Source organism: Procambarus clarkii, chromosome 24 (genome assembly GCF_040958095.1).
Source record: "Procambarus clarkii isolate CNS0578487 chromosome 24, FALCON_Pclarkii_2.0, whole genome shotgun sequence".
Lineage (NCBI taxonomy): Eukaryota > Metazoa > Arthropoda > Malacostraca > Decapoda > Cambaridae > Procambarus > Procambarus clarkii.
In genome coordinates, this window is record NC_091173.1 from 6331327 (window position 1) to 6402813 (window position 71487).

The 71487-nt window shown below is 50.3% G+C and overlaps 1 protein-coding gene across 1 annotated transcript; it reads left to right on the top strand.

The window, feature by feature from the left end:
• The first annotated feature begins 23636 nt into the window (after positions 1-23636).
• LOC138368226 (trichohyalin-like) lies at positions 23637-32090 on the top strand. The gene is made up of 4 exons (XM_069330761.1): positions 23637-23741; positions 24015-27613; positions 27695-28736; positions 31839-32090. Exons 1-4 carry the CDS (start codon positions 23637-23639, stop codon positions 32088-32090), a joined length of 4998 nt encoding a protein of 1665 aa, XP_069186862.1.
• The last annotated feature ends 39397 nt before the right edge of the window (positions 32091-71487 follow it).

The following is a 71487-nucleotide window of genomic DNA, read 5'->3' on the forward strand; positions in this document are numbered from 1 at the left end:
CGCCCGAGTATTGGCACCTGAGTATTGGCGCCTGAGTATTGGCACCTGAGTATTGGCACCTGAGTATTGGCACCTGAGTATTGACACCCGAGTATTGGCACCTGAGTTTTGGCGCCTGAGTATTGGCGTCTGAGTATTGACGCCTGAGTATTGGCGCCAGAGTATTGGCGTCTGAGTATTGACGCCTGAGTATTGGCGCCTGAGTATTGGCACCTGAGTATTAGCGTCTGGTTATTGGTGCCTGAGTATTGGCGCCTGAGTATTGGCGCCCGAGTATTGGCGCCTGAGTATTGGCGCCTGAGTATTGGTGCCTGCGTATTGGCGCCTGAGTATTGGCGCCTGAGTATTGGCGCCTGAGTATTGGCACCTGAGTATTGGCACCTGAGTATTGGCACCTGAGTATTGACACCCGAGTATTGGCACCTGAGTTTTGGCGCCTGAGTATTGGCGTCTGAGTATTGACGCCTGAGTATTGGCGCCAGAGTATTGGCGTCTGAGTATTGACGCCTGAGTATTGGCGCCTGAGTATTGGCACCTGAGTATTAGCGTCTGGTTATTGGTGCCTGAGTATTGGCGCCTGAGTATTGGCGCCCGAGTATTGGCGCCTGAGTATTGGCGCCTGAGTATTGGTGCCTGCGTATTGGCGCCTGAGTATTGGCGCCTGAGTATTGGCGCCCGAGTACTGGCGCCTGAGTATTGGCGCCTGGGTATTGGCGCCTGAGTACTGGCGCCTGAGTATTGGCGCCTGAGTATTGGCGCCTGAGTATTGGCGCCTGAGTATTGGCGTCTGAGTATTGGCACCTGAGTATTGGCACCTGAGCATTGGTGCCTGAGTATTGGCGCCTGAGTATTGGCGCCTGAGTATTGGCGTCTGAGTTTTGGCGCCTGAGTATTGGCGCCTGAGTATTGGTATCTGAGTATTGGCGTCTGAGTATTGGTGCCTGCGTATTGGCGCCTGAGTATTGGCGTCTGAGTATTGGCACCTGAGTATTGGCGCCTAAGTATTGGCGCCTGAGTATTGGCGTCTGAGTATTGGCGCCTGAGTATTTTCGCCTGAGTATTGGCGCCTGAGTATTGGTGTCTGAGTATTGGCGCCTGAGTATTGGCGCCTGAGTATTGGCGCCTGAGTATTGGCGCCCGAGTATTGGCGCCCGAGTATTGGTTCCCGAGTATTGGCACCTGAGTATTGGCGCCTGAGTATTGGCGTCTGAGTATTGGTGCCTGCGTATTGGCGCCTGAGTATTGGCACCTGAGTATTGGCGCCTGAGTATTGGCGCCTGAGTATTGGCACCTGAGTATTGGCGCCTGAGTATTGGCACCTGAGTATTGGCGCCTGAGTATTGGCGCCTGAGTATTGGAGTCTGAGTATTGGTGCCTGAGTATTGGTGCCTGAGTATTGGCGCCTGAGTATTGGCGCCTGAGTATTGGCGTCTGAGTATTGGCGCCTGAGTATTGGCGTCTGAGTATTGGTGTCTGAGTATTGGCGCCTGAGTATTGGCGCCCGAGTATTGGCGCCTGAGTATTGGCGCCTAAGTATGGGCGCCCGAGTATTGGCCCCCCGAGTATTGGCGCCCGAGTATTGGCACTTGAGTATTGGCGCCTGAGTATTGGCACCTGAGCATTGGCGCCTGAGTATTGGCGCCTGAGTATTGGCACCTGAGTATTGGCGTCCGAGTATTGGTGCCTGTGTATTGGCGTCTGAGTATTGGCATCGGAGTATTGGCGCCTGCGTATTGGCACCTGAGTATTGGTGCCTGAGTATTGGCGCCTGAGTATTGGCGCCTGCGTATTGGCGCCTTAGTATTGGCGCGTGAGTATTGGCGCCCGAGTATTGGCGCCTAAGTATTGGCGTCTAAGTATTGGCGCCCGAGTATTGGCGCCTGAGTATTGGCGTCTGAGTATTGGTGCCTGAGTATTGGCGCCTGAGTATTGGCGTCTGAGTATTGGCCCCCGAGTATTGGCGCCTGAGTATTGGTGCCTGAGTATTGGCGCATGAGCATTGGTGCCTGAGTATTGGCGCCCGAGTATTGGCGCCCGAGTAGTGGCGCCCGAGTATTGGCACTTGAGTATTGGCGCCTGAGTATTGGCGCCTGAGTATTGGCGTCTGAGTATTGACGCCTGAGTATTGGCGCCCGAGTATTGGCGCCCGAGTATTGGCACCTGAGTATTGGCGCCTGGGTATTGGCACCTGAGTATTGGCACCTGAGTATTGGCACCTGAGTATTGACGCCCGAGTATTGGCACCTGAGTTTTGGCGCCTGAGTATTGGCGTCTGAGTATTGACGCCTGAGTATTGGCGCCCGAGTATTGGCACCTAAGTATTGGCGCCTGAGTATTGGCGTCTGAGTATTGACGCCTGAGTAATGGCGCCTGAGTATTGGCACCTGAGTATTAGCGTCTGAGTATTGGTGCCTGAGTATTGGCGCCTGAGTATTGGCGCCCGAGTATTGGCGCCTGAGTATTGGCGCCTGAGTATTGGTGCCTGCGTATTGGCGCCTGAGTATTGGCGCCTGAGTATTGGCTTCTGAGTATTGGCGCCTGAGTATTGGCGCCTGAGTATTGGCGCCTGAGTACTGGCGCCTGAGTATTGGCGCCTGAGTATTGGCGCCCGAGTATTGGCGCTCGAGTATTGGCGCGCGAGTACTGGCGCCTGAGTATTGGCGCCTGGGTATTGGCGCCTGAGTACTGGCGCCTGAGTATTGGCGCCTGAGTATTGGCGCCTGAGTATTGGCGCCTGAGTATTGGCGTCTGAGTATTGGCACCTGAGTATTGGCGCCTGAGTATTGGCGCCTGAGTATTGGCGTCTGAGTATTGGTGCCTGAGTATTGGCGCCTGAGTACTGGCCCCTGAGTATTGGCGCCTGAGTATAGGCGCCCGAGTATTGGTGCCTGAGTATTGGCGTCTGAGTATTGGCGCCTGAGTATTGGTGCCTGCGTATTGGCGCCCGAGTATTGGCGCCTGAGTATTGGCGCCTAAGTACTGGTGCCTGAGTATTGGCGCCTGAGTATTGGCGCCTGAGTATTGGCGTCTGAGTATTGGTGCCTGCGTATTGGCGCCTGAGTATTGGCGTCTTAGTGTTGGTGCCTGAGTATTGGTGCCTGTGTATTGGCGCCTGAGTATTGGCGCCTGAGTATTGACGTCAGAGTATTGGCGCCTGAGTATTGGCGCCTGAGTATTGGCGCCTGAGTATTGGCGCCCGAGTATTGGCGCCCGAGTATTGTCGCCCGAGAATTGGCGCCCGAGTATTGGCGGTGCAGTATTGGCACCTGAGTATTGGCGCCTGATTATTGGCACCTGAGTAATGGCGCCTGAGTATTGGCGCCTGAGTATTGGCACCTGAGTATTGGCGCCCGAGTATTGGTGCCTGAGTATTGGCGCCTGAGTATTGGCGCCTGCGTATTGGCGCCTTAGTATTGGCGTGTCAGTATTGGCGCCCGAGTATTGGCGCCTGAGTATTGGCACCTGAGTATTGGCGCCCGAGTATTGGTGCCTGAGTATTGGCGCCTGAGTATTGGCGCCTGCGTATTGACGCCTTAGTATTGGCGCGTGAGTATTGGCGCGTGAGTATTGGCGCCCGAGTATTGGCGCCTGAGTATTGGCGCCTGAGTATTGGCGTCTGAGTATTGGCGCCCGAGTATTGGCGCCTGAGTTGGTGCCTGAGTATTGACGCCTGAGTATTGGCGCCTGAGTATTGGTGCCTGAGTATTGGCTCCTGAGAATTGGCGTCTGAGTATTGGCGCCCGAGTATTGGCGCCTGAGTATTGGTGCCTGAGTATTGGCGCCTGAGCATTGGTGCCTGAGTATTGGCGCCCGAGTATTGGCGCCCGAGTATTGGCGCCCGAGTATTGGCACCTGAGTATTGGCGCCTGAGTATTGGCGCCTGAGTATTGGCGTCTGAGTATTGACGCCTGAGTATTGGCGCCCGAGTATTGGCGCCCGAGTATTGGCACCTGAGTATTGGCGCCTGTGTATTGGCACCTGAGTATTGGCACCTGAGTATTGACGCCCGAGTATTGGCACCTGAGTATTGGCGCCTGAGTATTGGCGTCTGAGTATTGACGCCTGAGTACTGGTGCCTGAGTATTGGCACCTGAGTATTAGCACCCGAGTATTGGCACCTGAGTATTGGCGCCTGAGTATTGGCGTCTGAGTATTGACGCCTGAGTATTGGCGCCTGAGTATTGGAACCTGAGTATTGGCGTCTGAGTATTGGTGCCTTAGTATTGGCGCCTGAGTATTGGCGCCCGAGTATTGGCGCCTGAGTATTGGCGCCTGATTATTGGTGCCTGCGTATTGGTGCCTGAGTATTGGCGCCTGAGTATTGGCGCCTGAGTATTGGCGCCTGAGTTCTGGCGCCCGAGTATTGGCGCCTGAGTATTGGCGCCTGAGTATTGGCGCCTGAGTATTGGCGTCTGAGTATTGGCACCTGAGTATTGGCGCCTGAGTATTGGCGTCTGAGTATTGGTGCCTGAGTATTGGCGCCTGAGTACTGGCGCCTGAGTACTGGCGCCTGAGTATTAGCACCCGAGTATTGGCGCCTGAGTATTGACGTCTGAGTATTGGCGCCTGAGTATTGGTGCCTGCGTATTGGCGCCCCGTATTGGCGCCTGAGTATTGGCGCCTGAGTACTGGTGCCTGAGTATTGGCGCCTGAGTATTGGCGCCTGAGTATTGGCGCCCGAGTATTGGCGCCTGATTATTGGCGTCTGAGTATTGGTGCCTGAGTATTGGCGCCTGAGTACTGGCGCCTGAGTATTGGCGCCAAAGTATTGGCGCCCGAGTATTGGCGCCTGAGTATTGGCGTCTGAGTATTGGCGCCTGAGTATTGGTGCCTGCGTATTGGCGCCCGAGTATTGGCGCCTGAGTATTGGCGCCTGAGTACTGGTGCCTGAGTATTGGCGCCTGAGTATTGGCGCCTGAGTATTGGCGTCTGAGTATTGGTGCCTGCGTATTGGCGCCTGAGTATTGGCGTCTTAGTATTGGTGCCTGAGTATTGGTGCCTGAGTATTGGCGCCTGAGTATTGGCGCCTGAGTACTGGCGCCTGAGTATTGGCGCCTGAGTATTGGCGCCAGAGTATTAGCGCCTGAGTATTGGCGCCCGAGTATTGGCGCCCGAGTATTGGCGCCCGAGAATTGGCACCTGAGTATTGGCGCCTGAGCATTGGCGCCTGAGTATTGGCACCTGAGTATTGGCGCCCGAGTATTGGTGCCTGAGTATTGGCGTCTGAGTATTGCATCTGAGTATTGGCGCCTGCGTATTGGCACCTGAGTATTGGTGCCTGAGTATTGGCGCCTGAGTATTGGCGCCAGCGTATTGGCGCCTTAGTATTGGCGCCTGAGTATTGGCGCCCGAGTATTCGCGCCTGAGTATTGGCGCCTGAGTATTGGCCCCAGAGTATTGGTGCCTGAGTATTGGCGCCTGAGTATTGGCGTCTAAGTATTGGCGCCCGAGTATTGGCACTTGAGTATTGGCGCCCGAGTATTGGCGCCCGAGTATTGTCACCTGAGTATTGGCGCCCGAGTATTGGCACCTGAGTATTGGTGCCTGAGTATTGGCGCCTGAGTACTGGCGCCTGAGTATTGGCGCCTGAGTATTGGCGTCTGAGTATTGGCGCCTGAGTATTGGCGCCTGAGTACTGGCGCCTGAGTATTGGCGCCTGAGTATTGGCGCCTGAGTATTGGCGTCTGAGTACTGGCGCCTGAGTATTGGCGTCTGAGTATTGGCGCCTTAGTATTGGCGCCCGAGTATTGGCGCCCGAGTATTGGCGCCCGAGTATTAGCGCCTGAGTATTGGTGCCTGAGTATTGGCGCCTGAGTATTGGCGTCTGAGTATTAACGCCTGAGTATTGGCGCCTGAGTATTGGTGCCTGAGTATTGACGCCTGAGTTTTGGCGCCTGAGTATTGGCGCCTGAGTATTGGCGCCTGAGTATTGGTGCCTGAGTATTGGCGCCTGAGTATTGGCGCCTGAGTATTGACGCCTGAGTTTTGGCGCCTGAGTATTGGCGCCTGAGTATTGGCGCCTGATTATTGACGCCTGAGTTTTGGCGCCTGAGTATTGACGCCTGAGTATTGGCGCCTGAGTATTGACGCCTGAGTATTGGCGCCTGAGTATTGGCGCCTGAGTATTGTCGCCTGAGTATTGGCGCCTGAGTATTGGTTCCTGAGTATTGACGCCTGAGTATTGGCGCCTGAGTATTGACGAATGAGTATTGGCGCCTGAGTATTGGCGGCTGAGTATTGGCGCCTGAGTATTGGCGCCTGAGTATTGACGCCTGAGTATTGGCGCCTGAGTATTGACGCCTGAGTATTGGCGCCTGAGTATTGGCGCCTGAGTATTGGCGCCTGAGTATTGGTGCCTGAGTATTGGCGCCTGAGTATTGACGCCTGAGTATTGGCGCCTGAGTATTGGCGCCTGAGTATTGGCGCCTGAGTATTGGCGCCTGAGTATTGACGCCTGAGTATTGGCGCCTGAGTATTGACGCCTGAGTATTGGCGCCTGAGTATTGGCGCCTGAGTATTTGCGCCTGAGTATTGGCGCCTGAGTATTGACGCCTGAGTTTTGGCGCCTGAGTATTGACGCCTGAGTTTTGGCGCCTGAGTATTGGCGCCTGAGTATTGGCGCCTGAGTATTGACGCCTGAGTTTTGGCGCCTGAGTATTGGCGCCTGAGTATTGGCGCCTGAGTATTGGCGCCTGAGTATTGGCGCCTGAGTATTGGCGCCTGAGTATTGGTGCCTGAGTATTGGCGCCTGAGTATTGGCGCCTGAGTATTGACGCCTGAGTTTTGGCGCCTGAGTATTGGCGCCTGAGTATTGGCGGCTGAGTATTGGCGCCTGAGTATTGGCGCCTGAGTATTGGCGCCTGAGTATTGGCGTCTGAGTATTGGCGCCTGAGTATTGGCGCCTGAGTATTGGCGCCTGAGTATTGGTGCCTGAGTATTGGCGCCTGAGTATTGGCGCCTGAGTATTGGCGCCTGAGTATTGGTGCCTGAGTATTGGCGCCTGAGTATTGACGCCTGAGTATTGGCGCCTGAGTATTGGCGCCTGAGTATTGGCGCCTGAGTATTGGCGCCTGAGTATTGACGCCTGAGTATTGGCGCCTGAGTATTGACGCCTGAGTATTGGCGCCTGAGTATTGGCGCCTGAGTATTTGCGACTGAGTATTGGCGCCTGAGTATTGACGCCTGAGTTTTGGCGCCTGAGTATTGACGCCTGAGTTTTGGCGCCTGAGTATTGGCGCCTGAGTATTGGCGCCTGAGTATTGACGCCTGAGTTTTGGCGCCTGAGTATTGGCGCCTGAGTATTGGCGCCTGAGTATTGGCGCCTGAGTATTGGCGCCTGAGTATTGGCGCCTGAGTATTGGTGCCTGAGTATTGGCGCCTGAGTATTGGCGCCTGAGTATTGACGCCTGAGTTTTGACGCCTGAGTATTGGCGCCTGAGTATTGGCGGCTGAGTATTGGCGCCTGAGTATTGGCGCCTGAGTATTGGCGCCTGAGTATTGGCGTCTGAGTATTGGCGCCTGAGTATTGGCGCCTGAGTATTGGCGCCTGAGTATTGGTGCCTGAGTATTGGCGCCTGAGTATTGGCGCCTGAGTATTGGCGCCTGAGTATTTGCGCCTGAGTATTGGCGCCTGAGTATTGACGCCTGAGTTTTGGCGCCTGAGTATTGACGCCTGAGTTTTGGCGCCTGAGTATTGGCGCCTGAGTATTGGCGCCTGAGTATTGACGCCTGAGTTTTGGCGCCTGAGTATTGGCGCCTGAGTATTGGCGCCTGAGTATTGGCGCCTGAGTATTGGTGCCTGAGTATTGGCGCCTGAGTATTGGCGCCTGAGTATTGGCGCCTGAGTTTGGCGCCTGAGTATTGGCGCCTGAGTATTGGCGTCTGAGTATTGGCGCCTGAGTATTGGCGCCTGAGTATTGGCGCCTGAGTATTGGTGCCTGAGTATTGGCGCCTGAGTATTGGCGCCTGAGTATTGGCGCCTGAGTATTGGCGCCTGAGTATTGGTGCCTGAGTATTGGCGCCTGAGTATTGGCGCCTGAGTATTGGCGCCTGAGTATTGGCGCCTGAGTATTGGCGCCTGAGTATTGGCGCCTGAGTATTGGCGCCTGAGTATTGGCGCCTGAGTATTGGCGCCTGAGTATTGGCGCCTGAGTATTGGCGCCTAAGTATTGGCGCCTGAGTATTGGCGCCTGAGTATTGGCGCCTGAGTATTGGCGCCTGAGTATTGGCGCCTGAGTATTGGCGCCTGAGTATTGGCGCCTGAGTATTGGCGCCTGAGTATTGGCGCCTGAGTATTGGCGCCTGAGTATTGGCGCCTGAGTATTGGCGCCTGAGTATTGGCGCCTGAGTATTGGCGCCTGAGTATTGGCGCCTGAGTATTGGCGCCTGAGTATTGGCGCCTGAGTATTGGCGCCTGAGTATTGGCGCCTGAGTATTGGCGCCTGAGTATTGGCGCCTGAGTATTGGCGCCTGAGTATTGGCGCCTGAGTATTGGCGCCTGAGTATTGGCGCCTGAGTATTGGCGCCTGAGTATTGGCGCCTGAGTATTGGCGCCTGAGTATTGGCGCCTGAGTATTGGCGCCTGAGTATTGGCGCCTGAGTATTGGCGCCTGAGTATTGGCGCCTGAGTATGGGCGCCTGAGTATTTTCTTGTCAACCGTACTGTTTATTTTTCTGTTTGTGTCGTGTTGTCGTTTAGCTTTTATTGTAATATTTCTTTGTCATAACTGTTTATTGTATTGTTTATGTTTATTGTGTGTGGTTAACTGTGTTTATGTAATGTGTGGCTTACAGGTGTGTGTTTGTTTACACGGGTGTGTCAGCTGTGTGTTTGTTTACACGGGTGTGTCAGCTGTGTGTTTGTTTACACGGGTGTGTCAGGTGTGTGTTTGTTTACATGGGTGTGTCAGCTGTGTGTTTGTTTACACGGGTGTGTCAGGTGTGTGTTTGTTTACACGGGTGTGTCAGCTGTGTGTTTGTTTACACGGGTGTGTCAGCTGTGTGTTTGTTTACACGGGTGTGTCAGGTGTGTGTTTGTTTACATGGGTGTGTCAGCTGTGTGTTTGTTTACACGGGTGTGTCAGGTGTGTTTTTGTTTACACGGGTGTGTCAGCTGTGTGTTTGTTTACACGGGTGTGTCAGGTGTGTTTTTGTTTACACGGGTGTGTCAGGTGTGCTCAGCGTTTACACGGGTGTGTCAGGTGTGCTCAGTGTTTACACGGGTGTGTCAGGTGTGCTCAGCGTTTACACGGGTGTGTCAGGTGTGCTCAGTGTTTACACGGGTGTGTCAGGTGTGCTCAGCGTTTACACGGGTGTGTCAGGTGTGCTCAGTGTTTACACGGGTGTGTCAGGTGTGCTCATTGTTTACACGGGTGTGTCAGGTGTGCTCAGTGTTTACACGGGTGTGTCAGGTGTGCTCAGTGTTTACACGGGTGTGTCAGCTGTGCTCAGTGTTTACACGGGTGTGTCAGGTGTGCTCAGTGTTTACACGGGTGTGTCAGGTGTGCTCAGTGTTTACACGGGTGTGTCAGGTGTTCTCAGTGTTTACACGGGTGTGTCAGGTGTGCTCAGTGTTTACACGGGTGTGTCAGGTGTTCTCAGTGTTTACACGGGTGTGTCAGGTATGCTCAGTGTTCACACGGGTGTGTCAGCTGTGCTCAGTGTTTACACGGGTGTGTCAGGTGTGCTCAGTGTTTACACGGGTGTGTCAGGTGTGCTCAGTGTTTACACGGGTGTGTACTCACCTAGTTGTACTCACCTAGTTGTGTCTGCAGGATCGAGCATTGACTCTTGGATCCCGCCTTTCGAGCATCGGTTGTTTACAGCAATGACTCCTGTCCTATTTCCCTATCATACCTGGTTTTAAAATTATGAATAGTATTTGCTTCCACAACCTGTTCCTGAAGTGCATTCCATTTCCCCACTACTCTCACGCTAAAAGAAAACTTCCTAACATCTCTGTGACTCATCTGAGTTTCAAGCTTCCACCCATGTCCTCTCGTTCTGTTACTATTCCGTGTGAACATTTCGTCTATGTCCACTCTGTCAATTCCTCTGAGTATCTTATACGTTCCTATCATGTCCCCCCTCTCCCTTCTTCTTTCTAGTGTCGTAAGGCACAATTCCCTCAGGCGCTCTTCATACCCCATCCCTCGTAGCTCTGGGACGAGTCTCGTTGCAAACCTCTGAACCTTTTCCAATTTCATTATATGCTTCTTCAGATGGGGACTCCATGATGAGGCGGCATACTCTAAGACTGGCCTTACGTAGGCAGTGTAAAGCGCCCTAAATGCCTCCTTACTTAGGTTTCTGAATGATGTTCTAACTTTTGCCAGTGTAGAGTACGCTGCTGTCGTTATCCTATTAATATGTGCCTCAGGAGATAGATTAGGTGTTACGTCCACCCCCAGGTCTCTTTCACGCGTCGTTACAGGTAGGCTGTTCCCCCTTCATTGTGTACTGTCCCTTTGGTCTCCTATCTCCTAGTCCCATTTCCATAACTTTACATTTGCTCGTGTTGAATTCTAGTAGCCATTTCTCTGACCATCTCTGCAATCTGTTCAGGTCCTCTTGGAGGATCCTGCAATCCTCATCTGTCACAACTCTTCTCATCAACTTTGCATCATCCGCAAACATCGACATGTAGGACTCTACGCCTGTAAACATGTCGTTAACATATACAAGAAATAGAATTGGTCCCAGCACCGATCCTTGTGGTACTCCACTTGTTACTGTTCGCCAGTCCGACTTCTCGCCCCTTACCGTAACTCTTTGGCTCCTTCCTGTTAGGTAGTTCCTTATCCATTCTAGGACCTTTCCCCCCACCCCCGCCTGCCTCTCGAGCTTGAACAGCAGTCTCATGTGCGGTACTGTATCAAAGGCTTTTTGGCAGTCCAGAAATATGCAGTCTGCCCAACCATCTCTGTCCTGTCTTATCCTCGTTATTTTATCATAGAATTCCAGAAGGTTTGTTAGGCACGATTTCCCTGTCCAGAACCCATGTTGATGTTTGTTCACAAACCTAATGTTCTCCAGGTGTGCAACCAGTCGCAGCCTAATTATTCTTTCCAGTATTTTACAGGGGATGCTTGTCAGTGATACAGGTCTGTAGTTAAGTGCCTCCTCCCTATCTCCTTTCTTGAAGATCGGCACGACATTTGCCTTCTTCCAGCAACTGGGCAATTCTCCTGACATAAGTGACTCATTAAAGATCATTGCCAGAGGCACGCTGAGGGCCTGTGCTGCTTCTTTTAGTATCCACGGTGATACTTTGTCTGGTCCAACTGCTTTAGTTGCATCTAGAGTTGTCAACTGTTTCATTACCTCCTCTGCTGTCACCTCTATATCTGATAGTCTTTCATCTAGGGTAACCCCTTCCAACAATGGGAGCTGCTCAGGCTCGGTAGTGAACACTCCATGGAAACTGGCATTCAGTGCCTCGCAGATTTCCTTGTCACTTTCAGTATATGCCCCCTCTGTCTTCCTTAGTCTTGTCACTTGGTCGTTCACCGACATTTTTCTTCTTATATGACTGTGTAGTAACTTGGGTTGTTTTTTCGCTTTGATTGCAATATCGTTCTCATAGTCCCTTTCCGATGTTCGTCTTATGTTAATGTAATCGTTCCTAGCTCTGTTGTATCTGCTTCTGTTGTCCTCTGTTCTTTGTCTTCTGTACTTCCTCCACTCCCGTCTGCTGGCCATTTTTGCTTCCTGACACTGTCTATTAAACCATGGGTTATTATATTCCTTCTTATTTTTTCCCTTTACCGTTGGTATAAATCTCTCTTCGGCCTCCTGGCATTTCTGTATGACTAGGTCCATCATATCTTGGACTGTTTTTCCTCTAATTTCTTCCTCCCACTGCACTTCACCCAGATAGTCCCTTATCCTCATATAGTCCCCTTTCCTGTAGTCAGCTCTCCTTTCCCAGATCTCTTGTCCCATGGTCATAAGTTTGAATTCCATCATGTAGTCAAAGACTAGGACACAATGGTCACTGGCCCCTAGAGGTATTTCATGCTCTAAATTCTCGATATCTTCTACGTTCTGGGTGAAAATCAGGTCTAATAGGCTCGGTGCATCTCCTCCTCTTTCCCTTGTGTCTTCCTTCACATGTTGTGTCAGGAAATTCCTGTCTATAACATCTACTAATTTTGCTCCCCACGTTTCGTCCCCTCCATGGGGATTCCTTGATTCCCAATTTATCTCTCCATGATTTAGGTCCCCCATGATCAGGTGTGCTCAGTGTTTACACGGGTGTGTCAGCTGTGCTCAGTGTTTACACGGGTGTGTCAGGTGTGCTCAGTGTTTACACGGGTGTGTCAGGTGTGCTCAGTGTTTACACGGGTGTGTCAGGTGTGCTCAGTGTTTACACGGGTGTGTCAGGTGTGCTCAGTGTTTACACGGGTGTGTCAGGTGTGCTCAGTGTTCACACGGGTGTGTCAGGTGTGCTCAGTGTTTACACGGGTGTGTCAGGTGTGCTCAGTGTTTACACGGGTGTGTCAGCTGTGCTCAGTGTTTACACGGGTGTGTCAGGTGTGCTCAGTGTTTACACGGGTGTGTCAGGTGTGCTCAGTGTTTACACGGGTGTGTCAGCTGTGCTCAGTGTTTACACGGGTGTGTCAGGTGTGCTCAGTGTTTACACGGGTGTGTCAAATGTGCTCAGTGTTTACACGGGTGTGTCAGGTGTGCTCAGTGTTTACACGGGTGTGTCAGGTGTGCTCAGTGTTTACACGGGTGTGTCAGGTGTGCTCAGTGTTTACACGGGTGTGTCAACTGTGCTCAGTGTTTACATGGGTGTGTCAGGTGTGCTCAGTGTTCACACGGGTGTGTCAGGTGTGCTCAGTGTTTACACGGGTGTGTCAGGTGTGCTCAGTGTTTACACGGGTGTGTCAGCTGTGCTCAGTGTTTACACGGGTGTGTCAGGTGTGCTCAGTGTTTACACGGGTGTGTCAGGTGTGCTCAGTGTTTACACGGGTGTGTCAGGTGTGCTCAGTGTTTACACGGGTGTGTCAACTGTGCTCAGTGTTTACACGGGTGTGTCAGGTGTGCTCAGTGTTCACACGGGTGTGTCAGGTGTGCTCAGTGTTCACACGGGTGTGTCAGGTGTGCTCAGTGTTTACACGGGTGTGTCAACTGTGCTCAGTGTTTACACGGGTGTGTCAGGTGTGCTCAGTGTTCACACGGGTGTGTCAGGTGTGCTCAGTGTTCACACGGGTGTGTCAGGTGTGCTCAGTGTTTACACGGGTGTGTCAACTGTGCTCAGTGTTCACACGGGTGTGTCAGGTGTGCTCAGTGTTCACACGGGTGTGTCAGGTGTGCTCAGTGTTCTGCACGTGTATTGTCTTTGTGTCCTGGTGTTGTGTTTAGTTTTGTTCACTATCAAAGTTTTATCCATTATCAAAGACGAAATGTTAATGAGGAGGTCAAGGTTAGGGAGGGGGGGGGTAGGGGGAAGGGGTGAGAGGGGGGGTAGGGGGAGGGGTGAGAGGAGGGTGAGGGGGGGGGAAGGAGTGAGAGGGGGTCCTAGAAGTCTCATGATGCCCCTCCCCTCTGTAATACCCCTCTTCTCTTCCAGGATTGTTAAGCTAATTGCTAATATTTGGAAAAAATAAATGTGTCTGCTTCTCTCTCTCTTCCTTTCCCTTTCTCCTCTCCTATTTCTCCCTTTCCCCTATCTCTCCTCTGTAGCTCTCTCTTCTCTCTGTTTCCCCCATCCCCTCTCGCCATATGTGTTAATGATTGCCTAGTCTTGCTGGCGATCAGAACACGACCCGCCCACTAAATAGAACACCGGAGATAGAAGTGTGTTCCAAATAGAACACACCGCCCCTCCACACTGTAAAGTTTCCTCTCTACCTAACCAAAATGTTCCACTCCTGCTGTGTTACCCACGCCGTCAGTAAAAAACTTGCTACATGATTGTCGAATATATGTAGGTGTTCAGGAAAGCGCTCCAATATTATCATTCTTGGCTCTCCTGAGTCTTGCGTATGACGACTGACCAATGTCCTGAACGTACGGCCAGGGTCTGGAAGCCAGTTTCACCAAGCATGAGATGGTAGAAGGCTTCCAGGGGGGGGGGACTTGTTATATTCATGCTCTTCAGTTTTTCACTTTGAATTGACAAGTGTATCGTAGGAAGTCAGTCACACTGACTCGGGTCTGAGGGACGCAGAATAGGGTAATTTATGATAAATGAACCACACGTCAGAAAATGTATAAACGACGTCGTTCTCTTCTCATGTGTGGGTTAGACATTATATCGTCAGCCCCGTTATTGTGACTCATCGTCCCTAGAGGAATTTTAGACTTGCTGAAGATATATTTTATAACATAATTTTTATTAGTATCTGAGATAGTAACGTAATAATTTGGTAACATAGTTTAATTAATAAATTTGCGTAGTCTTATAAAATAAATCACCAAAAGTTATTTCATGATAATTAGGTCATTAGCGTCAGAGATGCTTCCTTGCAGGTTACACTGACGGCAACACTGTCATACATAGTGTTACTTGAAGCCATTCATAAACATTGTAAATGTTGATATATCTGGAAGGTGTTGCAACAGTGTGTTGTTCACGGGACAGGCTGACTGTCTGTGAGGTGAGACGCTCTTCAGCGTGTGGGAGAGACTACCTTGAGACACGGGAGTGAACATCACATCTTATTCATAAGAGATGTTCACTATTTGTTCTGTTGTGAGTGATCAATGTCTGACACTCTTGAGACACACAGTAAACCAAACTGAGAAACGCGTCCTCCTCATCCTCTATTATACTTGGGTAGTGTCACCGTAGATGACACAGTGCTCATGTATACCAAGGTAGTGTCACCGTAGTTGACACAGTGCTCATGTATACCAAGGTAGTGTCACTGTAGATGACACAATGCTCATGTATACCAAGGTAGTGTCACTGTAGTTGACACAGTGCTCATGTATACCAAGGTAGTGTCACCGTAGATGACACAGTGCTCATGTATACCAAGGTAGTGTCACTGTAGTTGACACAGTGCTCATGTATACCAAGGTAGTGTCACCGTAGTTGACACAGTGCTCATGTATACCAAGGTAGTGTCACCGTAGTTGACACAGTGCTCATGTATACCAAGGTAGTGTCACTGTAGATGACACAGTGCTCATGTATACCAAGGTAGTGTCACCGTAGTTGACACAGTGCTCATGTATACCAAGGTAGTGTCACCGTAGATGACACAGTGCTCATGTATACCAAGGTAGTGTCACCGTAGATGACACAGTGCTCATGTATACCAAGGTAGTGTCACCGTAGATGACACAGTGCTCATGTATACCAAGGTAGTGTCACCGTAGTTGACACAGTGCTCATGTATACCAAGGTAGTGTCACTGTAGATGACACAGTGCTCATGTATACCAAGGTAGTGTCACCGTAGTTGACACAGTGCTCATGTATACCAAGGTAGTGTCACCGTAGTTGACACAGTGCTCATGTATACCAAGGTAGTGTCACCGTAGATGACACAGTGCTCATGTATACCAAGGTAGTGTCACCGTAGTTGACACAGTGCTCATGTATACCAAGATAGTGTCACCGTAGTTGACACAGTGCTCATGTATACCAAGGTAGTGTCACCGTAGATGACACAGTGCTCATGTATACCAAGGTAGTGTCACCGTAGTTGACACAGTGCTCATGTATACCAAGGTAGTGTCACCGTAGTTGACACAGTGCTCATGTATACCAAGGTAGTGTCACCGTAGTTGACACAGTGCTCATGTATACCAAGGTAGTGTCACCGTACTTGACACAGTGCTCATGTATACCAAGGTAGTGTCACCGTACTTGACACAGTGCTCATGTATACCAAGGTAGTGTCACCGTAGATGACACAGTGCTCATGTATACCAAGGTAGTGTCACCGTAGTTGACACAGTGCTCATGTATACCAAGGTAGTGTCACCGTAGTTGACACAGTGCTCATGTATACCAAGGTAGTGTCACCGTACTTGACACAGTGCTCATGTATACCAAGGTAATGTCACCGTAGTTGACACAGTGCTCATGTATACCAAGGTAGTGTCACCGTAGATGACACAGTGCTCATGTATACCAAGGTAGTGTCACCGTAGATGACACTGTGCTCATGTATACCAAGGTAGTGTCACCGTAGATGACACAGTGCTCATGTATACCAAGGTAGTGTCACCGTAGATGACACAGTGCTCATGTATACCAAGGTAGTGTCACCGTACTTGACACAGTGCTCATGTATACCAAGGTAGTGTCACTGTAGTTGACACAGTGCTCATGTATACCAAGGTAGTGTCACTGTAGTTGACACAGTGCTCATGTATACCAAGGTAGTGTCACTGTAGTTGACACAGTGCTCATGTATACCAAGGTAGTGTCACTGTAGTTGACACAGTGCTCATGTATACCAAGGTAGTGTCACCGTAGTTGACACAGTGCTCATGTATACCAAGGTAGTGTCACCGTAGTTGACACAGTGCTCATGTATACCAAGGTAGTGTCACCGTAGTTGACACAGTGCTCATGTATACCAAGGTAGTGTCACCGTAGTTGACACAGTGCTCATGTATACCAAGGTAGTGTCACCGTAGTTGACACAGTGCTCATGTATACCAAGGTAGTGTCACTGTAGTTGACACAGTGCTCATGTATACCAAGGTAGTGTCACCGTAGATGACACAGTGCTCATGTATACCAAGGTAGTGTCACCGTAGTTGACACAGTGCTCATGTATACCAAGGTAGTGTCACCGTAGTTGACACAGTGCTCATGTATACCAAGGTAGTGTCACCGTAGATGACACAGTGCTCATGTATACCAAGGTAGTGTCACCGTAGATGACACAGTGCTCATGTATACCAAGGTAGTGTCACCGTAGTTGACACAGTGCTCATGTATACCAAGGTAGTGTCACCGTAGTTGACACAGTGCTCATGTATACCAAGGTAGTGTCACCGTAGTTGACACAGTGCTCATGTATACCAAGGTAGTGTCACCGTAGTTGACACAGTGCTCATGTATACCAAGGTAGTGTCACCGTAGTTGACACAGTGCTCATGTATACCAAGGTAGTGTCACCGTAGTTGACACAGTGCTCATGTATACCAAGGTAGTGTCACTGTAGTTGACACAGTGCTCATGTATACCAAGGTAGTGTCACTGTAGTTGACACAGTGCTCATGTATACCAAGGTAGTGTCACTGTAGTTGACACAGTGCTCATGTATACCAAGGTAGTGTCACCGTAGATGACACAGTGCTCATGTATACCAAGGTAGTGTCACCGTAGTTGACACAGTGCTCATGTATACCAAGGTAGTGTCACCGTAGTTGACACAGTGCTCATGTATACCAAGGTAGTGTCACCGTAGATGACACAGTGCTCATGTATACCAAGGTAGTGTCACCGTAGATGACACAGTGCTCATGTATACCAAGGTAGTGTCACCGTAGTTGACACAGTGCTCATGTATACCAAGGTAGTGTCACCGTAGTTGACACAGTGCTCATGTATACCAAGGTAGTGTCACCGTAGTTGACACAGTGCTCATGTATACCAAGGTAGTGTCACCGTAGTTGACACAGTGCTCATGTATACCAAGGTAGTGTCACCGTAGTTGACACAGTGCTCATGTATACCAAGGTAGTGTCACCGTAGTTGACACAGTGCTCATGTATACCAAGGTAGTGTCACTGTAGTTGACACAGTGCTCATGTATACCAAGGTAGTGTCACCGTACTTGACACAGTGCTCATGTATACCAAGGTAGTGTCACCGTACTTGACACAGTGCTCATGTATACCAAGGTAGTGTCACTGTAGTTGACACAGTGCTCATGTATACCAAGGTAGTGTCACTGTAGTTGACACAGTGCTCATGTATACCAAGGTAGTGTCACCGTACTTGACACAGTGCTCATGTATACCAAGGTAGTGTCACCGTACTTGACACAGTGCTCATGTATACCAAGGTAGTGTCACCGTAGATGACACAGTGCTCACGTTTGCTCAATAACATAATATTTTCCATAAGATGACGTGTAATGGTTGGCTGGGACCAAGTGAGAGGACAGGATCCACAAATGGTTAGGTGGATAGGCCCTTATGTCCCACCTCTCCCACCAGTATACACTGTATATTGCTTGTTAACTATACAAAGTATTAACCATGTTAAATTTTCCCTATACAACCAGTCTCCTTTACATACATTACAGTATTACATTAACTCGTATGTGAGAGAGATCTTCACGACGCTCTGGACGACAGATTAACATAAATTTTCAAAGAAAAGGCAAAAAGCAAGTAAACTTTATTGTGAAATTTATGTTAGTAGTCCGTCCCAAATGTGTGGCTGTGACGTCATCACAACTTATTACCAGCAGTGACGTCATCACAACACACTGGGACTCAGTGTGAGGGTTGCAGAACCTTCAGTGTTTCACAAGCGGCCTTGTCCCTGTCCTACTTCTTCCCGGAACCTCACACTCCTCATACAACGGTATCTCCCTCTGTTGTGAACCTCACTTCTCTCATACAACGGTATCTCCCTCTGTTGTGAACCTCACTACTCTCATACAACGGTATCTCCCTCTGTTGTGAACCTCACTTCTCTCATACTGCGTTATCTCCCTCTGTTGTGAACCTCACTACTCTCATACAACGGTATCTCCCTCTGTTGTGAACCTCACCTTTGTCATACAACGGTATCTCCCTCTGTTGTGAACCTCACACTCCTCATACAACGGTATCTCCCTCTGTTGTGAACCTCACTACTCTCATACAACGGTATCTCCCTCTGTTGTGAACCTCACTTCTCTCATACTGCGTTATCTCCCTCTGTTGTGAACCTCACTTCTCTCATACAACGGTATCTCCCTCTGTTGTGAACCTCACCTTTGTCATACAACGGTATCTCCCTCTGTTGTGAACCTCACCTCTGTCACACAACGGTATCTCCCTCTGTTGTGAACCTCACTACTCTCATACAACGGTATCTCCCTCTGTTGTGAACCTCACTACTCTCATACAACGGTATCTCCCTCTGTTGTGAACCTCACTACTCTCATACAACGGTATCTCCCTCTGTTGTGAACCTCACTTCTCTCATACAACGGTATCTCCCTCTGTTGTGAACCTCACTATACTGATACAAGGGGTACCAGTGTTATCACCTGGTATACTGGTCTACCTGAGTGCTGTATACCACTGTCAATCAAACAGAGTGCTTGTCTCAGCACAGCGGACGTGATTTTCCAAACAGATGGGAGAGCGTTGATCCCGGCACCTGCATCATGGGTTATACTCCCACCTGTTAACAGTGCTCTCACGAGTCTTACTTCCATCTCGTTGGAAATTCCACTTCGAGATATAACGAATGATGATGCGTTTGTCATTTTAATGTATTTTAACGAAACAAGAGACATTCGTGCGAGGCTTCACGTAAGATGACGAAAACTCGTGCGAGGCTTCACGTAAGATGACGAAAACTCGTGCGAGGCTTCACGTAAGATGACGAAAACTCGTGCGAGGCTTCACGTAAGATGACGAAAACTCGTGCGAGGCTTCACGTAAGATGACGAAAACTCGTGCGAGGCTTCACGTAAGATGACGAAAACTCGTGCGAGGCTTCACGTAAGATGACGAAAACTCGTGCGAGGCTTCACGTAAGATGACGAAAACTCGTGCGAGGCTTCACGTAAGATGACGAAAACTCGTGCGAGGCTTCACGTAAGATGACGAAAACTCGTGCGAGGCTTCACGTAAGATGACGAAAACTCGTGCGAGGCTTCACGTAAGATGACGAAAACTCGTGCGAGGCTTCACGTAAGATGACGAAAACTCGTGCGAGGCTTCACGTAAGATGACGAAAACTCGTGCGAGGCTTCACGTAAGATGACGAAAACTCGTGCGAGGCTTCACGTAAGATGACGAAAACTCGTGCGAGGCTTCACGTAAGATGACGAAAACTCGTGCGAGGCTTCACGTAAGATGACGAAAACTCGTGCGAGGCTTCACGTAAGATGACGAAAACTCGTGCGAGGCTTCACGTAAGATGACGAAAACTCGTGCGAGGCTTCACGTAAGATGACGAAAACTCGTGCGAGGCTTCACGTAAGATGACGAAAACTCGTGCGAGGCTTCACGTAAGATGACGAAAACTCGTGCGAGGCTTCACGTAAGATGACGAAAACTCGTGCGAGGCTTCACGTAAGATGACGAAAACTCGTGCGAGGCTTCACGTAAGATGACGAAAACTCGTGCGAGGCTTCACGTAAGATGACGAAAACTCGTGCGAGGCTTCACGTAAGATGACGAAAACTCGTGCGAGGCTTCACGTAAGATGACGAAAACTCGTGCGAGGCTTCACGTAAGATGACGAAAACTCGTGCGAGGCTTCACGTAAGATGACGAAAACTCGTGCGAGGCTTCACGTAAGATGACGAAAACTCGTGCGAGGCTTCACGTAAGATGACGAAAACTCGTGCGAGGCTTCACGTAAGATGACGAAAACTCGTGCGAGGCTTCACGTAAGATGACGAAAACTCGTGCGAGGCTTCACGTAAGATGACGAAAACTCGTGCGAGGCTTCACGTAAGATGACGAAAACTCGTGCGAGGCTTCACGTAAGATGACGAAAACTCGTGCGAGGCTTCACGTAAGATGACGAAAACTCGTGCGAGGCTTCACGTAAGATGACGAAAACTCGTGCGAGGCTTCACGTAAGATGACGAAAACTCGTGCGAGGCTTCACGTAAGATGACGAAAACTCGTGCGAGGCTTCACGTAAGATGACGAAAACTCGTGCGAGGCTTCACGTAAGATGACGAAAACTCGTGCGAGGCTTCACGTAAGATGACGAAAACTCGTGCGAGGCTTCACGTAAGATGACGAAAACTCGTGCGAGGCTTCACGTAAGATGACGAAAACTCGTGCGAGGCTTCACGTAAGATGACGAAAACTCGTGCGAGGCTTCACGTAAGATGACGAAAACTCGTGCGAGGCTTCACGTAAGATGACGAAAACTCGTGCGAGGCTTCACGTAAGATGACGAAAACTCGTGCGAGGCTTCACGTAAGATGACGAAAACTCGTGCGAGGCTTCACGTAAGATGACGAAAACTCGTGCGAGGCTTCACGTAAGATGACGAAAACTCGTGCGAGGCTTCACGTAAGATGACGAAAACACGCGCGAGGCTTCACGTAAGATGACGAAAACACGCGCGAGGCTTCACGTAAGATGACGAAAACACGCGCGAGGCTTCACGTAAGATGACGAAAACACGCGCGAGGCTTCACGTAAGATGACGAAAACTCGTGCGAGGCTTCACGTAAGATGACGAAAACTCGTGCGAGGCTTCACGTAAGATGACGAAAACTCGTGCGAGGCTTCACGTAAGATGACGAAAACTCGTGCGAGGCTTCACGTAAGATGACGAAAACACGCGCGAGGCTTCACGTAAGATGACGAAAACTCGCGCGAGGCTTCACGTAAGATGACGAAAACACGCGCGAGGCTTCACGTAAGATGACGAAAACTCGTGCGAGGCTTCACGTAAGATGACGAAAACTCGTGCGAGGCTTCACGTAAGATGACGAAAACTCGTGCGAGGCTTCACGTAAGATGACGAAAACTCGTGCGAGGCTTCACGTAAGATGACGAAAACTCGTGCGAGGCTTCACGTAAGATGACGAAAACTCGTGCGAGGCTTCACGTAAGATGACGAAAACTCGTGCGAGGCTTCACGTAAGATGACGAAAACTCGTGCGAGGCTTCACGTAAGATGACGAAAACTCGTGCGAGGCTTCACGTAAGATGACGAAAACTCGTGCGAGGCTTCACGTAAGATGACGAAAACTCGTGCGAGGCTTCACGTAAGATGACGAAAACTCGTGCGAGGCTTCACGTAAGATGACGAAAACTCGTGCGAGGCTTCACGTAAGATGAATGTACATAGTATTTCCATACAAAAAAAGATGGCCGATGACAACGATGCCAATAATGAAGAGTTTTGTCTCACTAGAACATTAATAATATAATTCTGCGCACACGGTCATTGTAACGTAATCCAGACGTTGTAAAAATGTTCTAATGCAATGTTCATCTTATTGGTGAGCAGGAATTGTGTCGTCTCTTTCCATCTATTCACACTTTCCATACATCATGTATATGCAGTAACACATTTGCTCAGGAGGGGAAACATAGCTATAATCAGTGTTCCAGTTTTATGCTGCTAAACAGCACTTAAACCTATTTAGGACGTTGTTCCAACATTATAGCTTATGTTGGAATACGGCATAGTGGTTGAATACGGCATAGTGGTTGATACGGCACAGTGGTTGATACGGCACAGTGGTTGAATACGGCACAGTGGTTGATACGGCACAGTGGTTGAATACGGCATAGTGGTTGATACGGCACAGTGGTTGATACGGCACAGTGGTTGAATACGGCACAGTGGTTGATACGGCACAGTGGTTGAATACGGCACAGTGGTTGATACGGCATAGTGGTTGAATACGGCACAGTGGTTGATACGGCACAGTGGTTGATACGACACAGTGGTTGAATACGGCACAGTGGTTGATACGGCACAGTGGTTGAATACGGCATAGTGGTTGAATACGGCACAGTGGTTGAATACGGCATAGTGGTTGAATACGGCACAGTGGTTGAATACGGCACAGTGGTTGAATACGGCACAGTGGTTGAAAACGGCACAGTGGTTGAATACGGCACAGTGGTTGAATACGGCTCAGTGGTTGAATACGGCACAGTGGTTGAATACGGCACAGTGGTTGAATACGGCACAGTGGTTGAATACGGCACAGTGGTTGAATACGGCTCAGTGGTTGAATACGGCACAGTGGTTGAATACGGCACAGTGGTTGAATACGGCACAGTGGTTGAATACGGCACAGTGGTTGAATACGGCACAGTGGTTGAATACGGCACAGTGGTTGAATACGGCACAGTGGTTGAATACGGCACAGTGGTTGAATACGGCACAGTGGTTGAATACGGCACAGTGGTTGATTGATACGGATTGCGAGGTTGTTAGTGAGAAATCTCTGGGCACATCTAATAAGATATCTATTGATAATATTTTGTTGCCAAATGCAGACAGTAAGTCACAATAACGGGGCTGAAAATTAGACACCCGACCCACACATCTGAAAATGAAAGATTTAACTTTTTTTTTACATTTAATATTAAATGTATTATGGAGATTTTAAATAACTTTTACTTGACCATTATCAAGTCAAAGTTTTTTAAGAGCTCCATAATACATTTAAGAGTTATAGTCTGATTTTACATGTTCGAAACCTGTTGGAAAATGGTCTTGTGACGTTGGAGGAATTAAGGGTAACTAGTGAAGCCCTCACTAGTGACCAGAGGCTGTGAGGCAGTGTTGACCAGACCACACACTAGATGGTGAAGGGACGACGACGTTCCGGTCCGTCCTGGACCATTCCCAAGTCGATTGTGACTTGAGAATGTGGATCATTCTCAAGACAATCGACTTGAGAATGGTCCAGGACGGACCGAAACGTCGTCGTCCCTTCACCTACTAGTGTGTGGTGTGGTCAATATACTTTAGCCACGTTATTGTGACTCATCGCCTGCATGTGGGGCAATGTTCCATCAGTGAGAGATCCCCTCCGCCTCGAGTACCACACGGGACTCACTCCACTCCTCTTCAACTCTCCCTCTTCACCAGCTGAAACTCTTGTGAACCTAAATCAAATATTATAAGTATTTTTGTCTATAAAAGCCAATGATCTTGTTACCAGACGCTCAATCTTGTGGGAATATACTATTATTCCTTAACTAATTAACAAACTTGTGATTGAGTTTTCTATTATATTTTGCTTAGAGCTGAGAGAAGAGAAACTGATCGATGATTGGTTATTGACTGAGGTTCTTATCTCTTGTATATTGGTGAATACCACACAGAAAGAATAAGACCCAGAAAGAATACAGCACAGAAAGAATACGACCCAGAAAGAATACGACCCAGAAAGAATACAGCACAGAAAGAATACGACCCAGAAAGAATACGACCCAGAAAGAATACAGCACAGAAAGAATACGACCCAGAAAGAATACGACCCAGAAAGAATACGACCCAGAAAGAATACAGCACAGAAAGAATACAACCCAGAAAGAATACAGCACAGAAAGAATACGACCCAGAAAGAATACGACCCAGAAAGAATACGACCCAGAAAGAATACAGCACAGAAAGAATACGACCCAGAAAGAATACGACCCAGAAAGAATACAGCACAGAAAGAATACGACCCAGAAAGAATACGACCCAGAAAGAATACGACCCAGAAAGAATACAGCACAGAAAGAATACGACCCAGAAAGAATACAGCACAGAAAGAATACGACCCAGAAAGAATACGACCCAGAAAGAATACGACCCAGAAAGAATACGACCCAGAAAGAATACAGCACAGAAAGAATACGACCCAGAAAGAATACGACCCAGAAAGAATACAGCACAGAAAGAATACGACCCAGAAAGAATACGACCCAGAAAGAATACAGCACAGAAAGAATACGACCCAGAAAGAATACGACCCAGAAAGAATACAGCACAGAAAGAATACGACCCAGAAAGAATACGACCCAGAAAGAATACAGCACAGAAAGAATACGACCCAGAAAGAATACGACCCAGAAAGAATACAGCACAGAAAGAATACGACCCAGAAAGAATACGGCACTGAAAGAATACGACCCAGAAAGAATACAGCACAGAAAGAATACAGCACAGAAAGAATACGACCCAGAAAGAATACGACCCAGAAAGAATACGACCCAGAAAGAATACAGCACAGAAAGAATACGACCCAGAAAGAATACAGCACAGAAAGAATACAGCACAGAAAGAATACGACCCAGAAAGAATACGACCCAGAAAGAATACGACCCAGAAAGAATACAGCACTGAAAGAATACGACCCAGAAAGAATACAGCACAGAAAGAATACAGCACAGAAAGAATACGACCCAGAAAGAATACGACCCAGAAAGAATACAGCACTGAAAGAATACGACCCAGAAAGAATACAGCACAGAAAGAATACAGCACAGAAAGAATACGACCCAGAAAGAATACGACCCAGAAAGAATACAGCACAGAAAGAATACGACCCAGAAAGAATACGACCCAGAAAGAATACGACCCAGAAAGAATACGACCCAGAAAGAATACAGCACAGAAAGAATACGACCCAGAAAGAATACGACCCAGAAAGAATACAGCACAGAAAGAATACGACCCAGAAAGAATACGACCCAGAAAGAATACAGCACAGAAAGAATACGACCCAGAAAGAATACGGCACTGAAAGAATACGACCCAGAAAGAATACAGCACAGAAAGAATACAGCACAGAAAGAATACGACCCAGAAAGAATACGACCCAGAAAGAATACGACCCAGAAAGAATACAGCACAGAAAGAATACGACCCAGAAAGAATACAGCACAGAAAGAATACAGCACAGAAAGAATACGACCCAGAAAGAATACGACCCAGAAAGAATACGACCCAGAAAGAATACAGCACTGAAAGAATACGACCCAGAAAGAATACAGCACAGAAAGAATACAGCACAGAAAGAATACGACCCAGAAAGAATACGACCCAGAAAGAATACAGCACTGAAAGAATACGACCCAGAAAGAATACAGCACAGAAAGAATACAGCACAGAAAGAATACGACCCAGAAAGAATACGACCCAGAAAGAATACAGCACAGAAAGAATACGACCCAGAAAGAATACGACCCAGAAAGAATACAGCACAGAAAGAATACGACCCAGAAAGAATACAGCACAGAAAGAATACGACCCAGAAAGAATACAGCACAGAAAGAATACAGCACAGAAAGAATACGACCCAGAAAGAATACAGCACAGAAAGAATACAGCACAGAAAGAATACAGCACAGAAAGAATACGACCCAGAAAGAATACGACCCAGAAAGAATACAGCACAGAAAGAATACGACCCAGAAAGAATACAGCACAGAAAGAATACGACCCAGAAAGAATACTGCACAGAAAGAATACGACCCAGAAAGAATACGACCCAGAAAGAATACGACCCAGAAAGAATACGACCCAGAAAGAATACGACCCAGAAAGAATACGACCCAGAAAGAATACGACCCAGAAAGAATACAGCACAGAAAGAATACAGCACAGAAAGAATACAGCACAGAAAGAATACGACCCAGAAAGAATACAGCACAGAAAGAATACGACCCAGAAAGAATACAGCACAGAAAGAATACGACCCAGAAAGAATACAGCACAGAAAGAATACAGCACAGAAAGAATACAGCACAGAAAGAATACGACCCAGAAAGAATACGACCCAGAAAGAATACAGCACAGAAAGAATACGACCCAGAAAGAATACGACCCAGAAAGAATACAGCACAGAAAGAATACGACCCAGAAAGAATACAGCACAGAAAGAATACGACCCAGAAAGAATACAGCACAGAAAGAATACGACCCAGAAAGAATACAGCACAGAAAGAATACGACCCAGAAAGAATACGACCCAGAAAGAATACAGCACAGAAAGAATACGACCCAGAAAGAATACAGCACAGAAAGAATACGACCCAGAAAGAATACAGCACAGAAAGAATACGACCCAGAAAGAATACAGCACAGAAAGAATACGACCCAGAAAGAATACGAGCCAGAAAGAATACAGCAAAGAAAGAATACGACCCAGAAAGAATACAGCACAGAAAGAATACGACCCAGAAAGAATACAGCACAGAAAGAATACGACCCAGAAAGAATACAGCACAGAAAGAATACGACCCAGAAAGAATACGACCCAGAAAGAATACAGCACAGAAAGAATACGACCCAGAAAGAATACGACCCAGAAAGAATACAGCACAGAAAGAATACGACCCAGAAAGAATACAGCACAGAAAGAATACGACCCAGAAAGAATACAGCACAGAAAGAATACGACCCAGAAAGAATACAGCACAGAAAGAATACGACCCAGAAAGAATACAGCACAGAAAGAATACAGCACAGAAAGAATACAGCACAGTAAGAATACGACCCAGAAAGAATACAGCACAGAAAGAATACAGCACAGAAAGAATACAGCACAGAAAGAATACGACCCAGAAAGAATACAGCACAGAACGAATACGACCCAGAAAGAATACAGCACAGAAAGAATCCAGCACAGAAAGAATACAGCACAGAAAGAATACGACCCAGAAAGAATACGACCCAGAAAGAATACAGCACAGAAAGAATACGACCCAGAAAGAATACAGCACAGAAAGAATACGACCCAGAAAGAATACAGCACAGGAAGAATACAGCACAGTAAGAATACGACCCAGAAAGAATACAGCACAGAAAGAATACAGCACAGAAAGAATACAGCACAGAAAGAATACGACCCAGAAAGAATACAGCACAGAAAGAATACGACCCAGAAAGAATACAGCACAGAAAGAATACGACCCAGAAAGAATACAGCACAGAAAGAATACGACCCAGAAAGAATACAGCACAGGAAGAATACAGCACAGTAAGAATACGACCCAGAAAGAATACAGCACAGAAAGAATACAGCACAGAAAGAATACAGCACAGAAAGAATACGACCCAGAAAGAATACAGCACAGAAAGAATACGACCCAGAAAGAATACAGCACAGAAAGAATACAGCACAGAAAGAATACAGCACAGAAAGAATACGACCCAGAAAGAATACGACCCAGAAAGAATACAGCACAGAAAGAATACGACCCAGAAAGAATACAGCACAGAAAGAATACGACCCAGAAAGAATACAGCACAGAAAGAATACGACCCAGAAAGAATACAGCACAGAAAGAATACAGCACAGAAAGAATACAGCACAGAAAGAATACAGCACAGAAAGAATACGACCCAGAAAGAATACAGCACAGAAAGAATACGACCCAGAAAGAATACAGCACAGAAAGAATACAGCACAGAAAGAATACAGCACAGAAAGAATACGACCCAGAAAGAATACGACCCAGAAAGAATACGACCCAGAAAGAATACGGCACAGAAAGAATACGACCCAGAAAGAATACAGCACAGAAAGAATACGACCCAGAAAGAATACGACCCAGAAAGAATACGGCACAGAAAGAATACGACCCAGAAAGAATACAGCACAGAAAGAATACAGCACAGAAAGAATACAGCACAGAAAGAATACAGCACAGAAAGAATACGACCCAGAAAGAATACAGCACAGAAAGAATACGACCCAGAAAGAATACAGCACAGAAAGAATACAGCACAGAAAGAATACAGCACAGAAAGAATACAGCACAGAAAGAATACGACCCAGAAAGAATACAGCACAGAAAGAATACAGCACAGAAAGAATACAGCACAGAAAGAATACGACCCAGAAAGAATACGACCCAGAAAGAATACAGCACAGAAAGAATACAGCACAGAAAGAATACAGCACAGAAAGAATACAGCACAGAAAGAATACAGCACAGAAAGAATACGACCCAGAAAGAATACGACCCAGAAAGAATACAGCACAGAAAGAATACAGCACAGAAAGAATACAGCACAGAAAGAATACAGCACAGAAAGAATACAGCACAGAAAGAATACAGCACAGAGAGAATACGACCCAGAAAGAATACGGCCCAGTGGTTGGTGGTGAGGATGATTGTGATGGTGGTAGTGAAGATTATAGTGACGGTGGTGGTGAGGATGATGGTGACGGTGGTGATAGTGATGATAGTGGCGGTGGTGGTGAAGATGATAGTGACGGTGGTGATAGTGATGATAGTGACGATGGTGGTGAGGATGATTGTGATGGTGGTAGTGAAGATTATAGTGACGGTGGTGGTGAGGTTGATAGTGACGGTGGTGATAGTGATGATAGTGGCGGTGGTGGTGAGGATGATTGTGATGGTGGTAGTGAAGATTATAGTGACGGTGGTGGTGAGGATGATGGTGACGGTGGTGATAGTGATGATAGTGGCGGTGGTGGTGAAGATGATAGTGACGGTGGTGATAGTGATGATAGTGACGATGGTGGTGAGGATGATTGTGATGGTGGTAGTGAAGATTATAGTGACAATGGTGGTGAGGTTGATAGTGACAGTGGTGATAGTGATGATAGTGGCGGTGGTGGTGAGGATGATTGTGATGGTGGTAGTGAAGATTATAGTGACGGTGGTGGTGAGGATGATGGTGACGGTGGTGATAGTGATGATAGTGGCGGTGGTGGTGAAGATGATAGTGACGGTGGTGATAGTGATGATAGTGACGATGGTGGTGAGGATGATTGTGATGGTGGTAGTGAAGATTATAGTGACGGTGGTGGTGAGGTTGATAGTGACGGTGGTGATAGTGATGATAGTGGCGGTGGTGGTGAGGATGATAGTGACGGTGGTGATAGTGATGATAGTGACGATGGTGGTGAGGATGATTGTGATGGTGGTAGTGAAGATTATAGTGACGGTGGTGGTGAGGATGATGGTGACGGTGGTGATAGTGATGATAGTGGCGTTGGTGGTGAAGATGATAGTGACGGTGGTGATAGTGATGATAGTGACGATGGTGGTGAGGATGATTGTGATGGTGGTAGTGAAGATTATAGTGACGGTGGTGGTGAGGTTGATAGTGACGGTGGTGATAGTGATGATAGTGGCGGTGGTGGTGAGGATGATAGTGACGGTGGTGATAGTGATGATAGTGACGATGGTGGTGAGGATGATTGTGATGGTGGTAGTGAAGATTATAGTGACGGTGGTGGTGAGGTTGATAGTGACGGTGGTGATAGTGATGATAGTGGCGGTGGTGGTGAGGATGATAGTGACGGTGGTGATAGTGATGATAATGACGATGGTGGTGAGGATGATAGTGACGGTGGTGGTGAGGATGATAGTGACGGTGGTGATAGTGATGATAGTGACGGTGGTGGTGAGGATGATAGTGACGGTGGTGATAGTGACGATGGTGGTGAGGATGATGGTGACGGTGGTGATAGTGATGATAGTGACGGTGGTGGTGAGGATGATAGTGACGGTGGTGATAGTGATGATAGTGACGATGGTGGTGAGGATGATAGTGACGGTGCTGATAGTGATGATAGTGACGGTGGTGGTGAGGATGATAGTGACGGTGGTGATAGTGATGATAGTGACGAGGGTGGTGAGGATGATGGTGACGGCTGTGATAGTGATGATAGTGACAGTGGTGATAGTGATGATAGTGACGGTGGTGGTGAGGATGATAGTGACGGCTGTGATAGTGATGATAATGATGCTCACAATAGTGAGCCAACTCGGTCGACTCTGGCCACAAATATATTAAATTAACTCCACACAAAAATGTTTGTCGAAAAATGCTAAATTAATTTCCTTGGTGTGGCTCTTCTTCTTTCCTGCCACTGCCCCTCTCCTTGCCCTCTCACTTCCTCTCCCACTCTCTTGTCTCTTCCTTCGCACTCCTTCCTCTTTCCTCCTGTCCTTCTCCACTCATACCAGCTGTCTCCTCTCACTCCTTCACTCCCACCGTCTGCTTCCTACTTCATCTCTCTCACACTCAGTTCTTCTGTTCCCTCTCTCCCTCCACCTTCCCTTTCTCCACCACCAGCTGCACTCTCCTCCCTCACACTCTACCTAATACTCCTCTACACGCCTCTTGTGGACTTACTGGTCTCCGAGGGCGTTTTCTCCTTGTGTTAATAAGAGAAAATGACTTCTTCATTATTAAGTCTCTTCTATATGGGATTCTTTCCCACCTTCTTGAATCTTCTCAGTTTTATGAGAAGTTTTCTTCTCTCTCACTGTCTTGGTTTAACTTTTATCAGAATGACTCTTATGTTGATATTGACGGTGTTGGTAGAGAGGCGGGTCATATGTGTGTGTACACGTGTACCAGCGAGCTCCTCATACCTGTCCTCCCTCCTCCTCCCATGACTCTCTAAACATTCCCAGTTCAATTTCAAAGACAAAATGAACTGATGACATCAATGGACAACAATACACAAAGCCGGAAATAACTTTACACCATCAAGTGTCTTGACTGTTGTGTAACTATTGTGTTCACCATCCCCTGGGTGACTGTGATCTCTCTAAGTGTTCACCATCCCCTGGGTGACTGTGATCTCCCTAAGTGTTCACCATCCCCTGGGTGACTGTGATCTCTCTAAGTGTTTACCATCCCCTGGGTGACTGTGATCTCTCTAAGTGTTCACCATCCCCTGGGTGACTGTGATCTCCCTAAGTGTTCACCATCCCCTGGGTGACTGTGATCTCTCTAAGTGTTCACCATCCCCTGGGTGACTGTGATCTCCCTAACTGTTCACCATCCCCTGGGTGACTGTGATCTCTCTAAGTGTTCACCATCCCCTGGGTGACTGTGATCTCTCTAAGTGTTCACCATCCCCTGGGTGACTGTGATCTCTCTAAGTGTTCACCATCCCCTGGGTGACTGTGATCTCCCTAACTGTTCACCATCCCCTGGGTGACTGTGATCTCCCTCACTGTTCACCATCCCCTGGGTGACTGTGATCTCCCTCACTGTTCACCATCCCCTGGGTGACTGTGATCTCCCTCACTGTTCACCATCCCCTGGGTGACTGTGATCTCCCTCACTGTTCACCATCCCCTGGGTGACTGTGATCTTCTCCAGTCAACCCAACTAACTTAATTGAGGGCGATGGTCACCAGTCCGAGGAAGCCTAAGTGTCACGAGGCTTTGAATTTCACTAAAGCACGGAAGGTTTTGACGCATCCCAGCCGCTGGTGCGGGCCGGGATGCGTGGGATGGGTTCAAGTGGTTCCCGAAGCGAAGGAGAAGTTGTCAAGGTGGCAGCAAGTGTGGACACTTACCTGGAGACTGGCAACATCAGTAGTACAAGAGTGCCAAGTGCCAGGAACCTTCGCCACAAACCCTGCAGCAGTTCTAAAGATACACGAGAGTATAGAAGCAGCAGCAGCAGAAACTGTGGCAGCGGGCCTTGGCAGACGGCCTTTGTATCTGTCTCGTAAAGATCTCCTCTCCTCCCACGAGGCGCTGAACGCCGCCACCGACAATCTTAGCGTTTAAGATTTAGCTTCCGTGTGAATGAAGACTACAACCTGCACTCGTACATAATTTCGGTACTTATTGAAATTATAGCACAAGAAAATTAACTCTTGTTGGGACTAAAGCATCGTTCTCGACAGGTTAGGAGAGTCGCCCAGGTTCATACGCTTTATGGTTAGGCAAAAGCGCTCCATTTTTTACACAGGTCAAATCTTAGGAAGAGTCTGGCGGCCTATAATGCCCCGTACACTCTCCAGGAGCTGAGTTTATACACCATCCTGGTCAAGAGGATATGTGTGTGTGTGTGTGTGTGTGTGTACTCACCTAATTGTACTCACCTAATTGTGCTTGCGGGGGTTGAGCTCTGGCTCTTTGGTCCCGCCTCTCAACCGTCAATCAACTGGTGTACAGATTCCTGAGCCTATTGGGCTCTATCATATCTACATTTGAAACTGTGTATGGAGTCAGCCTCCACCACATCACTTCCTAATGCATTCCATTTACTAACTACTCTGACACTGAAAAAGTTCTTTCTAACGTCTCTGTGGCTCATTTGGGTACTCAGCTTCCACCTGTGTCCCCTTGTTCGCGTCCCACCAGTGTTGAATAGTTCATCCTTGTTTACCCGGTCGATTCCCCTGAGGATTTTGTAGGTTGTGATCATGTCCCCCCTTACTCTTCTGTCTTCCAGTGTCGTGAGGTGCATTTCCCGCAGTCTTTCCTCATAACTCATGCCTCTTAGTTCTGGGACTAGTCTAGTAGCATACCTTTGGACTTTTTCCAGCTTCGTCTTGTGCTTGACAAGTGTGTGTGTGTGTGTGTGTGTGTGTGTGTGTGTGTGTGTGTGTGTGTGTGTGTGTGTGTGTGTGTGTGGGTGTGTGTGTGTGTGTGTGTGTGTGTGTGTGTGTGTGTGTGTGTGTGTGTGTGTGTGTGTGTGTGTGTGTGTGTGTGTGTGTGTGTGTGTGTGTGTGTGTGTGTGTGTGTGTGTGTGTGTGTGTGTGTGTGTGTGTGTGTGTGTGTGTGTGTGTGTGTGTGTGTGTGTGTGTGTATGTGTGTGTGTGTGTGTGTGTGTGTGTGTGTGTGTGTGTGTGTGTGTGTGTGTGTGTGTATGTGTGTGTGTGTGTGTGTGTGTGTGTGTGTGTGTGTGTGTGTGTGTGTGTGTGTGTGTGTGTGTGTGTGTGTGTGTGTGTGTGTGTGTGTGTGTGTGTGTATGTGTGTGTGTGTGTGTGTGTGTGTGTGTGTGTGTGTGTGTGTGTGTGTGTGTGTGTGTGTGTGTGTGTGTGTGTGTGTGTGTGTGTGTGTGTGTGGGTCTAAGGCCTACACACCACTGGACGCTGGAGGGACACTGAGGCCGCCACAGCAGCTTACTGACCGTCCACCAGGAATACTTTAGTCCTCGACATCGTCCAGGACTAAAGTTAACGGTGTTAACTTTAATTCTTTTGTTAACAATGTTAATTTTAGCCCGTATTCTCGGTATATATACACACACAGTATACGGATACTCGATGTTTATATCCCGGTGACTATTTCAGTTGAAGCACAGAGAATATATATTTTTAATTTTAGTTAATTTTTAAATTATCTTAACATTTATTTCTTTATTTGAGATTTGAATATTTGCTCAGTTGCAGACGATGAGTCACAATAACGGGGCTGAAGATATGATGACCACACCACATCAGAAGATGAAGAGACGAAGACGTTTCGGTCCGTCCTGGACCATCATCAAGTCGACACGATCGTCTTGATGATGGTCCAGGACGGACCGAAACGTAGTCGTCCCTTCATGGTGAGGTGTGTGACTTGGTCAACATTTGGTCAGTTATTTCTATGACCAGTTTGTGGTACTCCAGTGACAACCCGCCAAACACACACCGAAACTACGACGTTGGTACAACGTTCGAGCAAGTTTTAACACCTCCTAACCAGTTATAACAACCAATATAGCAAGTTGTAACAAAATTCTAATAAGTCATAAACACGTTAAGCCAAGATGTAACAACTTTATTTCAAGTTGTAACAAGCGGAAAATAGAGACAGTTTCGGTTTGTGTTTCCAGGGAATGACGTCGACGGTCTAAAATAAATTATTTATCAATAAATCCACCGTTAACAGGATGGTTTAGTCAGATTTGCTCAGCTGCTGACACCGGCCTCGGGGGTCGAGTCGTCCTTCTGTAAGCTCCTCACAAACCTTCAACACGTGACTGCGTCTCTGGCCTGGATCTACCCCCTCCCCCCCCCCCCCTCCCCCCCCCCCCTCCCCTTGCAAGCTGAGAAAGCGTCTCGTATGTCGGTGGCTGAAGTCAGATTGTGGAAATCAATAGATCATGTGACCAAGTCCGCGGTGGAGAATGGCTGCAGGCTTTCAGGAGTGACGCTCCTTCTTGGTGTTCTGTAGCTGGTCTCACACACCTGTGTACCTCTAGTGCTCCATCTTCCCCTCAAGTTATCGCCAGTTGCTTCCTGTATGGAGTTCTTGGAGTAGCCCGAATAGACAGCATAAAGTCGCCCAGATAGACTATCTGAAGGTGTCCGGACAGACTATCTGAAGTAGTCCGGATAGACTACCTGAAGTAGTCCAGATAGACTACGCGAGGTAGTTCCAATAGACTGCCTGAAGTAACCTGGATAGACTAGCTGAAGTAGCCAGGAGACTACGTGAAGTAAAGTAACAAAGTGACAATGTGCGTAAGCGTCTATGTGAAGAACTTGTCTGGCGTCTCATAAGTGGCTCCCCGTTGTTGTGTCTCGCGAGGCGGTAGCACCCAATCACTGGCTCCTCTCCGCCTCGTTATCCTCCTCCCCTGCTCCTCTTATATTCCTCTCTCCTTCACTTCCTTCCCCATCTCCTCCTCCTCCTCCTCCTTGGGAGACTGAGGCAAGGTGTAGTCCACTATGCTCTCCTTGGGACGCACAACTGCTCCGCTCTCCGCTCCTGCCATTTGCTTTTCTTTCCTCTTACCTTTTAATTTTTTCTTTTACATTTTGTTCGTTCAGTTCTCTTTAATTTTTTTAATTTACATCATATGCTAATGATTTCTGCCCTTTCATTTGTTTTATTCATTTATACCTTCTATTTTTCTTCCTGTTAAACTGGTAGTACTTCTCGTCTTCCCTCTTGTCCTATTCTCTTTTTTTATCTTCTACCATCTCTTCCTCTTGTTCCTTCTTTTCTCCCTGCTCTTTCACCTTATTCCTGCTCCTCCTCCTCCAGTAGGAGTAGCGTCTCTTCCTGACTAAGGCCGCGCGTCAGTGTTCCATAATGTCTAGTTTCAAGAGGAAAACTACACAGGTGAACTTTACTGCTAATCTGAAGAGCTCTCAAACTGCAACTCTCTCTCTCTGTGTCCCTCTCTGTGTCCCTCTCTGTGTCCCTCTCTGTCTCCCTCTCTGTCTCTCTCTCTCTGTCTCCCTCTCTGTCTCTCTCTCTGTCTCCCTCTCTGTCTCCCTCTCTGTGTCCCTCTCTGTCTCCCTCTCTGTCTCCCTCTCTGTCTCCCTCCCCTCTCTGTCGCCCTCTCTGTCTCCCTATTTTCCATAACTATTTAAGAACTAAATTAAGGTAGTCTTCATCAAGGAGTCTTTCAGTTACACAAACTCATTACCGAGTGATTTAATTCCAGGCAGAGCAGCAAATCCCCCTCGGGCTTAGAAGACTGCAACACAATAAGTAAATATGTTGCAATACTTCAATACTGTGAACACTGTTCACTTATTATTTCTCCGCTGCTCCACCACCACCACCACCACCACCACCATCACCACCACCACCACCACCACCACCACCACCACCACCACCACCACCACCACCACCACCACCTCGTGGACTATGTAGCCAAGAATAGTGTGCGCTGCTGAAGGTAATAACTGCTAATTAACTTAATCTTTGAAAAGTTCTGACCGATTGAAAAATTCAGCTCATTTGAAGATACAACTTACATGAAATATATATATTAATGAAATATATTGATGATATATACTAAACGAGGAACTGGAAAGATATATCAAGTGACGCGACTGACAAGATGCATTTATTTAAAAGTTAGAATAAATTAATTTTGCAACCATAAAAGATGGTGTTATATATATATATATATATATATATATATATATATATATATATATATATATATATATATATATATATATATATATATATATATATATTATTAAATATGACCGAAAAAGTAAGATTAATAATTCTAACACGAATTTTCTCAATCTTTCGTACATTTCTTTTCACTGTTGGAGGTAATTAAAAAATCAATTCTCCAAAATTCATTTTTATTTCTAGTCTGACACGACACTTGAGCGCGTTTCGTAAAACTTATTACATTTTCAAAGACTTTAGTTAACACATACACAACTGAATAGAACTTACACATCTCCGATTTTGTTTATATCTACATTTGAGTGAGGTGGATGGGGTGAGGTGGTATTTAATAAGGTATTAATTTCATCAACACAAGCCAAAACATGAAACAATGGGTATTGAATAGGAGTGATTGTAGAAAGCCTATTGGTCCATATTCCTTGATGCTTCTATATTGGAGCGGAGTCTTGAGGTGGGTAGAATATAGTTGTGCATTAATTAGCTGTTGATTGCTGGTGTTGACTTCTTAATGTGTAATGCCTCGCAAACGTCAAGCCGCCTGCTATCGCTGTATCTATCGATGATTTCTGTGTTGTTTACTAGGATTTCTCTGGTGATGGTCTGGTTGTGGGAAGAGATTATATGTTCCTTAATGGAGCCCTGTTGCTTATGCATCGTTAATCGCCTGGAAAGAGATGTTGTTGTCTTGCCTATATATTGAGTTCTTTGAGGTTTAGTCCCCAAGTGGGCATTTGAAGGCATAGACGACGTTGGTCTCTTTTAAAGCGTTCTGCTTTGTGCCCGGAGAGTTTCTCATGAGAAGGTTGGCCGTTTTTTTGGTTTTATAGAAAATCGTCAATTGTATCTTCTGATTATTGTCTGTAGGGATAACGTTCCTATCAACATCTTTCAGGACCCTTTCCTCCGTTTTATGGGCTGTGGAAAAGAAGTTCCTGTAAAATAGTCTAATAGGGGGTAAAGGTGTTGTGTTAGTTGTCTCTGAGTTAGTTAGTTACATCTGTTGTAACATATCACCTCACCCAAATGCGGGTATATAAGATGAAAGCTGTTTAAATCATAACATAGTAGAACTCTGTTTAGTGTTTGCAGGTTATAGTTGTGTGTGTGTAAACTAAAGTCTTTGAAAATGTAATAAGTTACTACGAAACGCGTTCAAGTGTTGCGTCAGACTAGAAATAAAAATGAATTTTGGAGAATTGATTTTTCAATTACCATCGACAGTGAAAAGAAACATAAGAAATATTGAGAAAATTCGTGTTAGAATTATTAATCTTACTTTTTCTGTCATATTTAATAATATATATATATATATATATATATATATATATATATATATATATATATATATATATATATATATATATATATACATATATATATATATATATATATATATATATATATATATATATACATATATATATATATATATATATATATATATATATATATATATATATATATATATATATATATATATATATATATATATATATATAAACTAATTACTGATATACAGAATATAAACATAAATTCTTTTAAATAAACGACATGTAAAAACTAGTTAAAATTAGAAAACCAGTAATAACAAAATTATAATCATTTATTATTTATTTTTTGTGGCCCAGTCTTTCTGAAAAGCTACTCTGGAGAAAATTAATTTAGGAAATAATTTCCTTTTGCGGAACGTGTTTTTTTTTTAATTTTAACAAGAATTCTAAAAACATCTTGAGTTAAAATTCATTCTCTAATGTTTCTTTTCCTGTTTTCGATGTGATATTTCGTGTATGGGGCCATGTTCTCTGTACTGTACTCACCTATTTGTGTCTGCAGGATCGAGCACTGGCTCTTGGATCCCGCCTTTCGAGTCATCGGTTGTTTACAGCAATGACTCCGCTTCTATTTCCCTATCATACCTGGTTTTAAAATTATGAATAGTTTGCTTCCACAACCTGTTCCTGAAGTGCATTCCATTTTCCCACTACTCTCACGCTAAAGAAAACTTCCTAACTTCTCTGTGACTCATCTGAGTTTCAAGCTTCCATCCATGTTCCCTCGTTCTGTTACTATTCCGTGTGAACATTTCGTCTATGTCCACTCTGTCAATTCCCTTGAGTATTTTATACGTTCCTATCATATCCCCCCTCTCCTTTCTTTTTTCTAGTGTCGTAAGGTTCAGTTCCTTCAGGCTCTCCTCATACCCCATCCCTCGTAGCTCTGGGACGAGTCTCGTTGCAACCTTCTGAACCTTTTCCAGTTTCATTATATGCTTCTTCAGATGGGGACTCCATGATGAGGCGGCATACTCTAAGACTGGCCTCACGTAGGCAGTGTAAAGCCCCCTAAATGCCTCCTTACTTAGGTTTCTGAATGATGTTCTAATTTTGCCAGTGTAGAGTACGCTGCTGTCGTTATCCTATTTATATGTGCCTCAGGAGATAGATTAGGTGTTACGTCCACCCCCAGGTCTCTTTCGCGCGTCGTCACAGGTAGGCTGTTCCCCTTCATTGTGTACTGTCCCTTTGGTCTCCTATCTCCTAGTCCAATTTCCATAACTTTACATTTGCCGGTGTTGAACTCCCGTAGCCATTTCTCTGACGATCTCTGCCACCTGTTCAGGTCCTCTTGGAGGATCCTACAATCCTCATCTGTCACAACTCTTCTCATCAACTTTGCGTCATCCGCAAACATCGACATGTAGGATTCTATAGGATAGAATCCAGATAGAAGGACTCGTGTAGGATAACTGTGTCATGTTCCCTATACTGCGTCATGTTCTCTGTACTGTGTCATGTTCTCTGTACTGTGTCATGTTCTCTGTACTGTGTCATGTTCTCTGTACTGTGTCATGTTCTCTGTACTGTGTCACGTTCTCTGTACTGTGTCATGTTCTCTGTACTGTGTCATGTTCCCTATACTGCGTCATGTTCTCTGTACTGTGTCATGTTCTCTGTACTGTGTCATGTTCTCTGTACTGTGTCATGTTCTCTGTACTGTGTCATGTTCTCTGTACTGTGTCATGTTCCCTGTACTGTGTCATGTTCCCTATACTGTGTCATGTTCTCTGTACTGTGTCATGTTCTGTGTACTGTGTCATGTTCTCTGTACTGTGTCATGTTCTGTGTACTGTGTCATGTTCTCTGTACTGTGTCATGTTCTCTGTACTGCGTCATGTTCTCTGTACTGTGTCACGTTCTCTGTACTGTGTCATGTTCTCTGTACTGTGTCATGTTCTCTGTACTGTGTCATGTTCCCTGTAAGGTGCCATGTTCCCTGTAAGATGCCGTGTTCCTTGTAAGGTGCCATGTTCCCTGTAAGGTGCCATGTTCCTTGTAAGGTGCCGTGTTCCCTGTAAGGTGCCGTGTTCCCTGTAAGGTGCCATGTTCCCTGTAAGGTGCCATGTTCCTTGTAAGGTGACATGTTCCCTGTAAGGTGCCGTGTTCCCTGTACTGTGTCATGTTCCCTGTAAGGTGCCATGTTCCCTGTAAGGTGCCATGTTCCCTGTAAGGTGCCATGTTCCCTGTAAGGTGCCATGTTCCTTGTAAGGTGCCATGTTCCCTGTAAGGTGCCATGTTCCTTGTAATTTGCCATGTTCCCTGTAAGGTGCCATGTTCCCTGTAAGATGCCGTGTTCCCTGTAAGGTGCCATGTTCCCTGTAAGGTGCCATGTTCCCTGTAAGGTGCCATGTTCCCTGTAAGGTGCCATGTTCCCTGTAAGGTGCCATGTTCCTTGTAATTTGCCATGTTCCCTGTAAGGTGCCATGTTCCCTGTAAGATGCCGTGTTCCCTGTAAGGTGCCATGTTCCCTGTAAGGTGCCATGTTCCCTGTAAGGTGCCATGTTCCCTGTAAGATGCCATGTTCCCTGTAAGGTGCCATGTTCCTTGTAATTTGCCATGTTCCCTGTAAGGTGCCATGGTCCCTGTAAGGTGCCATGTTCCTTGTAATTTGCCATGTTCCCAGTAAGGTGCCATGTTCCCAGTAAGGTGCCATGTTCCCTGTAAGGTGCCGTGTTCCCAGTAAGGTGCCATGTTCCCAGTAAGGTGCCGTGTTCCCTGTAAGGTGCCGTGTTCCCAGTAAGGTGCCGTGTTCCCAGCAAGGTGCCATGTTCCCAGTAAGGTGCCATGTTCCCAGTAAGGTGCCATGTTCCCAGTAAGGTGCCGTGTTCCCAGTAAGGTGCCGTGTTCCCAGTAAATTGCCATGTTCCCAGTAAGGTGCCGTGTTCCCAGTAAGGTGCCGTGTTCCCAGTAAGGTGCCGTGTTCCCAGTAAGGTGCCGTGTTCCCAGTAAGGTGCCATGTTCCCAGTAAGGTGCCGTGTTCCCAGTAAGGTGCCGTGTTCCCAGTAAGGTGCCGTGTTCCCAGTAAGGTGCCATGTTCCCTGTAAGGTGCCGTGTTCCCAGTAAGGTGCCGTGTTCCCAGTAAGGTGCCATGTTCCCAGTAAGGTGCCATGTTCCCAGTAAGGTGCCATGTTCCCAGTAAGGTGCCGTGTTCCCAGTAAGGTGCCATGTTCCCTGTAAGGTGCCGTGTTCCCAGTAAGGTGCCGTGTTCCCAGTAAGGTGCCGTGTTCCCAGTAAGGTGCCGTGTTCCCAGTAAGGTGCCGTGTTCCCAGTAAGGTGCCATGTTCCCTGTAAGGTGCCATGTTCCCTGTAAGGTGCCGTGTTCCCAGTAAGGTGCCATGTTCCCTGTAAGGTGCCGTGTTCCCAGTAAGGTGCCGTGTTCCCTGTAAGGTGCCATGTTCCCAGTAAGGTGCCGTGTTCCCTGTAAGGTGCCATGTTCCCAGTAAGGTGCCGTGTTCCCTGTAAGGTGCCATGTTCCCTGTAAGGTGCCGTGTTCCCAGTAAGGTGCCGTGTTCCCAGTAAGGTGCCGTGTTCCCTGTAAGGTGCCGTGTTCCCAGTAAGGTGCCATGTTCCCAGTAAGGTGCCATGTTTCCAGTAAGGTGCCATGTTCCCAGTAAGGTGCCGTGTTCCCAGTAAGGTGCCGGGTTCCCAGTAAGGTGCCGTGTTCCCTGTAAGGTGCCATGTTCCCAGTAAGGTGCCGTGTTCCCTGTAAGGTGCCATGTTCCCTGTAAGGTGCCATGTTCCCAGTAAGGTGCCATGTTCCCAGTAAGGTGCCATGTTCCCAGTAAGGTGCCATGTTCCCTGTAAGGTGCCGTGTTCCCAATAAGGTGCCATGTTCCCAGTAAGGTGCCGTGTTCCCTGTAAGGTGACATGTTCCCAGTAAGGTGCCGTGTTCCCTGTAAGGTGCCATGTTCCCTGTAAGCTGCCGTGTTCCCAGTAAGGTGCCATGTTCCCTGTAAGGTGCCATGTTCCCTGTAAGGTGCCGTGTTCCCAGTAAGGTGCCATGTTCCCAGTAAGGTGCCGTGTTCCCAGTAAGGTGCCATGTTCCCTGTAAGGTGCCATGTTCCCCGTTAGGTGCCGTGTTCCCAGTAAGGTGCCATGTTCCCAGTAAGGTGCCGTGTTCCCAGTAAGGTGCCATGTTCCCAGTAAGGTGCCGTGTTCCCTGTAAGGTGCCGTGTTCCCAGTAAGGTGCCATGTTCCCTGTAAGGTGCCGTGTTCCCAGTAAGGTGCCGTGTTCCCTGTAAGGTGCCGTGTTCCCTGTAAGGTGCCATGTTCCCAGTAAGGTGCCGTGTTCCCTGTAAGGTGCCATGTTCCCTGTAAGGTGCCATGTTCCCAGTAAGGTGCCGTGTTCCCTGTAAGGTGCCGTGTTCCCTGTAAGGTGCCATGTTCCCAGTAAGGTGCCGTGTTCCCTGTAAGGTGCCGTGTTCCCTGTAAGGTGCCATGTTCCCAGTAAGGTGCCGTGTTCCCTGTAAGGTGCCGTGTTCCCTGTAAGGTGCCATGTTCCCAGTAAGGTGCCGTGTTCCCTGTAAGGTGCCGTGTTCCCTGTAAGGTGCCATGTTCCCAGTAAGGTGCCGTGTTCCCAGTAAGGTGCCGTGTTCCCTGTAAGGTGCCATGTTCCCAGTAAGGTGCCGTGTTCCCAGTAAGGTGCCGTGTTTTACAGTAAGGTGCCGTGTTCCCTGTAAGGTGCCGTGTTCCCTGTAAGGTGCCAGGTTCCCAGTAAGGTGCCATGTTCCCAGTAAGGTGCCGTGTTCCCTGTAAGGTGCCGTGTTCCCAGTAAGGTGCCATGTTCCCAGTAAGGTGCCGTGTTCCCAGTAAGGTGCCGTGTTCCCTGTAAGGTGCCGTGTTCCCAGTAAGGTGCCATGTTCCCAGTAAGGTGCCATGTTCCCAGTAAGGTGCCATGTTCCCAGTAAGGTGCCGTGTTCCCAGTAAGGTGCCGTGTTCCCAGTAAGGTGCCGTGTTCCCAGTAAGGTGCCATGTTCCCAGTAAGGTGCCATGTTCCCAGTAAGGTGCCATGTTCAAAGTAAGGTGCCGTGTTCCCAGTAAGGTGCCGTGTTCCCAGTAAGGTGTCGTGTTCCCAGTAAGGTGCCATGTTCCCAGTAAGGTGCCATGTTTCCAGTAAGGTGCCGTGTTCCCAGTAAGGTGCCATGTTCCCAGTAAGGTGCCATGTTCCCAGTAAGGTGCCGTGTTCCCAGTAAGGTGCCGTGTTCCCAGTAAGGTGCCATGTTCCCAGTAAGGTGCCATGTTCCCAGTAAGGTGCCGTTTCCCAGTAAGGTGCCGTGTTTCCAGTAAGGTGCCGTGTTCCCAGTAAGGTGCCGTGTTCCCAGTAAGGTGCCATGTTCCCAGTAAGGTGCCATGTTCCCAGTAAGGTGCCGTGTTCCCAGTAAGGTGCCGTGTTCCAGTAAGGTGCCATGTTCCCAGTAAGGTGCCGTGTTCCCAGTAAGGTGCCATGTTCCCAGTAAGGTGCCATGTTCCCAGTAAGGTGCCGTGTTCCCAGTAAGGTGCCATGTTCCCAGTAAGGTGCCATGTTCCCAGTAAGGTGCCGTGTTCCCAGTAAGGTGCCATGTTCCCAGTAAGGTGCCGTGTTCCCAGTAAGGTGCCGTGTTCCCAGTAAGGTGCCGTGTTCCCAGTAAGGTGCCGTGTTCCCAGTAAGGTGCCGTGTTCCCTGTAAGGTGCCGTGTTCCCAGTAAGGTGCCATGTTCCCAGTAAGGTGCCGTGTTCCCAGTAAGGTGCCATGTTCCCAGTAAGGTGCCGTGTTCCCAGTAAGGTGCCATGTTCCCAGTAAGGTGCCGTGTTCCCTGTAAGGTGCCGTGTTCCCAGTAAGGTGCCGTGTTCCCAGTAAGGTGCCATGTTCCCAGTAAGGTGCCATGTTCCCAGTAAGGTGCCATGTTCCCAGTAAGGTGCCGTGTTCCCAGTAAGGTGCCATGTTCCCTGTAAGGTGCCGTGTTCCCAGTAAGGTGCCGTGTTCCCAGTAAGGTGCCGTGTTCCCTGTAAGGTGCCGTGTTCCCAGTAAGGTGCCGTGTTCCCAGTAAGGTGCCATGTTCCCAGTAAGGTGCCATGTTCCCAGTAAGGTGCCATGTTCCCAGTAAGGTGCCGTGTTCCCAGTAAGGTGCCATGTTCCCTGTAAGGTGCCGTGTTCCCAGTAAGGTGCCGTGTTCCCAGTAAGGTGCCATGTTCCCTGTAAGGTGCCATGTTCCCAGTAAGGTGCCATGTTCCCAGTAAGGTGCCATGTTCCCTGTAAGGTGCCATGTTCCCAGTAAGGTGCCGTGTTCCCAGTAAGGTGCCGTGTTCCCAGTAAGGTGCCATGTTCCCAGTAAGGTGCCGTGTTCCCAGTAATAATAATAATAATAATAATATTTATTTAGGTAAAGGTACATACATAAAGAGATTTTACAAAGTTTGTTGGCTTTATAGATAGAGCTAGTACATACAATGCCTAAAGCCACTATTACGCAAAGCGTTTCGGGCAGTGTTCCCTGTAAGGTGCCATGTTCCCTGTAAGGTGCTATGTTCCCTGTAAGGTGCCATGCTCCCTGCAAGGTGCCATGTTCCTTGTAATTTGCCATGTTCCCAGTAAGGTGCCATGCTCCCTGTAAGGTGCCATGTTCCATGTAAGGTGCCATGTTCCCTGTAAGGTGCCGTGTTCCCTGTAAGGGGCCATGTTCCCTGTAAGGTGCCATGTTCCATGTAAGGTGCCGTGTTCCTTGTACAGTGCCCTCATCACGGCCCTTGTGGAGTTGTTCATTTGATGCATCAAGCAATTGTGATTTCCGTGTGTAATTAAAACATTGATTGTAGCCATGATATATATGTGCTTCAGCCTACAGTGTAGACTTGTTACCCTGTGTATGACCCTCTGTCCTGTGTGACAGTGAATACCAGCATTATCCTCATTTTAATTAGAATTAGTTGAAATCATCAGATTATGCAAATTTTTAATTAATTTTATCAATAAAGATGTTAATAATAATAATAACCGAATGAATTCACGTTCATTGTTAGCGAGTTAACACCGAGTCTGCGACGCTCATCAGCGGTGGGAGAAAGCATCAAAAACTCAACGGAAAACGCGTTCGTTCAGTTTTGATGATAGAACAGTCTTGTTTCAGACCATGAAAATTGCAGAGGAAAGGGGGGGGGGGCGTTCTGGCAATAATTTCTTAGAGGTTGGCGTCTGAGATCAGCCGCAACTGTCTGGCTTCTTACTTTGGACAGACAAACATATATATATACAAACAGACAGTCATATATTCAGTTATAAAGATATGAGTACAGTTAGCCTCAGCAACTTCAATTTATCTATGTATATTTTCAAGTCTTCTTCTGAAGTTCATCTTTCTGTAATCTCTGTAACAGTGTCTAGTTCCTATCTTTGCTCCGTCGCTCTGTCGTGTCTTTGAATATTTTATGTTGATGTCATGTTCCTTGTTCTTTCCTCCCGCGAGGTGAGGTGCGGCTCACGCTGGTCCACTCATCATTGATGAAGATTAACCCACCCAAAAGATGGCACGGGCATGAATAGCCCGTGAGTGGTGGCCCTTTTGAGCCGTTACCAGTGTCAATAGATGATACTGGAGATCTGTGGAGGTGTGACTGCACCCTGCGTGACGGAAGATGTCTCCCGTGTACGCTGGTCCTGGACCTTCAGATCAAGTACTGACTCCGATGCACACGCAAGTGTTGGTCTCACGTAGGTTCATCAACCTCTTGGTTTACCCACTCTCACAACTTTAGTAAAAGTAACGTATAAGTAAATTTTATTCAGGAAAGTATGAGAGCCGGTCGGCCGAGCGGACAGCACACTGGACTTGTGATCCTGTGGTCTCGGGTTGGATCCCGGGCGCCGGCGAGAAACAATGGGCAGAGTTTCTTTCACCCTATGCCCCTGTTACCTAGCAGTAAAATAGGTACCTGGGTGTTAGTCAGCTGTCACGGGCTGCTTCCTGGGGGTGGAGGCCTGGTCGAGGACCGGGCCGCGGGGCCACTAAAGCCCCGAAATCATCTCAAGATAACCTCAAGATAACCTGGATTTATAGATAGAGCTAGTACATACAATACCTAAAGCCACTAGTACGCATAGCGTTTCGGGCAATACATATTATTTATACAAACATATTTATTTATACAAACTCTTTGTTTCCTTCCCAAAAGTGCCATGAGTGAGAGTGTTGTTATGGAGAGTACAATAACAACCTGGCCTTAACAACACTACCATAACCGCTACCACCGGTGGTTGTCTCGGCAACTCTCTCTTGCTAAACTATATCTCACTCTGTGGGAGCCTCGAGCCTTAGTTCACTTTTAAGAAATTTGAATTCTTACTTTCCTCAAACCTTTGTTTTAGTTCCATTGGTGTAACATTCCCTTTTATATTGGTGGTTCCAAAAGTGTGGCAACCATTGGGGAATGCAATACCTCGTTTGTATTCTCTTTTATACTCACCTCTAACATTATATATATTTTTGACTGTGCATTTTGAAGACTTTTGTTCTGTGTTGTATATATTTCATCAACATTTTATCTAAGTATCGTCGAGCTGTGTAGTTTGTGACGTGTTCTAACTGTTCACTATCTCGGTCATTATTTTTGTGAAGTGTTCGTTCTGTTCCTGTTTATGCTCGAAGCCACATTACAGTTTGTGAGAGTGTACATGTGTGTTTGAGCGATTGTAAGTATAAACACGGATGGGTGTGTGAGTGTGTGTGTGTTTATGTGTATGTGTAACTGTAAGTGTATGTGTGTATTTACTATTTGTGTCTGCATAATCGAGCTATTTAGCTCTTGGATCCCGTTTTTCTAACCAATCTAATTTTCCTCTGTTATATGTAGTAGACATATTTCTCTCTAACACACACACACACACACACACACACACACACACACACACACACACACACACACACACACACACACACACACACACACACACACACACACACACACTCACACACATACACACATACACACACACACACACACACACACACACACACACACACACACACACACACACACACACACACACACACACACACACACACACACACACACACACACACACACATACACACACACACTCACACACACACAGGAAACAGGCCGTAGTAGCTGTCAAACTCCCAGGTACCTATTTACTGCTAGGTGAACAGACGCATCAGATTGAATGAAACTGTCCATTTGTCTCCCCCTCCGCCGGGAATCAAACCCGGGCCACTAGGACTACGACTCCCGAGCGCTGTCCAACTCAGCCACGAGTCCCCTGTGTGTGTGTACTCACCTAGTTGTGCTTGCGGGGGTTGAGCTCTGGCTCTTTGGTCCCGCCTCTCAACTGTCAATCAACTGGTGTACAGGTTCCTAAGCCTACTGGGCTCTATCATATCTACATCTGAAACTGTGTATGGAGTCAGCCTCCACCACATCACTTCCTAATGCATTCCATCTGTTAACTACTCTGACACTGAAAAAGTTCTTTCCGACGTCCCTGTGGCTCATGTGGGTACTCAGTCTCCACCTGTGTCCCCTTGTTCGCGTACCAACCGTGTTAAAAAGTTTATCTTTATCTACCCTGTCAATTCCTCTGAGAATTTTGTAGGTAGTGATCATGTCTCCCCTTACTCTTGTGTCTTCCAGTGTCGTGAGGTGCATTTCACGCAGCCTTCCCTCGTAACTGTGTGTGTGTGTGTGTGTGTGAGCTGCCCAACCCATCCTCCGAATTGATAGTGCGGTTTAATACTAAGTGTAATAAGTACATTTCCTTACTGTCACGCATAGTACATAATTGCCCTTATGGGGCTGTTACATTTACCTCCCCATTTATTATCCTCGTTTTCTGTTAAGTCACTTAGAATTTTAGGATGAATTTTTCGAGTTCAATTCGCTGTACCAAAGTTTTAAATATTAGAAATTTCTTTTTCAGTTTTATTAAACAGTAGAGATTTTATACAAAATTTTAACTTATCCTGAGTTATGTTACAATTTATTGATATATTTTAGTTTTGTTTTATTAGTTTTATAAAACTGTAATATTAATATAGCTATAGGGGAGCCGGTCGGCCGAGCGGACAGCACGCTGGACTTGTGATCCTGTGGTCCCGGGTTCGATCCCAGGCGCCGGCGAGAAACAATGGGCAGAGTTTCTTTCACCCTATGCCCCTGTTACCTAGCAGTAAAATAGGTACCTGGTTATTAGTCAGCTGTCACGGGCTGCTTCCTGGGGGTGGAGGTCTGGTCGAGGACCGGGCCGCGGGGACACTAATGCTCCGAAATCATCTCAAGATAGGTTAGACCCGCCGCCTCACTCTTGTATTATGGTTTTAGTAGTTTTCACCTAGTTGTGTTTGCGGGGGTTGAGTTTTGCTGTTTCGGCCCGCCTCTCAACTGTCAATCAACTGTTTACTAACTACTTTTTGTTTTACCACACACACACACACCCCAGGAAGCAGCCCGTGACAGCTGACTAACTCCCAGGTACCTGTTTACTGCTAGGTAACAGGGGCATTCAGGGTGAAAGAAACTTTGCCCATTTGTTACTGCCCTTGCGGGAATCGAACCCGTGCCACAGAATTACGAGTCCTGCGCGCTATCCACCAGGCTACCAGGCCCACATTGTAGTATTGTTGTTATAGTGTTAGTTTTGTGTTATATGTTGTTGCTGGGTTGTACACCACTGACACCACAACTTTCTCGTTTGTTGCTTTTAAACTGACAGTGTTGACACCAACTGTTTGATATCTCTGGGAAACTGACAGTGTTGACACCAACTGTTTGATATCTCTGGGAAACTGACAGTGTTGACACCAACAGTTTGATATCTCTGGGAAACTGACAGTGTTGACACCAACAGTTTGATATCTCTGGGAAACTGACAGTGTTGACACCAACAGTTTGATATCTCTGGGAAACTGACAGTGTTGACACCAACAGTTTGATATCTCTGGGAAACTGACAGTGTTGACACCAACAGTTTGATATCTCTGGGAAACTGACAGTGTTGACACCAACAGTTTGATATCTCTGGGAAACTGACAGTGTTGACACCAACAGTTTGATATCTCTGGGAAACTGACAGTGTTGACACCAACAGTTTGATATCTCTGGGAAACTGACAGTGTTGACACCAACAGTTTGATATCTCTGGGAAACTGACAGTGTTGACACCAACAGTTTGATATCTCTGGGAAACTGACAGTGTTGACACCAACAGTTTGATATCTCTGGGAAACTGACAGTGTTGACACCAACAGTTTGATATCTCTGGGAAACTGACAGTGTTGACACCAACAGTTTGATATCTCTGGGAAACTGACAGTGTTGACACCAACAGTTTGATATCTCTGGGAAACTGCAACTTTTATAATTCTGGATATTTTTGCTGCTGACATTTACGAGAGCATGTCAGTATTCATAGTTATTCATTATTAAAAAAAACTATACCCTTGCTATAAATACTATTTGGCTATATCTTTTATAGCAAGTGATCGATGTATTATAAATTTGGGTGGTTGGGGGTAGTGTATTAATGGTCAGGTATGTGGTGGTGATGACCTACCAGCCCAGGAACGGTCACTAAGGCAACATGAGTCTGTACTGACCAACCATCATGTATACTTCAGTCCTGAACCAAGTACAAAACCTAAATTTGTGTTGATATACATCGGTAAGTGAATGATGCATAAGTTGCCGCCTCAGTCCTGGGCTAGACTGTGGAGGATGTCCCAAGTTGACCTGGATACTTTATACTTTATACTTTCACATATGTGGCATCCTAAGAGTCGGAGTTCTCACAATATTTTGAGATCAATTTGCTAGAAACATTGGACATAAGTGTGAGCAAGTGCTCAGGGGAGACTTGTACAGTGTTATTGGAGACATTTTCCTCTCATTTTAACAGTCTTAACTTATATGTTCACACGAGACTTCCAAGTTATTATATTCAATTTATAATTACTTCAGGTCATGTTAAAGGCGAGCTGTTGGGGGTGGCAGGAGACCCTTGTGGTTACTGTAGAGGCCAGAGACATGTAACACGCTGTCACATCACCTCAACTTGTTGTCCTGCGTCACTCTCATTTGTCCTCCGGCTCCTGTTTCTAGAATAATAATAGTAATAGAGACTAGTGCGTGTGTGGTGCTTGGTGAGCGTTATGGTAGAAGTCAACGTGTATGTCTTGCTCAGGTCTCTACACAATACTTAACTGAGATACACACAATATACACCACCGTGACGATACACGCCAGCAAATAATCTCAGTAAATAAAGTGACCTTCTTGAAATGTGTACACCAAGAAGTGTACCCCATTTATCGCAGTATACATACTGAAAGTTTACCTTAGTCCTGGACAGTTTGAGGACTGATGTATACAAGTTGGTCAGTCAGTAAGGTGTTATGGTGTCTTACTGTCCCTCCCGTGGGTGTTATGGTGTTATGGTGTCATACTGTCCCTCCCGCGGGTGTTATGGTGTCATACTGTCCCTCCCGCGGGTGTAAGATGTTATGGTGTCTTACTGTCCCTCCCGCGGGTGTAAGGTGTTATGGTGTCTTACTGTCCCTCCCGCGGGTGTAAGGTGTTATGGTGTCATACTGTCCCTCCCGCGGGTGTAAGATGTTATGGTGTCATACTGTCCCTCCGCGGGTGTTATGGTGTCATACTGTCCCTCCCGCGGGTGTAAGGTGTTATGGTGTCTTACTGTCCCTCCCGCGGGTGTAAGGTGTTATGGTGTCTTACTGTCCCTCCCGCGGGTGTAAGGTGTTATGGTGTCATACTGTCCCTCCCGCGGGTGTAAGATGTTATGGTGTCATACTGTCCCTCCCGCGGGTGTTATGGTGTCATACTGTCCCTCCCGAGGGTGTAAGGTGTTATGGTGTCATACTGTCCCTCCCGCGGGTGTAAGGTGTTATGGTGTCTTACTGTCCCTCCCGCGGGTGTAAGATGTTATGGTGTCTTACTGTCCCTCCCGCGGGTGTAAGATGTTATGGTGTCATACTGTCCCTCCCGCGGGTGTAAGGTGTTATGGTGTCATACTGTCCCTCCCGCGGGTGTAAGGTGTTATGGTGTCTTACTGTCCCTCCCGCGGGTGTTATGGTGTTATGGTGTCATACTGTCCCTCCCGCGGGTGTTATGGTGTTGTGGTGTCATACTGTCCCTCCCGCGGGTGTAAGGTGTTATGGTGTCATACTGTCCCTCCCGCGGGTGTAAGATGTTATGGTGTCTTACTGTCCCTCCCGCGGGTGTAAGATGTTATGGTGTCATACTGTCCCTCCCGCGGGTGTAAGGTGTTATGGTGTCTTACTGTCCCTCCCGCGGGTGTTATGGTGTTATGGTGTCATACTGTCCCTCCCGCGGGTGTAAGATGTTATGGTGTCTTACTGTCCCTCCCGCGGGTGTAAGGTGTTATGGTGTCTTACTGTCCCTCCCGCGGGTGTAAGATGTTATGGTGTCTTACTGTCCCTCCCGCGGGTGTAAGGTGTTATGGTGTCTTACTGTCCCTCCCGCGGGTGTAAGATGTTATGGTGTCTTACTGTCCCTCCCGCGGGTGTAAGATGTTATGGTGTCTTACTGTCCCTCCCGCGGGTGTAAGATGTTATGGTGTCATACTGTCCCTCCCGCGGGTGTAAGATGTTATGGTGTCTTACTGTCCCTCCGCGGGTGTAAGATGTTATGGTGTCATACTGTCCCTCCCGCGGGTGTAAGATGTTATGGTGTCTTACTGTCCCTCCCGCGGGTGTAAGATGTTATTGTGTCTTACTGTCCCTCCCGCGGGTGTAAGATGTTATGGTGTCTTACTGTCCCTCCGCGGGTGTAAGGTGTTATGGTGTCTTACTGTCCCTCCCGCGGGTGTTATGGTGTCTTACTGTCCCTCCCGCGGGTGTAAGATGTTATGGTGTCTTACTGTCCCTCCCGCGGGTGTTATGGTGTTATGGTGTCTTACTGTCCCTCCCGCGGGTGTAAGATGTTATGGTGTCTTACTGTCCCTCCCGCGGGTGTAAGATGTTATGGTGTCTTACTGTCCCTCCCGCGGGTGTTATGGTGATATGGTGTCTTACTGTCCCTCCCGCGGGTGTAAGATGTTATGGTGTCTTACTGTCCCTCCCGCGGGTGTTATGGTGTCTTACTGTCCCTCCCGCGGGTGTTATGGTGTTATGGTGTCTTACTGTCCCTCCCGCGGGTGTTATGGTGTTATGGTGTCTTACTGTCCCTCCCGCGGGTGTTATGGTGTCTTACTGTCCCTCCCGCGGGTGTAAGATGTTATGGTGTCTTACTGTCCCTCCCGCGGGTGTTATGGTGTCTTACTGTCCCTCCCGCGGGTGTAAGGTGATATGGTGTCTTACTGTCCCTCCCGCGGGTGTAAGATGTTATGGTGTCTTACTGTCCCTCCCGCGGGTGTAAGATGTTATGGTGTCTTACTGTCCCTCCCGCGGGTGTAAGATGTTATGGTGTCTTACTGTCCCTCCCGCGGGTGTAAGATGTTATGGTGTCATACTGTCCCTCCCGCGGGTGTTATGGTGTCATACTGTCCCTCCCGCGGGTGTAAGATGTTATGGTGTCTTACTGTCCCTCCCGCGGGTGTTATGGTGTCATACTGTCCCTCCCGCGGGTGTAAGATGTTATGGTGTCTTACTGTCCCTCCCGCGGGTGTTATGGTGTCTTACTGTCCCTCCCGCGGGTGTAAGGTGATATGGTGTCTTACTGTCCCTCCCGCGGGTGTAAGATGTTATGGTGTCTTACTGTCCCTCCCGCGGGTGTAAGATGTTATGGTGTCTTACTGTCCCTCCCGCGGGTGTAAGATGTTATGGTGTCTTACTGTCCCTCCCGCGGGTGTAAGATGTTATGGTGTCATACTGTCCCTCCCGCGGGTGTTATGGTGTCATACTGTCCCTCCCGCGGGTGTAAGATGTTATGGTGTCTTACTGTCCCTCCCGCGGGTGTAAGGTGTTATGGTGTCATACTGTCCCTCCCGCGGGTGTAAGGTGTTATGGTGTCTTACTGTCCCTCCCGCGGGTGTAAGGTGTTATGGTGTCTTACTGTCCCTCCCGTGGGTGTAAGATGTTAGGGTGTCATACTGTCCCTCCCGCGGGTGTAAGATGTTAGGGTGTCATACTGTCCCTCCCGCGGGTGTAAGGTGTTATGGTGTCATACTGTCCCTCCCGCGGGTGTAAGGTGTTATGGTGTCATACTGTCCCTCCCGCGGGTGTAAGGTGTTATGGTGTCATACTGTCCCTCCCGCGGGTGTAAGGTGTTATGGTGTCATACTGTCCCTCCCGCGGGTGTAAGGTGTTATGGTGTCTTACTGTCCCTCCCGCGGGTGTTATGGTGTTATGGTGTCATACTGTCCCTCCCGCGGGTGTAAGGTGTTATGGTGTCATACTGTCCCTCCCGCGGGTGTAAGATGTTATGGTGTCTTACTGTCCCTCCCGCGGGTGTAATATGTTATGGTGTCTTACTGTCCCTCCCGCGGGTGTAAGATGTTATGGTGTCTTACTGTCCCTCCCGCGGGTGTAAGGTGTTATGGTGTCTTACTGTCCCTCCCGCGGGTGTAAGATGTTATGGTGTCTTACTGTCCCTCCCGCGGGTGTTATGGTGTCTTACTGTCCCTCCCGCGGGTGTAAGATGTTATGGTGTCCTACTGTCCCTCCCGCGGGTGTAAGGTGTTATGGTGTCTTACTGTCCCTCCCGCGGGTGTAAGATGTTATGGTGTCCTTACTGTCCCTCCCGCGGGTGTAAGATGTTATGATGTCTTACTGTCCCTCCCGCGGGTGTTATGGTGTTATGGTGTCTTACTGTCCCTCCCGCGGGTGTAAGATGTTATGGTGTCTTACTGTCCCTCCCGCGGGTGTAAGATGTTATGGTGTCTTACTGTCCCTCCCGCGGGTGTTATGGTGTTATGGTGTCTTACTGTCCCTCCCGCGGGTGTTATGGTGTCTTACTGTCCCTCCCGCGGGTGTAAGATGTTATGGTGTCTTACTGTCCCTCCCGCGGGTGTAAGATGTTATGGTGTCTTACTGTCCCTCCCGCGGGTGTTATGGTGTCATTACTGTCCCTCCCGCGGGTGTAAGATGTTATGGTGTCTTACTGTCCCTCCCGCGGGTGTTATGGTGTTATGGTGTCTTACTGTCCCTCCCGCGGGTGTTATGGTGTCTTACTGTCCCTCCCGCGGGTGTAAGATGTTATGGTGGTCTTACTGTCCCTCCCGCGGGTGTTATGGTGTCTTACTGTCCCTCCCGCGGGTGTAAGGTGATATGGTGTCTTACTGTCCCTCCCGCGGGTGTAAGATGTTATGGTGTCTTACTGTCCCTCCCGCGGGTGTAAGATGTTATGGTGTCTTACTGTCCCTCCCGCGGGTGTAAGATGTTATGGTGTCTTACTGTCCCTCCCGCGGGTGTAAGATGTTATGGTGTCATACTGTCCCTCCCGCGGGTGTTATGGTGTCATACTGTCCCTCCCGCGGGTGTAAAGATGTTATGGTGTCTTACTGTCCCTCCCGCGGTGTGTTATGGTGTCATACTGTCCCTCCCGCGGGTGTGTAAGATGTTATGGTGTCTTACTGTCCCTCCCGCGGGGTTAGGTGTCTTACTGTCCCTCCCGCGGGTGTAAGGTGGATATGGTGTCTTACTGTCCCTCCCCGGGTGTAAGATGTTATGGTGTCTTACTGTCCCTCCCGCGGGTGTAAGATGTTATGGTGTCTTACTGTCCCTCCCGCGGGTGTAAGATGTTATGGTGTCTTACTGTCCCTCCCGCGGGTGTAAGATGTTATGGTGTCATACTGTCCCTCCCGCGGGTGTTATGGTGTCATACTGTCCCTCCCGCGGGTGTAAGATGTTATGGTGTCTTACTGTCCCTCCCGCGGGTGTAAGGTGTTATGGTGTCATACTGTCCCTCCCGCGGGTGTAAGGTGTTATGGTGTCTTACTGTCCCTCCCGCGGGTGTAAGGTGTTATGGTGTCTTACTGTCCCTCCCGTGGGTGTAAGATGTTAGGGTGTCATACTGTCCCTCCCGCGGGTGTAAGATGTTAGGGTGTCATACTGTCCCTCCCGCGGGTGTAAGGTGTTATGGTGTCATACTGTCCCTCCCGCGGGTGTAAGGTGTTATGGTGTCATACTGTCCCTCCCGCGGGTGTAAGGTGTTATGGTGTCATACTGTCCCTCCCGCGGGTGTAAGGTGTTATGGTGTCATACTGTCCCTCCCGCGGGTGTAAGGTGTTATGGTGTCTTACTGTCCCTCCCGCGGGTGTTATGGTGTTATGGTGTCATACTGTCCCTCCCGCGGGTGTAAGGTGTTATGGTGTCAGACTGTCCCTCCCGCGGGTGTAAGATGTTATGGTGTCTTACTGTCCCTCCCGCGGGTGTAATATGTTATGGTGTCTTACTGTCCCTCCCGCGGGTGTAAGATGTTATGGTGTCTTACTGTCCCTCCCGCGGGTGTAAGGTGTTATGGTGTCTTACTGTCCCTCCCGCGGGTGTAAGATGTTATGGTGTCTTACTGTCCCTCCCGCGGGTGTTATGGTGTCTTACTGTCCCTCCCGCGGGTGTAAGATGTTATGGTGTCATACTGTCCCTCCCGCGGGTGTAAGGTGTTATGGTGTCTTACTGTCCCTCCCGCGGGTGTAAGATGTTATGGTGTCTTACTGTCCCTCCCGCGGGTGTAAGATGTTATGATGTCTTACTGTCCCTCCCGCGGGTGTTATGGTGTTATGGTGTCTTACTGTCCCTCCCGCGGGTGTAAGATGTTATGGTGTCTTACTGTCCCTCCCGCGGGTGTAAGATGTTATGGTGTCTTACTGTCCCTCCCGCGGGTGTTATGGTGTTATGGTGTCTTACTGTCCCTCCCGCGGGTGTTATGGTGTCTTACTGTCCCTCCCGCGGGTGTAAGATGTTATGGTGTCTTACTGTCCCTCCCGCGGGTGTAAGATGTTATGGTGTCTTACTGTCCCTCCCGCGGGTGTTATGGTGTCATACTGTCCCTCCCGCGGGTGTAAGATGTTATGGTGTCTTACAGTCCCTCCCGCGGGTGTAAGATGTTATGGTGTCTTACTGTCCCTCCCGCGGGTGTAAGATGTTATGGTGTCTTACTGTCCCTCCCGCGGGTGTTATGGTGTCTTACTGTCCCTCCCGCGGGTGTAAGTCGTTATGGTGTCTTACTGTCCCTCCCGCGGGTGTTATGGTGTCTTACTGTCCCTCCCGCGGGTGTTATGGTGTCTTACTGTCCCTCCCGCGGGTGTTATGGTGTCTTACTGTCCCTCCCGCGGGAGTAAGATGTTATGGTGTCTTACTGTCCCTCCCGCGGGTGTAAGATGTTATGGTGTCTTACTGTCTCTCCCGCGGGTGTTATGGTGTCATACTGTCCCTCCCGCGGGTGTAAGATGTTATGGTGTCTTACTGTCCCTCCCGCGGGTGTTATGGTGTCTTACTGTCCCTCCCGCGGGTGTAAGATGTTATGGTGTCTTACTGTCCCTCCCGCGGGTGTTATGGTGTCTTACTGTCCCTCCCGCGGGTGTTATGGTGTCTTACTGTCCCTCCCGCTGGTGTAAGATGTTATGGTGTCTTACTGTCCCTCCCGCGGGTGTAAGATGTTATGGTGTCTTACTGTCTCTCCCGCGGGTGTTATGGTGTCATACTGTCCCTCCCGCGGGTGTAAGATGTTATGGTGTCTTACTGTCCCTCCCGCGGGTGTAAGATGTTATGGTGTCTTACTGTCCCTCCCGCGGGTGTAAGATGTTATGGTGTCTTACTGTCCCTCCCGCGGGTGTAAGATGTTATGGTGTCTTACTGTCCCTCCCGCGGGTGTTATGGTGTCTTACTGTCCCTCCCGCGGGTGTAAGATGTTATGGTGTCTTACTGTCCCTCCCGCGGGTGTAAGATGTTATGGTGTCTTACTGTCCCTCCCGCGGGTATAAGGTGTTATGGTGTCTTACTGTCCCTCCCGCGGGTATAAGGTGTTATGGTGTCTTACTGTCCCCTCCCGCGGGTGTAAGATGTTATGGTGTCTTACTGTCCCTCCCGCGGGTGTTATGGTGTCATACTGTCCCTCCCGCGGGTGTAAGATGTTATGGTGTCTTACTGTCCCTCCCGCGGGTATAAGGTGTTATGGTGTCTTACTGTCCCTCCCGCGGGTGTAAGGTGTTATGGTGTCTTACTGTCCCTCCCGCGGGTGTTATGGTGTCTTACTGTCCCTCCCGCGGGTGTAAGGTGTTATGGTGTCTTACTGTCCCTCCCGCGGGTGTTATGGTGTCTTACTGTCCCTCCGCGGGGTGTAAGATGTTATGGTGTCTTACTGTCCCTCCCGCGGGTGTTATGGTGTCTTACTGTCCCTCCCGCGGGTGTAAGATGTTATGGTGTCATACTGTCCCTCCCGCGGGTGTAAGGTGTTATGGTGTCTTACTGTCCCTCCCGCGGTGTAAGATGTTATGGTGTCTTACTGTCCCTCCCGCGGGTCGTGTAAGATGTTATGATGTCTTACTGTCCCTCCCGCGGGTGTTATGGTGTTATGGTGTCTTACTGTCCCTCCCGCGGGTGTAAGATGTATGGTGTCTTACTGTCCCTCCCGCGGGTGTAAGATGTTATGGTGTCTTACTGTCCCTCCCGCGGGTGTTTATGGTGTTATGGTGTCTTACTGTCCCTCCCGCGGGTGTTATGGTGTCTTACTGTCCCTCCCGCGGGTGTAAGATGTTATGGTGTCTTACTGTCCCTCCCGCGGGTGTAAGATGTTATGGTGTCTTACTGTCCCTCCCGCGGGTGTTATGGTGTCATACTGTCCCTCCCGCGGGTGTAAGATGTTATGGTGTCTTACAGTCCCTCCCGCGGGTGTAAGATGTTATGGTGTCTTACTGTCCCTCCCGCGGGTGTAAGATGTTATGGTGTCTTACTGTCCCTCCCGCGGGTGTTATGGTGTCTTACTGTCCCTCCCGCGGGTGTAAGTTGTTATGGTGTCTTACTGTCCCTCCCGCGGGTGTTATGGTGTCTTACTGTCCCTCCCGCGGGTGTTATGGTGTCTTACTGTCCCTCCCGCGGGTGTTATGGTGTCTTACTGTCCCTCCCGCGGGTGTAAGATGTTATGGTGTCTTACTGTCCCTCCCGCGGGTGTAAGATGTTATGGTGTCTTACTGTCTCTCCCGCGGGTGTTATGGTGTCATACTGTCCCTCCCGCGGGTGTAAGATGTTATGGTGTCTTACTGTCCCTCCCGCGGGTGTTATGGTGTCTTACTGTCCCTCCCGCGGGTGTAAGATGTTATGGTGTCTTACTGTCCCTCCCGCGGGTGTTATGGTGTCTTACTGTCCCTCCCGCGGGTGTTATGGTGTCTTACTGTCCCTCCCGCGGGTGTAAGATGTTATGGTGTCTTACTGTCCCTCCCGCGGGTGTAAGATGTTATGGTGTCTTAATGTCTCTCCCGCGGGTGTTATGGTGTCATACTGTCCCTCCCGCGGGTGTAAGATGTTATGGTGTCTTACTGTCCCTCCCGCGGGTGTAAGATGTTATGGTGTCTTACTGTCCCTCCCGCGGGTGTAAGATGTTATGGTGTCTTACTGTCCCTCCCGCGGGTGTAAGATGTTATGGTGTCTTACTGTACCCTCCCGCGGGTGTTATGGTGTCTTACTGTCCCTCCCGCGGGTGTAAGATGTTATGGTGTCTTACTGTCCCTCCCGCGGGTGTAAGATGTTATGGTGTCTTACTGTCCCTCCCGCGGGTATAAGGTGTTATGGTGTCTTACTGTCCCTCCCGCGGGTATAAGGTGTTATGGTGTCTTACTGTCCCTCCCGCGGGTGTAAGATGTTATGGTGTCTTACTGTCCCTCCCGCGGGTGTTATGGTGTCATACTGTCCCTCCCGCGGGTGTAAGATGTTATGGTGTCTTACTGTCCCTCCCGCGGGTATAAGGTGTTATGGTGTCTTACTGTCCCTCCCGCGGGTTGTAAGGTGTTATGGTGTCTTACTGTCCCTCCCGCGGGTGTTATGGTGTCTTACTGTCCCTCCCGCGGGTGTAAGGTGTTATGGTGTCTTACTGTCCCTCCTGCGGGTGTTATGGTGTCTTACTGTCCCTCCCGCGGGTGTAAGATGTTATGGTGTCTTACTGTCCCTCCCGCGGGTGTTATGGTGTCTTACTGTCCCTCCCGCGGGTGTAAGGTGTTATGGTGTCTTACTGTCCCTCCCGCGGGTGTAAGATGTTATGGTGTCTTACTGTCCCTCCCGCGGGTGTTATGGTGTCTTACTGTCCCTCCCGCGGGTGTAAGATGTTATGGTGTCTTACTGTCCCTCCCGCGGGTGTAAGATGTTATGGTGTCATACTGTCCCTCCCGCGGGTGTTATGGTGTCTTACTGTCCCTCCCGCGGGTGTAAGGTGTTATGGTGTCTTACTGTCCCTCCCGCGGGTGTAAGGTGTTATGGTGTCTTACTGTCCCTCCCGCGGGTGAAAGGTGTTATGGTGTCTTACTGTCCCTCCCGCGGGTGTAAGATGTTATGGTGTCATACTGTCCCTCCCGCGGGTGTAAGGTGTTATGGTGTCTTACTGTCCCTCCCGCGGGTGTAAGGTGTTATGGTGTCTTACTGTCCCTCCCGCGGGTGTAAGGTGTTATGGTGTCTTACTGTCCCTCCCGCGGGTGTAAGGTGTTATGGTGTCATACTGTCCCTCCCGCGGGTGTTATGGTGTCTTACTGTCCCTCCCGCGGGTGTTATGGTGTCATACTGTCCCTCCCGCGGGTGTTATGGTGTCATACTGTCCCTCCCGCGGGTGTAAGATGTTATGGTGTCATACTGTCCCTCCCGCGGGTGTAAGATGTTATGGTGTCATACTGTCCCTCCCGCGGGTGTTATGGTGTCATACTGTCCCTCCCGCGGGTGTTATGGTGTCATACTGTCCCTCCCGCGGGTGTAAGATGTTATGGTGTCATACTGTCCCTCCCGCGGGTGTAAGGTGTTATGGTGTCTTACTGTCCCTCCCGCGGGTGTAAGATGTTATGGTGTCATACTGTCCCTCCCGCGGGTGTTATGGTGTCTTACTGTCCCTCCCGCGGGTGTTATGGTGTCTTACTGTCCCTCCCGCGGGTGTTATGGTGTCTTACTGTCCCTCCCGCGGGTGTAAGATGTTATGGTGTCTTACTGTCCCTCCCGCGGGTGTAAGATGTTATGGTGTCATACTGTCCCTCCCGCGGGTGTTATGGTGTCTTACTGTCCCTCCCGCGGGTGTAAGGTGTTATGGTGTCATACTGTCCCTCCCGCGGGTGTTATGGTGTCTTACTGTCCCTCCCGCGGGTGTAAGGTGTTATGGTGTCATACTGTCCCTCCCGCGGGTGTAAGATGTTATGGTGTCTTACTGTCCCTCCCGCGGGTGTAAGGTGTTATGGTGTCATACTGTCCCTCCCGCGGGTGTAAGATGTTATGGTGTCATACTGTCCCCTCCCGCGGGTGTAAGGTGTTATGGTGTCTTACTGTCCCTCCCGCGGGTGTAAGATGTTATGGTGTCATACTGTCCCTCCCGCGGGTGTTATGGTGTCTTACTGTCCCTCCCGCGGGTGTAAGATGTTATGGTGTCTTACTGTCCCTCCCGCGGGTGTAAGATGTTATGGTGTCATACTGTCCCTCCTGCGGGTGTAAGATGTTATGGTGTCATACTGTCCCTCCCGCGGGTGTTATGGTGTCTTACTGTCCCTCCCGCGGGTGTTATGGTGTCTTACTCTCCCTCCCGCGGGTGTAAGATGTTATGGTGTCATACTGTCCCTCCCGCGGGTGTAAGGTGTTATGGTGTCATACTGTCCCTCCCGCGGGTGTAAGATGTTATGGTGTCATACTGTCCCTCCCGCGGGTGTTATGGTGTCTTACTGTCCCTCCCGCGGGTGTAAGATCTTATGGTGTCATACTGTCCCTCCCGCGGGTGTTATGGTGTCTTACTGTCCCTCCCGCGGGTGTAAGATGTTATGGTGTCATACTGTCCCTCCCGCGGGTGTAATGTGTTATGGTGTCATACTGTCCCTCCCGCGGGTGTTATGGTGTCTTACTGTCCCTCCCGCGGGTGTAAGATGTTATGGTGTCATACTGTCCCTCCCGCGGGTGTTATGGTGTCTTACTGTCCCTCCCGCGGGTGTAAGATGTTATGGTGTCATACTGTCCCTCCCGCGGGTGTTATGGTGTCTTACTGTCCCTCCCGCGGGTGTAAGGTGTTATGGTGTCATACTGTCCCTCCCGCGGGTGTTATGGTGTCTTACTGTCCCTCCCGCGGGTGTAAGATGTTATGGTGTCATACTGTCCCTCCCGCGGGTGTTATGGTGTCTTACTGTCCCCCCTCCCGCGGGTGTTATGGTGTCTTACTGTCCCTCCCGCGGGTGTAAGGTGTTATGGTGTCATACTGTCCCTCCCGCGGGTGTTATGGTGTCATACTGTCCCTCCCGCGGGTGTAAGGTGTTATGGTGTCATACTGTCCCTCCCGCGGGTGTTATGGTGTCTTACTGTCCCTCCCGCGGGTGTAAGATGTTATGGTGTCTTACTGTCCCTCCCGCGGGTGTTATGGTGTCTTACTGTCCCTCCCGCGGGTGTTATGGTGTCTTACTGTCCCTCCCGCGGGTGTAAGATGTTATGGTGTCTTACTGTCCCTCCCGCGGGTGTTATGGTGTCTTACTGTCCCTCCCGCGGGTGTAAGGTGTTATGGTGTCATACTGTCCCTCCCGCGGGTGTTATGGTGTCATACTGTCCCTCCCGCGGGTGTAAGATGTTATGGTGTCTTACTGTCCCTCCCGCGGGTGTAAGGTGTTATGGTGTCTTGCTGTCCCTCCCGCGGGTGTAAGATGTTATGGTGTCTTACTGTCCCTCCCGCGGGTGTTATGGTGTCTTACTGTCCCTCCCGCGGGTGTTATGGTGTCTTACTGTCCCTCCCGCGGGTGTTATGGTGTCTTACTGTCCCTCCCGCGGGTGTTATGGTGTCTTACTGTCCCTCCCGCGGGTGTTATGGTGTCATACTGTCCCTCCCGCGGGTGTTATGGTGTCATACTGTCCCTCCCGCGGGTGTTATGGTGTCATACTGTCCCTCCCGCGGGTGTTATGGTGTCATACTGTCCCTCCCGCGGGTGTAAGGTGTTATGGTGTCTTACTGTCCCTCCCGCGGGTGTTATGGTGTCTACTGTCCCTCCCACGGGTGTAAGATGTTATGGTGTCCTACTGTCCCTCCCGCGGGTGTAAGATGTTATGGTGTCTTACTGTCCCTCCCGCGGGTGTAAGATGTTATGGTGTCTTACTGTCCCTCCCGCGGGTGTAAGATGTTATGGTGTCTTACTGTCCCTCCCGCGGGGTGTAAGGTGTTATGGTGTCTTACTGTCCCTCCCGCGGGTGTAAGGTGTTATGGTGTCTTACTGTCCCTCCCGCGGGTGTAAGGTGTTATGGTGTCATACTGTCCCTCCCGCGGGTGTTATGGTGTCTTACTGTCCCTCCCGCGGGTGTTATGGTGTCTTACTGTCCCTCCCGCGGGTGTAAGGTGTTATGGTGTCATACTGTCCCTCCCGCGGGTGTTATGGTGTCTTACTGTCCCTCCCACGGGTGTAAGATGTTATGGTGTCATACTGTCCCTCCCGCGGGTGTAAGATGTTATGGTGTCATAATGTCCCTCCCCGCGGGTGTAAGATGTTATGGTGTCATACTGTCCCTCCCGCGGGTGTAAGGTGTTATGGTGTCATACTGTCCCTCCCGCGGGTGTTATGGTGTCTTACTGTCCCTCCCGCGGGTGTAAGGTGTTATGGTGTCTTACTGTCCCTCCCGCGGGCGTAAGATGTTATGGTGTCATACTGTACCTCCCGCGGGTGTAAGGTGTTATGGTGTCATACTGTCCCTCCCGCGGGTGTAAGATGTTATGGTGTCTTACTGTCCCTCCCGCGGGTGTAAGGTGTTATGGTGTCTTACTGTCCCTCCCGCGGGTGTAAGGTGTTATGGTGTCATACTGTCCCTCCCGCGGGTGTTATGGTGTCATACTGTCCCTCCCGCGGGTGTTATGGTGTCATACTGTCCCTCCCGCGGGTGTTATGGTGTCTTACTGTCCCTCCGCGGGTGTAAGGTGTTATGGTGTCATACTGTCCCCTCCCGCGGGTGTTATGGTGTCTTTCTGTCCCTCCCGCGGGTGTTATGGTGTCTTACTGTCCCTCCCGCGGGTGTTATGGTGTCTTACTGTCCCTCCCGCGGGTGTTATGGTGTTATGGTGTCTTACTGTCCCTCCCGCGGGTGTTATGGTGTCTTACTGTCCCTCCCGCGGGTGTAAGGTGTTATGGTGTCTTACTGTCCCTCCCGCGGGTGTAAGGTGTTATGGTGTCATACTGTCCCTCCCGCGGGTGTAAGATGTTATGGTGTCTTACTGTCCTTCCCGCGGGTGTAAGATGTTATGGTGTCTTACTGTCCCTCCCGCGGGTGTAAGGTGTTATGGTGTCTTACTGTCCCTCCCGCGGGTGTAAGATGTTATGGTGTCATACTGTCCCTCCCGCGGGTGTAAGATGTTATGGTGTCTTACTGTCCCTCCCGCGGGTGTAAGATGTTATGGTGTCTTACTGTCCCTCCCGCGGGTGTTATGGTGTCTTACTGTCCCTCCCGCGGGTGTTATGGTGTCATACTGTCCCTCCCGCGGGTGTAAGATGTTATGGTGTCATACTGTCCCTCCCGCGGGTGTAAGATGTTATGGTGTCATACTGTCCCTCCCGCGGGTGTAAGGTGTTATGGTGTCATACTGTCCCTCCCGCGGGTGTTATGGTGTCTTACTGTCCCTCCCGCGGGTGTAAGATGTTATGGTGTCATACTGTCCCTCCCGCGGGTGTAAGGTGTTATGGTGTCATACTGTCCCCTCCCGCGGGTGTTATGGTGTCTTACTGTCCCTCCCACGGGTGTAAGATGTTATGGTGTCATACTGTCCCTCCAGCGGGTGTAAGATGTTATGGTGTCTTACTGTCCCTCCCGCGGGTGTAAGGTGTTATGGTGTCATACTGTCCCTCCCGCGGGTGTTATGGTGTCTTACTGTCCCTCCCGCGGGTGTTATGGTGTCTTACTGTCCCTCCCGCGGGTGTTATGGTGTCTTACTGTCCCTCCCGCGGGTGTAAGGTGTTATGGTGTCTTACTGTCCCTCCCGCGGGTGTAAGGTGTTATGGTGTCATACTGTCCCTCCCGCGGGTGTAAGATGTTATGGTGTCTTACTGTCCCTCCCGCGGGTGTAAGATGTTATGGTGTCTTACTGTCCCTCCCGCGGGTGTAAGGTGTTATGGTGTCTTACTGTCCCTCCCTCGGGTGTAAGATGTTATGGTGTCATACTGTCCCTCCCGCGGGTGTAAGGTGTTATGGTGTCTTACTGTCCCTCCCGCGGGTGTTATGGTGTCTTACTGTCCCTCCCGCGGGTGTTATGGTGTCTTACTGTCCCTCCCGCGGGTGTAAGATGTTATGGTGTCATACTGTCCCTCCCGCGGGTGTAAGGTGTTATGGTGTCTTGCTGTCCCTCCCGCGGGTGTTATGGTGTCTTACTGTCCCTCCCGCGGGTGTAAGGTGTTATGGTGTCTTACTGTCCCTCCCGCGGGTGTTATGGTGTTATGGTGTCATACTGTCCCTCCCGCTTGTGTTATGGTGTCTTACTGTCCCTCCCGCGGGTGTAAGGTGTTATGGTGTCTTACTGTCCCTCCCGCGGGTGTAAGGTGTTATGGTGTCTTGCTGTCCCTCCCGCGGGTGTTATGGTGTCTTGCTGTCCCTCCCGCGGGTGTTATGGTGTTATGGTGTCTTGCTGTCCCTCCCGCGGGTGTAAGGTGTTATGGTGTCTTACTGTCCCTCCCGCGGGTGTTATGGTGTCTTGCTGTCCCTCCCGCGGGTGTAAGGTGTTATGGTGTCATACTGTCCCTCCCGCGGGTGTTATGGTGTCATACTGTCCCTCCCGCGGGTGTTATGGTGTCTTACTGTCCCTCCCACGGGTGTTATGGTGTCTTACTGTCCCTCCCGCGGGTGTTATGGTGTCTTACTGTCCCTCCCACGGGTGTTATGGTGTCTTACTGTCCCTCCCGCGGGTGTTATGGTGTCTTACTGTCCCTCCCGCGGGTGTTATGGTGTCTTACTGTCCCTCCCACGGGTGTTATGGTGTCTTACTGTCCCTCCCGCGGGTGTTATGGTGTCATACTGTCCCTCCCGCGGGTGTTATGGTGTCATACTGTCCCTCCCGCGGGTGTTATGGTGTCTTACTGTCCCTCCCACGGGTGTTATGGTGTCTTACTGTCCCTCCCGCGGGTGTTATGGTGTCTTACTGTCCCTCCCGCGGGTGTTATGGTGTCTTACTGTCCCTCCCACGGGTGTTATGGTGTCTTACTGTCCCTCCCGCGGGTGTTATGGTGTCTTACTGTCCCTCCCACGGGTGTTATGGTGTCTTACTGTCCCTCCCGCGGGTGTTATGGTGTCTTACTGTCCCTCCCACGGGTGTTATGGTGTCTTACTGTCCCTCCCGCGGGTGTTATGGTGTCTTACTGTCCCTCCCGCGGGTGTAAGGTGTTATGGTGTCTTACTGTCCCTCCCGCGGGTGTAAGGTGTTATGACCAACACTCACCCAAGTCACCCGAGGCTCCACCTGGGGCCAGATTCACGAAAGCACTTACGTGTCCATCTTTCCTTAACCTTTGACGGCTTTGGTTACATTAAACAGTTTACAAGCATGAAAACTTCCCAATCAACTGTTGTTATTGTTATAAACAGCCTCCTGGTGCTTCGGAGCTCATTAACTGTTTAATATTTGTAAACAAAGCCGCCAAAGATTGAGAAAAGATGTACAGGTTCGTAAGTGTTTGCGTAAGTGCTTTCGTGAATCTGGCCCCAGCGCACCAAGAGGACGCATTACCAACTTCCGTTATCTGAATGAAATTACCTTTACACACACCATGAGTCGGTGGGTTACGACGGAAGGTAACCCGTGAGTGTCGTGGTGAGGAGTGAGTCCTTAATTACCCACCCTGCATGGTGAGTAATGAACCCCCCCCACCCCCACCCCAGTCTCATCCTCCAGTGTATTTCGTCGACTTGTGTTCGAATATTAGTGAGAAACAAGACAATAATGCTCCTGTGTCTCACATCTTTGTGAGGATAATTAACACATCTGAGTCTTCATTGTCACAAGTCTTGTGTCTCATTATCTTATATAATACTAGTTGTATCATCCTACAGTACTCCTTCCCCCTCTCTCCCTCTCTCTCTCTCTCTCTCCGTCCCTCTCTCTCTCTCTCTCTCTCTCTCTCTCTCTCTCTCTCTCTCTCTCTCTCTCTCACACACACACTCTAGAGTAATGACTGTATGACTATACCTACACACAACTGTTGAGATCAAGTGATCGACTGGTGGCAGTGTGTGACCGTGGTGGGGGGCGGGGGGAGTGAATGGGGGGTGTATGAAGGTGTGGCTATATGATGGGTATGTGCTGGGTGTATGACTGGTGTATGAAGGGTGTGTCGGTGTCTGCGGGTGTATAGTCGGGTGTCTGGCGGGTGTATAGTCAGGTGTGTCGGTGTCTGGCGGGTGTATAGTCGGGTGTCTGGCGGGTGTATAGTCAGGTGTGTCGGGTGTCTGGCGGGTGTATAGTCAGGTGTGTCGGGTGTGTGGCGGGTGTATAGTCAGGTGTGTCGGGTGTGTGTCGGGTGTATAGTCAGGTGTGTGGCGGGTGTATAGTCAGGTGTGTCGGGTGTGTGGCGGGTGTATAGTCAGGTGTGTCGGGTGTGTGGCGGGTGTATAGTCAGGTGTGTCGGGTGTGTGGCGGGTGTATAGTCAGGTGTGGCGGGTGTGTGGCGGTATATACCTGACGCATGACTCGAATATAATTAAGAGATGACGTTAAAGAGCATCGCGGACGTGAACAAAGGATAATGAAAACGAAGAACAGGAGGGAGAAGGTCGGGGAATAAAAGTGGAGATAAGAAGCACAGACGAGAGGAATAATTAAACTGGGACGGTGACTGGCAGGGTGGGTGACTGGCAGGGTGGAGGACTGGCAGGGTGGGGGACTGGCAGGGTGGAGGACTGGCAGGGTGGAGGACTGGCAGGGTGGAGGACTGGCAGGGTGGAGGACTGGCAGGGTGGGTGACTGGCAGGGTGGAGGACTGGCAGGGTGGAGGACTGGCAGGGTGGGAGAGTGGCAGGGTGGAGGACTGGCAGGGTGGAGGAGTGGCAGGGTGGAGGACTGGCAGGGTGGAGGACTGGCAGGGTGGAGGACTGGCAGGGTGGGAGACTGGCAGGGTCGAGGACTGGCAGGGTGGAGGACTGGCAGGGTGGAGGACTGGCAGGGTGGAGGACTGGCAGGGTGAAGGACTGGCAGGGTGGAAGACTGGCAGGGTGGAGGACTGGCAGGGTGGAGGACTGGCAGGGTGGAGGACTGGCAGGGTGGAGGACTGGCAGGGTGGAGGACTGGCAGGGTGGAGGACTGGCAGGGTGGGGAACTGGCAGGGTGGAGGACTGGCAGGGTGGAGGACTGGCAGGGTGGAGGACTGGCAGGGTGGAGGACTGGCAGGGTGGGGGACTGGCAGGGTGGAGGACTGGCAGGGTGGAGGACTGGCAGGGTGGAGGACTGGCAGGGTGGGGGACTGGCAGGGTGGAGGACTGGCAGGGTGGGGGACTGGAAGGGTGGAGGACTGGCAGTGTGGGGGACTGGCAGGGTGGAGGACTGGCAGGGTGGGGGACTGCAGGGTGGAGGACTGGCAGGGTGGGGGACTGGCAGGGTGGAGGACTGGCAGGGTGGAGGACTGGCAGGGTGGAGGACTGGCAGGGTGGAGGACTGGCAGGGTGGGGACTGGCAGGGTGGAGGACTGGCAGGGTGGGGGACTGGCAGGGTGGAGGACTGGCAGGGTGGGGGACTGGCAGGGTGGGAGACTGGCAGGGTGGGGGACTGGCAGGGTGGAGGACTGGCAGGGTGGAGGACTGGCAGGGTGGAGGACTGGCAGGGTGGAGGACTGGCAGGGTGGAGGACTGGCAGGGTGGGGGACTGGCAGGTGGAGGACTGGCAGGGTGGAGGACTGGCAGGGTGGAGGACTGGCAGGGTGGGGGACTGGCAGGGTGGAGGACTGGCAGGGTGGGGGACTGGCAGGGTGGAGGACTGGCAGGGTGGGGGACTGGCAGGGTGGAGGACTGGCAGGGTGGGGGACTGGCAGGGTGGAGGACTGGCAGGGTGGAGGACTGGCAGGGTGGAGGACTGGCAGGGTGGAGGACTGGCAGGGTGGGGGACTGGCAGGGTGGAGGACTGGCAGGGTGGGGGACTGGCAGGGTGGGAGACTGGCAGGGTGGGGGACTGGCAGGGTGGAGGACTGGCAGGGTGAGGACTGGCAGGGTGGGAGACTGGCAGGGTGGAGGACTGGCAGGGTGGAGGACTGGCAGGGTGGAGGACTGGCAGGGTGGGGGACTGGCAGGGTGGGGGACTGGCAGGGTGGAGGACTGGCAGGGTGAAGGACTGGCAGGGTGGGAGACTGGCAGGGTGGAGGACTGGCAGGGTGGGAGACTGGCAGGGTGGAAGGACTGGCAGGGTGGGAGGACTGGCAGGGTGGAGGACTGGCAGGGTGGGAGAGTGGCAGGGTGGAGGACTGGCAGGGTGGAGGACTTGGCAGGGTGGAGGGACTGGCAGGGTGGAAGGACTGGCAGGGTGGGAGGACTGGCAGGGTGGAGGACTGGCAGGGTGAGGACTGGCAGGGTGGAGGACTGGCAGGGTGGAGGACTGGCAGGGTGGGAGACTGGCAGGGTCGGAGGACTGGCAGGGTGGAGGACTGGCAGGGTGGGGGAACTGGCAGGTGGGGACTTGGCAGGGGTGGAGGGACTGGCAGGGTGGGAGACTGGCAGGGTGGAGGACTGGCAGGGTGGAGGACTGGCAGGGTGGAGGACTGGCAGTGTGGGAGGACTGGCAGGGTGGAGGACTGGCAGGGTGGGGACTGGCAGGGTGGAGGACTGGCAGGGTGGAGACTGGCAGGGTGGAGGACTGGCAGGGGTGGAGGACTGGCAGGGTGGCAGGAGACTGCAGGTGGGAGGAGCTGGCAGGGTGAGGACTTGGAAGGGGAGGACTGGCACGGGTGGAGATGGCAGGGTGGAAGACTGGCAGGGTGGGGAGACTGGGCAGGGTGGTCGGAGACTGGCCGGGTGGAGGACTGGCAGGGTGGAGGGACGGGCAGGGGGAGGGACTGGGGGAGGAACTGGCAGGGTGGGAGAACTGGCAGGGTGGGAGGGACTGGCAGGGTGGAGTACTGGCACGGGTGAAGGACTGGAGGGGAGGACTGGCAGGGTGGGAGACTGGCAGGGTGGGAGGGACTGGCAGGGTGGAGGACTGGCAGGGTGGAGGACTGGTCAGGGTTGAAGGACACTGGCAGGGGTGGAGGACTGCTGGCAGGGTGGACGAGGACTGGCAGGGTGGAGACTGGCAGGGTGGGGGACTGGCAGGGTGGAGGACTGGCAGGGTGGAAGGACTGGCAGGGTGGAGGACTGGCAGGGTGGAGGACTGGCAGGGTGGAGGGACTGGCAGGGTGGAGGACTGGCTAGGGGTGGGAGTACTGGCAGGGTGGAGGACTGGCAGGGTGGGAGGACTGGCAGGGTGGGAGACTGGCAGGGTGGGGGACTGGCAGGGTGGAGGACTGGCAGGGTGGAGGACTGGCAGGGTGGGAGACTGGCAGGGTGGAGGACTGGCAGGGTGGAGGACTGGCAGGGTGGGAGGACTGGCAGGGTGGGACGACTGGCAGGGTGGGAGAGCTGGCAGGGTGGGAGACTGGCAGGGTGGAGGACGTGGCAGGGTGGAGGGACTGGCAGGTGGGAAGGACTGGCAGGGTGGAGGACTGGCAGGGTGGAGGACTGGCAGGGTGGAGGACTGGCAGGGTGGAGAGACTGGCAGGGTGGAAGGACTGGCAGGGTGGAGGGACTGGCAGGGTGGAGGACTGGCAGGGTGGAGGACTGGCAGGGTGGGAGACTGGCAGGGTGGAGGAATGGCAGGGTGGAGGACTGGCAGGGTGGGGGACTGGCAGGGTGGGGGACTGGCAGGGTGGAGGACTGGCAGGGTGGAGGACTGGCAGGGTGGGGGACCTGGCAGGGTGGGAGACTGGCAGGGTGGGGGACTGGCAGGGTGGAGGACTGGCAGGGTGGAGGACTGGCAGGGTGGGAGACTGGCAGGGTGGGAGACTGGCAGGGTGGAGGACTGGCAGGGTGGAGGACTGGCAGGGTGGAGGACTGGCAGGGTGGAGGACTGGCAGGGTGGAAGACTGGCAGGGTGGAGGACTGGCAGGGTGGAGTACTGGCAGGGTGAAGGACTGGCAGGGTGGAGGACTGGCAGGGTGGGAGACTGGCAGGGTCGAGGACTGGCAGGGTGGAGGACTGGCAGGGTGGAGGACTGGCAGGGTGGAGGACTGGCAGGGGTGGAGGACTGGCAGGGTTGGAGGACTGGCATTGTGGGAGACTGGCAGGGTGGAGGACTGGCAGGGTGGGGGACTGGCAGGGTGGGAGACTGGCAGGGTGGAGGACTGGCAGGGTGGAGGACTGGCAGGGTTGAGGACTGGCCGGGTGGGGGACTGGCAGGGTGGGGGACTGGCAGGGTGGAGGACTGGCAGGGTGGAGGACTGGCAGGGTGGAGGACTGGCAGGGTGGAGGATTGGCAGGGTGGGGGGACTGGCAGGGTGGAGGACTGGCAGGGTGGGGGACTGGCAGGGTGGAGGACTGGCAGGGTGGGGGACTGGCAGGGTGGGAGACTGGCAGGGTGGGGACTGGCAGGGTGGAGGACTGGCAGGGTGGAGGACTGGAAGGGTGGGAGACTGGCAGGGTGGAGGACTGGCAGGGTGGAGGACTGGCAGGGTGGGGGACTGGCAGGGTGGGGCACTGCAGGGTGGAGGACTGGCAGGGTGAAGGACTGGCAGGGTGGGAGACTGGCAGGGTGGAGGACTGGCATTGTGGGAGACTGGCAGGGTGGAAGACTGGCAGGGTGGGAGACTGGCAGGGTGGAGGACTGGCAGGGTGGAGAGTGGCAGGGTGGAGGACTGGAAGGGTGGAGGACTGGCAGGGTGGAGGACTGGCAGGGTGGAAGACTGGCAGGGTGGGAGACTGCAGGGTCGGAGACTGGCAGGGTGGAGGACTGGCAGGGTGGAGGACTGGCAGGGTGGAGGACTGGCAGGGATGGAGGACTGGCAGGGTGGGAAGACTGGCAGGGTGGAGGGACTGGCAGGGTGGAGTACTGGCAGGGTGAGGACTGGCAGGGTGGAGGACTGGCAGGGTGGGAGACTGGCAGGGTGGAGGACTGGCAGGGTGGAGGACTGGCAGGGTGGAGGACTGGCAGGGTGGGAAGGACTGGCAGGGTGGGAGGACTGGCAGGGTGGAGGACTGGAAGGGTGGAGGACTGGCAGGGTGGAGGACTGGCAGGGTGGAGGACTGGCAGGGTGGGGGACTGGCAGGGTGAGGACTGGCAGGGTGGAGGACTGGCAGGGTGGAGGACTGGCAGGGTGGAGGACTGGCAGGGTGGGGGACTGGCAGGGTGGAGGACTGGCAGGGTGGAGGACTGGCAGGGTGGGAGACTGGCAGGGTGGAAGGACTGGCAGGGTGGAGGACTGGCAGGGTGGGAGGACTGGCAGGGTGGGAGACTGGCAGGGTGGAGGACTGGCAGGGTGGAGGACTGGCAGGGTTGAGGACTGGCCGGGTGGGGGACTGGCAGGGTGGGGGACTGGCAGGGTGGAGGACTGGCAGGGTGGGGACTGGCAGGGTGGAGGACTGGCTAGGGTGGGGGACTGGCAGGGTGGAGGACTGGCAGGGTGGGAGACTGGCAGGGTGGGAGGACTGGCAGGGTGGAGGACTGGCAGGGTGGAGGACTGGCAGGGTGGGGGACTGGCAGGGTGGGGGACTGGCAGGGTGGAGGACTGGCAGGGTGGAAGGACTGGCAGGGTGGGAGACTGGCAGGGTGGAGGACTGGCAGGGTGGGAGACTGGCAGGGTGGAAGAACTGGCAGG

What these genes read in the sequence shown, in the direction of transcription:
- LOC138368226 (XM_069330761.1), top strand. Translation starts at nt 23,637, where the DNA reads ATGTGGGGCAATGTTCCATCAGTGAGAGATCCCCTCCGCCTCGAGTAC. An exon ending in CTTCACCAGCTGAAACTCTT is followed by an intron (nt 23,742 to 24,014) that starts GTGAACCTAAAT and finishes AATACGACCCAG; the next exon opens with AAAGAATACGACCCAGAAAG. An exon ending in CACAGGAAGAATACAGCACA is followed by an intron (nt 27,614 to 27,694) that starts GTAAGAATACGA and finishes AATACGACCCAG; the next exon opens with AAAGAATACAGCACAGAAAG.